Here is a 72089-nt window from a genome sequence, read left to right as displayed (position 1 = left end):
AGAGGGGATACATTCAAACTGATTGGTTTGGGCCCTGAATGCCTACATGCCAAACTGCACAGGGTCCTAGGTTATTAAACAACTAAATGGTCAGTACTGGGCATTGTCTTAACTGCCTCAGGAATTTCAGGTTCTGTGTGCAGTTCAGAAACTTTACAATACCTAGTCCTTTACTTTTTAACTCAGGCTTTGCAGCTTAGAAACTTTACCCTTTCAGTATATAAAACATATCTTACAATAGACAGAATATATTACATATTCTTTCATCTATTGAAGGACTCTACATCATGTACAACCAGAGAAATAAAAAGTTGTGCTCTATTTGTGTAAAAAAATTAAATGAATTAATACAAAATTATATATCCTTTATAAAGCTTATTTACCCAGACAAAGCTAGGTTCTAAGAAAACTTGGAAGCTACACTAGGCACTGTAACCCCAGCAATTTGGAAGGCTGAGACAGTAGGATGGCAAATTTGAGGCCAGCCTGGGCAATTTTGTGAGACCCTGTCTTAAAATAAAATAAAAAGGGCTGGGGACATAGCTCAGTGAGAGAGTGTTTGCCTAGCATGTGAGGCCCTGGGTTCAATCCCCAGTACAAAAAAAAAAAAACAGCTTGGCAGCAAGTCTCAACAACCAGACACAAAAGGAAAGTGCAAAAGGGGCACAGCCAGCTTTTCTTTGGAGAGTGCCAAGATCCATCAATCTCCATCCCAGCCCAGGGAAAGCTGGAAAAAGTGCCTCAGGCACTCAGGAGGTGGGGGCAGGGGCAGTGGGTAATGAGTCAGAAAGGAATGTGTGCTAACCCAACCCACATACCTGCCAGCCAGTGTGAAGAGAGCCCAGTGAAAATTCCTTTACACATACCAGGGTCTCACATGCACTCTTAAGAGTAGTTTTTCCATGTAAGAATCTACCCTTGGGTTGGGGTTGTGGCTCAGTGGTAGAGCACTTGCCTAGCATATGGAAGGCACTGGGTTTGATCTCCAGCACCACACAGATAAATAAATAAAATAAAGGTATTGTGTCCATCTACAAAATATTAAGAAAAAAAAAGGAAAAGAAAAAAGAATCTGCCCTGTACTTTTCAGAACAGTAGGTCACTTATTTGCTCTTGGATGGAACACTGCTGAAGTGTGTTATTGTTGCCGAAAGCTCTGTCCTTGTCCCTGATGCCAATCCAATAATGAGGACATGGTTTTGAGAAAAAGGAAAAAGAAGGTTTATTGCTTTGCTAGAAAAGAAGAAACACAGGACTCCTGTCCCAAAGGCTGTGATTCTGCCCATCAGCAGGAACACGGGGCTTTTAAAGAGGTGACTCAAAGGCTACATTCCACTTGTTCCTTTTGGAGCTGTAATTCACTTGTTGATTTGGGAGACAGTCATTTCTGAGATCTTCTGGTGCTATCCCCAAAGTCTGGATTACTTCATTCCTATGGTGGGTGTTTACAGGGGACAGATAACTTTGCCTAGGATGGGGAAGAAAGGTAATCCTGTTTCCCCTGAGATTAGGTAGAGGGAGAGATTAGGGAGGAGCAGGGAGAGAGGAAGAGAAAGAAACAGGTTCATTTTAAAAATCAGTCGCAATGGCAGGGCAGCAAGGGCTAATTCAAAGCATAAAGTGGGCCACTATTACATTTCCCCACAGTCAATTTCTACATTCCATTTCGGTGGAAAAATGGGCAATGACATCTCCAAACTGCTTCCTGGTGAAAGGGGGCAAAGTCATGGGAAGTAACCCAAAGTCCTTGTTCTCTATCAGGTGGGGCATGGAAACTTGAGGGTATTCAGCATCAGAGCAGTGCAGAGGTCCACGGTGGCAGATGGCAGGTGACTGGACAAGGCATACATAGGGCAGGAGTCATGCTAAAACAACAATAAATGAGACAGCAAAGCATTACTTTTTTGTAAACAATTAGCACAAATGCAATCGGTGTTTCAGCCAGTCTCTGAAAACCATGAAGACACTAACTCATAATCATATCAGTGGAAAACAGATCAAGTTTGTCAATGTAGGAGGTTAGGCAGATTTGTAGGTCTATGAGATCAGGCTCAAATTAACTTGGGACAAAGTTGTGACTCTAGAGTCCTTTATGATCATTATTAGGCACTCTCACACAAGGACCTTCCTTTATAGCCTCCAGCTTTACTTACTTTTGATAGGGCTGACACATGTGTACATATTAAGTTACATTAAAAAATATATTGTTTACCTTTTAAATGAGCACATAGGGGTTGGGGTTTAGCTCAGTGGTGGAGCACTTGCCTAGCACAAGTGAGGCACTGGGTTCAATCCTCAGCACCACATAAAATAAATAACTGAAGTTATTGTGTCCATATATAGCTAAAAATATTTTTTTAGAAAATGTTCACATAGGACTGTGTTTTGGTTATACTCTCCTGCCAGGTGTTTAAGACCAAGTTGGTCCAAACTGACCTTGTTCTTATCTACTCTTAAGAGTCAGCTGAAATTCCTCATAGATCACTCTTGGGGACATATGTGAAGGAAGCCTCCTGGCTCTTTTAGCTTTCCTTCACCAATGGTGCCACCTTCCAGAATGGATCAGGATCTGGCTGACCATATGTTGCTTCTCTTGGAAGTAACAGGGACATTTCCATCTCCAGTGACTCTCCTCTTTGCAGAATGTGCACTGGTTGGCTTCCTGTTCTCTAGGGTCCTCTTGATAGCCCTGATCAGCATATGGAGTGACTCACCAGAGTTGCAGGGCCCAGAGAAGGGTCTCATCATTCTCCAGGTCCTGGCTGAACTTAGAGGGCAAGAGCCAAAATGTTGGCTGCTTTTTTCTTGGCACTTTCACTTCCTTAACTTTGGTCTCCAAGTTTTGGGTTTTAAACACCCAGCAAGCCAGTTTCACCAGTCTTCAAGAGGGAGTAACAAGTTATAACTTCAATAACTATAATTTCTCAAGAGCGCTTGCCTAGTATGTGTGAGGCACTGGGTTGATCCTCAGCACCACATTTAAATAAATGAATAAAATAAAGGTCCATCAACATCTAACATTTTTTTAAATTAATCTTTTGAATACAACTTTATTTTTTTTTTAATTTTTTAATATTTATTTTTTAGTTCTCGGTGGACACAACATCTTTGTTGGTATGTGGTGCTGAGGATTGAACCCGGGTCGCACGCATGCCAGGCGAGCGCGCTACCGCTTGAGCCACATCCCCAGCCCAGAATACAACTTTAAATAAGCATAAGTCTAGCCTATTTTGGAGCCATTTAAACATGGAGTAAAGTGGGAGACAGAGCCTTATCTCAAGTAAGGTGGGCCTCTTCACAAACAACATGATACAACATTACATCTGAAACATGAATCAAAGAAAGGCTGAGAGATTTTAACTTTCTTTTTGTGTAAAAAGTGGCAGAATGCTTCCATGTTTTACAGTGTCACCTTTGAGCAGATCAGGATCTCCTTATTATCTTCCAAAAATGCATTTAAATTCCAATTCCAGTGTGAAGAGCAACACAAAATTGTACATATAACTTATTAACAACAGGTAACTTATCCAGCTATAAAACAACAAATGGCATAAATATATGCCAACCAATTTTTTTTATTTTTATACAAATTCAAGACATTTGATACACATCATTTTAGTTTGGAGAACACCAACTTAGCAAAGTGTTCTCTTAAGCTTTACATTTGACTAAGTTTAACTTTTAAAATATAATTTAGAATCCAGAGTGTATGGTAACTATTGTTAGAGGTCTGCATTTGTTTACGAAAATCAAAAGATAGTCTTAAATCTCTTATACATTTAGGAAACAGTGTTAACTATCAAAAATTGACTTAGTTGAAGCAAACAGATATAAGACAGGTCTTCAGTGGCTGGGGATATAGCTCAGTTGGTAGAGTGCTTACTTAGTATGCACAAGGCCCTGGTTCAATCCCCAGCTGGCCCTTCTATGTCAGATAAAATGTATGAAAGAGAGCACCTATTTGTTATATTGCTGGTAGACCTATATAAACTTTCATTTTATATGCTTTTACATAACACTAAGACAAGGCTTAGACAGATATAGTTCTCAAATGTATACATATACCTAGTTCATATATTTAGGGTGTCAACTATATTGTTATAACCTAAGTAACAGTTATTTGTTTAACCAGTTACAAAGTAATTATTTAAGACTTTAATACAAGCTGGGTGTGGTGGTGCATGCCTGTGTTCCTGCAGCTCCTGAGGCTGAGACAGGAGGATTGCAAGTTCAAAGTCAGCCTCAGCAAAAAGCAAGGCACTAAGCAACTCAAAATAAAATACAAAATAGGGCTGGGAATGTGGCTCAGTGGTCCAGTGCCCCTGAGTTCAATCCCCAGTACCCACCCCACCCCACCCCACCCCTAATGCCCACCCCCGCAAAAAAGACTTTAATACACATACAAACCCTAATTCCTTTAAGACTTAGGTTCCCCATGTTATGAAACTCAACAAATTCAAGAAAATTATCTTGATAGATAAGAGCAGATCAATGTTTCAGACATTGCTTCAAATGAGTACATTACAGTTCAAACAACTTTGTGCTAATTAGAGCCAATTTAATCACAAACATAAACTTTTTGAGATTTACCTTCCGCAAATCTTCTGCAACTTACGTAAACATTCACAACTTCTTTACATCTTTCATTTTGTCCTCCTTCCTCTTGGACTTTAGCACAAGAATATTGCTTTACCAGAAAAAAAATATTTTCTCATCCACAAACATTACTTTTACCTTCTAATTTTCCATACTAAAATATTTCCAACCAATAATTTGTTTCTTTTTTAGTTTGAGACCCTTTCTTAAATTCATCTCTTGAAACAATCCTTATGACTGTCATCACTTAATTTATACAACAAATTTCATCCCAGGAGAGGGTTGGACAATCTAGTATATACAAAACCTCTGACTTCATCTTTTCTCTCCCTAATGGCACTCAAGGGGTTGGAGTACAGGATACTTTTGAGCCTGACCTCATCATCAAAATGCCATCCACTTTAAGTGAGTTCTCCACTGTCAATTGTACCCAGAGGCTCCTTTTGGGCCTTTTTCTTATACTAGGCATAGTTATATGCAACAGAGGAGGCCCTTTCCATTCTTTTCTTTAGGCTTCCTTGAAAATCTCTTTGCAGAGGCTGCCTATGAAACACAGGTTGGCCTTAGTTTCTGTTTCTTTTCTGGGTGTGGTTATTTATTGTGCCAGTCTCCCCAGGCATTCAGTTTGATGGGATACTGTTATAGCAAGAACTGCTCTGCCCCAGTGATGAATATCCCCTGGCCAAATAGGGTGTCCTGTCAGATCTTAAAAGGGGAGACTATTCCTGTCCCCAGGTCATAAACTAACAACGCTAAAACCTGCTGCCACATCCTTTGTGGCCAGCAGACTCCACCCTCCTTGGGCAAAAGGGGCTGGGAGGTAGAATTCTGCCAAGTTCTCTTTGACCATTTTTCTACACCCAGGCAGCTTTATTTAGGATTTTTTTTTTCCTTTAGGGTTAGTCCTTTGCCATAGTGAGATGATCTGTGGCTGCCTGGGGCCAGATGAGTAACAGTGCTGGGAGTGCCAGCACTCAACTTAACAGACTTAAATCTTTTTAACCCTTTCTTCTGGTGCCCTGATATCCCCAGAACCCAGTGGTAGTGCATTTGGCACCTTCAACTTAGTGCCTGACTATTCAGACTCCTCATAATGCAACTGCATAAATGCCTGTACATACAGAATATCTTTCATATATTTTATCCCTGACAGACCAACTTCAATGTCAAGATTGTATGATAATCCAGAAAAACCATTCAAAGTCTAGATTGTGTTACAGTAAACCCTCTTTCTCTTAGACAGGCATATACCTATAGGTGCCCAACTCAGCCAAGATCTCTCTGCTCAAGAGACTACCAGAAAGGTCAACACATCATGGCCCATGTCTTAAATGGCCAGTAACAGATACAAAAAAAAATGCAGATGAAAGAGGATCACAAAACCCAAGGCTGACAGACAGGAAACTTTAAAACAGACCTGTGTATACAAATTTCTTCCACTTACTTTACTTTTGACAAACCAATTCCAACTGCAAGATTGTATAATAATCAAGAAAGCTATTCAAAAGTCAGATCATTAAAGTATAACATTATTTTAGACTTACACCATAGGTGGCCCTTTCTTCAACTCACTTTACCTCTCATGGACCAACTCCAATTGCAAGATTGTACAAAAAGAAACAGAGAGAGACAACTAGAGAGGAGCCCCAAAACCATGGCCAACAGATGGAAACCTTTAAATTGACCAGCCAAGATTTTTCCCAAGAGACTACCTATAGAATCAATGCAATACTGGCCATGTCTTAAAAGGGGCAGCAACAGATACAAACAGACCACCAGAGGGAATTCCCAAACCAAGGCTAACAAACCTAGAAAACCTAGAATAGATCAGAAGGAACCTTAATGACTCCTACACCAGTGGCACCACAGATGATCCCAGAAACAGGGACCAGACGTGTGGAATTGAGGGCCTCTGTGTGCACACTGGGGTACTTACCCAATGGCCAAAGTTGTCAGAACTTTTCTGAGTTCAGTTTCCTTTTACTCAAAGTGGACCATGATGGAGCAACCTATACTGTTCAGGGAGAGAAGGTATGAGTTCTCTGAAGCAAAAGGGTTTGCAGAAGCTGCTGGAACAGTCCCTCAGTCCCTCCCTTTAATCACAAGAATAGCCTCTCTGGTTCAACCCGAGGCAAACTCACCCATCTCCTAACTCTCCTGCAGTTGGCTCTTAACAAGTTTGCTAGTACTGTGAATCCTCAGCATGGAAGAGGGGTTCCTTGGAGAACCAGACCTGCCCAAAAAAACTGGAGCAGGGACTGCTCTCAGGTCCCATTGGGGTGCCAAATTTGTTTCTGAGAGCTCAGTCCTTGTCCCTAATGCCAATCCAATAATGAGGACACAGTTTTGAGGAAAAAGGAGGTTTATTGCTTTACTAGTAAAGGAGAAACACAGGGGACTCCTGTCCCAAAGGCTGTGATTCTGCCCACCAGCAACAACAGGGGGCATTTATTTATTTATTTATTTATTATTATTATTTTGTGTGGTGCTGGGTGTTGAACCCTGGGCTTACATGTGAGGCAAGCACTCTAGCAAATGAACTATATCCGCAGGGGGTGGGGGGTAGGGGCTTTTAAAGAGAAGATTCACAGGCTACATTCCACATGTTCTCTGCTGGAGTTGTAATTCACTTGTTAATTTGGAATAGTTATTTCTGAGATCTTCTAGTGCCATCCCCAAAGTGTGAATTAATTTCTTCCTATGGTGGGTGTGTACTCAGACAACTGTGTTACAGTAAACCCTCATTCTCACAGATAACTCTGCCTTGGATGGGGAAGAAAGGTAATTCTGTTTCCTCTGAGATTAGGGTAAGGGAGAGATTGGGGAGGAGCAGGGAGAGAGGAAGAGAAGAAGGAAACATGTCCATTTTACAAATAAGTTGCATTGGCAGAGCAGCAAGGGCTAATCCAAAGCATAAAGTGGGCCACTGTTACACTGTCACTGTGATATCTTTTGCTCTCAGGCTTTCTCAGCATCACCAGGCTTGGCTTTGTTCATGGGATAATAGACTAAAATTCCTGCAGTGGCCCCACAATCACTGCTCCAGAGAAAACTGGGGGAAGGGGGTAGAGGTATGAATAAAGGCCTGAGCTAGTGGGGCCAGCATTTTTGTTTGTCTGTCTTTGAATAAAGGCACCTACTTACAACAGGATTTTTTTAAAGAGTAGATTTTTTTATGGAACAATTATAAAAATAAGAAATCAAGTCCAGAGATGCAAATCAATCCTTCAACATGATTTTTGTTTTGAATCTCAACCTCTTCACTATGTGTAGGGGGGAGACCTCCATCTAAACAGACAAATTTCCATCTAGTATTATTATTAGTAGTAGTACCATGTATTGAACCCAGGGGCACATATCCACTGAGCCACATCCCCAGCCCTTTTTATTTTTTTTTTAATTTTGAGACAAGATTCCACTGAGTTGCTTAGGGCCTCACTAAATTGCTGAGGCTGGCTTTGAACTCACAATCCTCCTGTGTCAGCCTCCCAAGCTGCTGGGATTACAGGTGTGCACCACCACACTTGACTCCATCTCTTATATATATATATATATATATATATATATATATATATATATATATATATATATATATATATATATTAGTTGTCAATGGACCTTGTTTTTTATTCATTTATATGTGGTGCTGAGAATCGAATCCAGTGCCTCACACATGCCAAGCAAGTGCTCTGCCACTGAGCCACAACCGCAGCCTATCAGTACTTCAGAAAAGCTCCACAGACCCATTTGAAGCAACAGGAAAGAAAAACAGGCTCTCTAAGCAGAAAAGCTCACGACATCCCTGTTCTTTGTTTTATATGGTGCAGCAGCTCACTTAGGGGACTCTCAGCAAAATGAGCCCATGGTGGCTACCCAATTAGAGCACATGCTAGCCAAAACAGAGAAGCAGAGCAAGTGGCTTCTCAATTTCTGGTTCCCATTCTTCTAGTATTTTCTCTTTAGAGCAAGAGGTCTGCCAAATGTTGAGAGAGAGCACACAAGGTGAGCAAGGCAATGAAGCCTCTCTATAATCCTCTCACCCACCCATGATTATACACTTTATTTATTTATTTGTACTGGGGATTGAACCCAAGAGCACTCTATCACTGAAACCAGAGTTTTGAAATGAAACTAGATTCTCTGCTTCACCGATTTCTTCCTGGGTTCTTGTCTCACAAATTTGAAGAATAAAATCCACCAACAATAAATAACGGAAGGAAAGAGTAAACGGAGTAGGATTTATTTAAGTGAAAAGAGAAGAGCTATAACTCCCACAGTGCAGGAAGGGACCTGATAGCAGGAAAAGGCATTTTGTTGTGCTGGCCCAGGGGCTTATGTGTTTGGGGGGGGGGGATGAGCATTGACCAAAATCTGTTTTAAACAGGCATTGAGAAACTACCAAAGCCATTGTTCAAAAATCTATGTTAAACAGGTTTTGGAAAAGCATTAAGGCTATTGGGTTGGTCCTTTGCCTTAGAGTTTTAATCCTTCCTGTAACTCCCATCTGGGTTCATCCCCAATTTCCATTTCCCCCCACAGCTCTGAGACAAAAAGAGTTAGCTAGAATGTCTCCACAGGTAAACCTCAGGGTCTTTACATATGAAAAAAGGCCTTAATGGGAGTCCATTATCCTAATTGCTAACCATTGACTATTCTTATTCACCACTGGGCTACATCACCTGCCTTTTTATACTTTCTGTTTTTTAAATTTAGAGTCAGTTTCTTACTAAATTACCCAGGCTGCCCTCAAACTTGTGATTCTCTCACCTCAGCTTCCCCAGTCACTGGAATTACAGCCAGGCCCTACCTTGCTTAGTGACTCAATGCATTTTTATATGACAAGGGAAATAAAGTGAGGTTAGAACACTATGGAGGTTTGGGAGTGAAATTTAACCAAAGATTCTCAACTCCACCTCATTCTGTTAAATGATATGAGTGGTTATTTTTGCAGGGGTGGGAGATGAAGGGGATGAACAGGACACTACTTTCCAGGACATATTTCAAAAGCAAAATTTCTTGCTCCTAAGAGAAAATTTGTACATCAGTGGAAAACTCTTTATTGCTCCGTATGGAACATGTTTCCTAGTGTTATCTGATTCTGATTTTACTGGAGCTATTTTACCACTCTAAGTTATAGGTAACTGGTAGATATGCAAATTGTGCCTTGTCTGGCTCAAATGACTTCCTTCTTACTGTGAGAAAAAAAAAAGTTTGCCTCCATTTGCAATTCATCTCAGCATTCCCACATTCCTTATAATGTGGGCTAATTATTCTTTAAACCAATTACAACATCTACATGGTTCCCTCAATTATAAGAGTCAAATAAAAATTTTAACACTTGTTCATTTTATATCTCTGAGGGCCATGATATTCCCTTTTCTGGAAATTAATGCCCTTGTAAGATTTCTTTCTTACAAGGTAGCAGGAATTTTTCGGTCTAGAGAAATCAGTACTGGGTCATGTGATCCACAGGGGCAGATGTCTCCCATAGAACTGTGCTCCACGAAGGGAATAAAGTGGCCCTTGGAAGGGGACATGCCTCTTCTCCCACCTGCCTCCCTTCCAGCCTCCCAGGTTAACACTACCATCTAAAGCAAGAATTTGGTTACCCCTCAGGAGAAGGCATCTTTCTCATTTTAGAAGGTGTTGTTTCTGGGTCCTGCTCAACTTGCTAGTTTCCCACGCTCTGGATTTGCAGGTTGCTGCGTGGGAGAGCTGAGTTTCACCCAGTGGGCAGGGCTGGGTTTCTGTTAGCCTGACTGCACCCCCCTGCACCCTGCCAGCACACAATGATCAGTGGCATTCCTGGAATTCCTGACATAGCAGAGAAGCCAGGCTTGGCCCTGCAAATGCCCTTGAACCGTGGTTCTGACCCCAGTGGGGCATTTTATCTTTTATTCACAGCCAGAGGTTAGGACCTATTTATGTAAATCCTCTGCCAAGGGTCAATTCATCTTGACCCTCTGGTTTTCATTTCTTTAATTGTCTCAGGTATTTTTTTAGACCCCTTGGAAACTCTCTCCATTCAGTTAAAAACTTTGGGGTCAGTAAGAATTCAGTAACAAAGGAAAGGGGGTAGGGGGCTGGAAGAGTCGAGGAGGCTTCCTTTGAAGTGTTGTAAGAAGCTTTCAGAGGCCACCCAGTTTACAAAGTGAACCAAGCCATGACCTCATGCACCCCATTTTATTCACGGAAAATAGGCTTTCTTGAAATGGTATCTTCACCTAAGAAGTTTCTTAGAGCACACATTGTCCAGTTCCTAGAGCACATATTGTCCAACCTCGGTGGTAAAGGTTTGAGGAAGGAGCTGTCAGAATTGCAGACCTAGGGGCAGGTGCTGGCTCCTCAGACAATTAATTGTTCCCACTAAAGGGGCCCAGGCACCCTCCCAGATTTGCATGTTAAAAGGGGGCACCCTGCCCCGCTGGGAAGAGTGAGAAAAAGCTTGATTCCTAAGAACCCGCCCAGGTTACAGAAATTTCAGACCGCATGGGAAGCCAGCAGGGGGGGTATTTGGAGGTCAGCAGGGCCTTTGGAAACCCTCAAATCATTCTGGTGCTCTACACTCCAACTCACAGTCATAAAGCCTTTTATTTTAGGAAAGGAAACACTTGGGAACCAGCCCAACTGTGTAATAGTCCGGGCAGCTTTTTTTTTTTCTGTTTTATTTTGTTTTGTTTTTCACCAATCTGAATCTTCATCCTAAGTCTGTTGCATTTTTTTAATGCTCTATTTTCAACAGGCAAAATCTCCCTAAAACACATTTTTTTTCTGCTTGCTGTCAACTTTTTATGGTGGGAAATGTGAAGCATACAGAAATATTGAAAGAATAGTACAATGAATACCCCATATATCTACCATTTAAATTCAACATATGAGAACATTTGGTTATATTTGCTTTATTCTTGAACACAACTATGTACAAATTGAGCATCTATAATCCAAAATTCAAAATGCTTCAAAATCCAAAAATCTTTGAAAGCCTACATGATGTCACAACTGGAAAATTCCACACTGGCCCTCAGGTCATGGATCACAATCAAACACAGGTCCACTAGACATATTGTATAAAGTTGCTTTAAGCTATATGTATAAGAGTATATGAAACATGAATGAATTTTATCTTTAGACTTTGGTACCATACTCAAGGTACCTCAACAGTAGGTATATGCAAATATTTCAAAATCCAAAAAAAATCTGAAATCATTAATACTTCTAGCCCGAAGCACTTCTTTCTTTCTTTCTTTCTTTTGGCAGAACTGGGGATTGAACCCTCTACCAACTGAGCTATATCCCCAACCCTCTCCCCCCAAGCATTTCTGATAGGGATAGTCAACTTATAAGCAAGTTGCTTCTTATGTGTGTGGGAGGGGGTGTGTATTTTGCTGATCTATTTAAAAATAAATTAGAGGGCTGGGGTGGTAGCTCAGTGGTAGAGCACTTCCTTAGCATGTGGGGCACTGGGTTTGATTCTCAGCACTGCATATGTATAAATAAATAAAGGTCTGTTGACAACTAAAAAAAAATTTTCAAAAAAGTAAATTGAGGACATTATGACACTTTACCCCAAGTAATTCAGCCTATATCTCCTAATATAGGCTTAGCAATAATAAAATCACCAATAAATACCTAATATTATTAAACAGAATATCCAGTTCATATTCGACTCTCCGAAAGTTCCACTATGTCTTATAGCAATTTTCTATTTAAACCAGGATCCAATCATAATTCATACATTTGGTTTCTTCAGTGTTTTGAATCATCTATTTCTTTAACTATATTTCCTTTTTGAAGAAACTTTGTAGATAGTTCCACATTCTGTATTTGTCTGAATAATTATTTGTGGTAGTGTTCCTCTATCCCCTAGATTTCATGTTATAAACGGAATTGTATCAATCCACCGAAACTCACATATTGAAATTCAAACATCCAATACCCCAGAATGTGGCCTTATTGGGGAAAAGGGCCATTTCATAATTAATTAAGATGACTCACAAGGTGAATCCCTACTACAATATGTATAGTGTCCTTGTAAAAAGTGGAAATTTGGAGAAAGACATTAACACACACGGAAAATGTCCTGTGATTATGAAGGCAGAGTTCAGAGTAATGCCTCTGTGAGAAATAGAAAGCTTTTTTCTATGGTGATCCATTTTCAGAATATTGCCTTAATTGAATCCAATTGTAGCTCTTTTAATTATAGCCTTTCCTTTTGCTCACCCCAATTTAAAAATTAGCCAATCATGTAGATGTACTCTAATCAGGTGAAGGATAGTGCTACAGTAGGGATAGGGATATAGGTAGGCAGACTGCTCTGCCCAGGTGCGCTTGCTAGCCAAGTTCCAGTATACCCTTCTGGAAGTAGTAAAAGTTTGGCTTGCCTACCTACGTTTGAGCATGTATTTGATTTCTTGTGACACCTCTGTATTTCTTTTCTTTTTCTTTTCTTTTTTTTTTTTTTTTTTTTTGGTATCAGGGATTGAATCCACTGAGCAACATCCCCAGACCTTTTAATTTTTTTATTTTGAGACAGGGTCTCTCTAAGTTGCTTAGGGCCTTGCTAAATTGCTGAGGCTGGCCTTGAATTTGTGATCCCTCTATCTCAGCCTCCCAAATCGCTGGGATTACAGGCATGCACCACCACACCAGGTGTAATTCAATATTTCTAACACTTCTACATGTCAGGGAACATAAAAGATTGTTGATGAGCCATCAGAAAGAAACTAGAAGCAGAAATAAATTTTTTAAAAAGCAAAAAAAAAAAATTAAAAAAGAGAAAGAAGCTAGAAGCAAGTGAAGGAGACCAGAATATGCCACTTCAAAATATGCCACTTTGACCAGGTGAGGTGGCATACTCCTGTAATCCCAGCTATTCAGGAGGCTGAGGCAGAAGGATTAGGGTTAGGGTTAGCCTAACCTCAGCAATTTAGTGAGACCTTGTTTCAAAATATTTTTTTAAAAGGGCTGGAGATGTAACTCAGAGATAAAGCACCCCTGGGTTCAATTTCCAGTATGACAAAAGAAGATAAAATGAGCTCTCTGTTGGCCCTGTTTCTGTCTAAAAGCAGGGTATACATTTGCCTTTATAAGGTGTCTCTCTCCTGTTCCAGGAAGACACTTAGCACCTGAGATGTCTCTTATGTGTATGCAAGACCACACTTATTTACCATATATTTCCTTCCCTCCTCTTCCCATAATATTTTCCCCACAACATACCCCAAATACTTTTCCCTTGTCTAGCCTGAGATGCTAGACCACCTTCTTGGGTCACATTTCTTTGTGAACTCTCATGTGTAAGTATATGTGTAATTTGTTTTTTTCCCACTTGGCCATCTGTTTGGGTTAGTTTAATTCACAGAACCCCCAGCCACTGGGGGACTCCCCTGCTAGAGATCTGAAAGGAATCCTTCCCTTTCACCCTTTAGAGGGAATCACCCTGCCATCACCTTACTCCAGACTTCCAGCCTCCAGAACAGTGAGACAATCAATTTCTGTTGTTTATTCCACTTGCTTTGTAGTACCTAGTTTCAATAGCCCTATAAAACCAAGACAGTCATAAACAGGATTACAGGAGTAATTAGATTCATTTTTGGCAAGAACACAACATGGGTTATATCAGGTTCTTTATTTTGCATCACTCAGGAGGCATATAACCCTTGGCTGTCGCACTATAAGTGATACTAAGTATTATTATCACTGGGTTAAGGTCATGACAAACCAAGCTAAGTTTTCCCTTTGCAATTAAAAAGTACCTTGAGAAGTGATACTTTGGCACCACATAAGAATGTTGCCTCCTTCAGTTGTCACCCCACTTTTTAATTTTTATTTATTTATTTATTTATTTTTGTTGGGCTGGGTCTTGAACTCAAAGCCTCATGCATGGTCAGCAAAAGAGTTTTATCACTTAGCTACATTCCCAGCCACCCAATTTTTTTAGTAGTCATTAATGAGCCTTGACTTAATTGATTATTTTCTTAGAAGATGGCATAATGATGATTTTGTTAGCTGGCATTGTTAGCTGGCATTCCTATATAAAAAATGGGGATGATTTCATGTTTTTTCCTCAAAAGTCAGGATAAATGTTAAATCTTTCTTTTAGTTACCAATTTCAGAATCAAATCTTGGTATAATAATCATCACAAATTGCTAATCACTTTTTCTCTTTTCTGAGTCTAATGATGGACTCATGGTTTTAATTTTGGTGGGGGTAGAGGGGTTAAACCCAGGAGCACTTAATCACTGAGCCACATCTCCAGCCCTTTTTTGTGTATTTAGAGTTATATTCTTACTGAGTTGCTTAGGGCCTCACTAAGTTGCTGAAGCTGGCTTTGAACTCATGATCCTCCTGCCTCAGCCTCCAGAGAGCTGCTGAGACTATAGTCATGCGCCACCACACCCAGCTCAGTTTTAATTTTACACAACGATTATAAGCAGTTACTGACATTTTTGTTGATGTTCGATTATCCCAAATTTGGCTAATGAGAATCCTTTTGAGTTGTCACCTGTGTCCTTTTGACACACCTTTTGGTGCTTTCATATTTTCCCGAATAGGAAGCCCCAGACTCATTTTGTAATTTGCCTATACCAAGCCAGGAATTATCAATTTCTCCAAGACGCACTATTTATTTTTACTAGGGAATGATATTTAGAAACCAAGATCTGACTGGGTACAGTGGTACACACCTATAATCCCAGCAGCTCAGGAGGCTGAGGCAGAAGGATCATGAGTTCAAAGCCAGCCTCAGCAAGGGGAGGACACTAAGCAACTCATTGAGACCCTGCCTCTAAATAAAATACAAAATAAGGCTGGGCATGTGGCTCAGTGGTTGAGTGACCCTGGGTTCAATCCCCAGTACCAGAAAAAAAAAAAAAAACAAGATTTGGTTTCAAGGTATACTTATTGCTAGTAGGATTAGTAGGATGCCATTTCTTCCAAGCCAGAGCACTGTACCACACTAGGAACTATGAAGGGCCAACTTCACAGGCATGTTACCCTTAGAGTCACACAGGTGCTTCCACTCAGAAGGGCTTGGGGTTTGAGGTTTAATACTCTGTAATCACTGTCTTGAAACTGTCTGCAATTTTATCTTTATAGTTGTGTTTTGCAAGTGGGATCGAATAGGGTAAGGGAACATGTACCAGGCACTTGGAAACTTGGCTCATACATAGCTTTCTGATCTCTTCAGGTGGGCGCTTGCTCGCTATTTCCCCACATCTTAGCACCTTTGAACCTACCCAGCCTTCCTGTCTCCAGACCTTCCAGACAACCACCATTGCCCCAACACCACTGGGAGCCTGAGTGTGAGTGTGGGGAAAGTAAGATTGAGTGTTTGCCCTGTAGACTCTTGGGACAAGGCATAGTGGTAACATCACCATGCTGAGTGCCGTATCAAATTCAGCAAGTGACTAGGCAGGGATAGCCTAATACCCACTATCATTGAGGAACCTAATCTAGTGTACAGAGGTTACAGTCTGCTTAGAAGTCTTCCATTCAGAGTTAGGGTGGGACAGTGGGCTGTGAAAAGGGGAAATGCCTAGCTAACTTCCCTGCTCTCAGCAGGGGCACAGCCCATCAATCTAGTAGCCAGGCAGAAGGGAAACCTGGCAACTATCAGGCTCAAATGGGAGTATGTATGCCATGTGTCACAGGACAGGGCCCCAAGGTGCCTGTGAGCATCTATACTTGTCTCAAAAGTATCTCATACGAAGGGAATGTCCTGTGTCTAGGAAGAAAACTTTTTCCTCCTTCTAACCTTCCTGAATCTTCTTTTTGTTAGTCTCTTCTGGCCAACTCCATCCAGTCTCCAGGACAACTCACAAAATACAAATTGTGAAATTTCCATTATTCCACATAGGAATTAAATGCTCCCACATTTGCCTTTAAAACTAAAGTTATACAATATAAGGATGCAAGATAAAATTCATACTAATAAAAAGTTTATATATGTGTGTATGTATCAGGGGTATTGGGAATGGAACCTGGGGCACTTAACCACTGAGCTATATCCCCAGTTCTTTTCATTTTTTTTTTTTTTTTTTTATTTTGAGACAGGGTCATGACAAGTTGCTGAGTATCTAGCTAAATTGCTGAGGCTGGTCTTGAATTTGCAATTCTCCTGCCTCAGCCTCCCAAGTGGCTGGGTATAGGCATGTGCATACACACACACAAACATATTTGATACTAGGGATTGAACCCAGGGGTGATTTACCACTGAGCTAAATCTCCAGCCCTTTTAATTTTGGGACAGGGTCTCACTAACTTGCTTAGAGCTGGAACTGGCCATCCTCCTGCCTTAGCCTCACTAGTTGCTGTGATTACAGGCATGTACTATCATGCTGAGCATATTTCTTTTTTTTTTTTTTTTACACTGAAAGTTTTGGTTCCTTGTATCATTATTATAGTTGCTTATTTGCTTTATCTCTAACATATACACACATATATATAAGTTTCAATTTTCTATGTGTTTGTTGCTGGGGTGGAACCCAGGGCCTCACACATATCAGGTGGGTGAGCACTTTACCACTGAGCCATATCCCCAGTCCAAGTTTTAAAATTTTAATACTGATGTTACCACTAACAATAGAACTACCAAATGGTGTTTAAGATTTATATTTACTTCTTTTTTTACTTTAGTGCAGTCTGACTACTGTATTAATAAGTTATTTGAAATAATTCTTATCTCTATGTGACTCTGTTACCTTTGATATATAGTTATTTTCATTTGTTTTGGAATTAGGGTTTGGTTTGTCTTTTTCAAATTTAGTTTTTTAGATGCTAAACATATTTCATAAGTCAAAACTATATAAAAACACTAGGCACAGTGGCACATGCCTGAAATCTCAGTAGCTTGGGAGGCTAAGGCAGGAGGATCACAAGTTCAAAGCCAGCCTCAGCAATCTAGTGAGGCCCTAAGTAGCTTAGCAAGACCCTGTCTCTAAATAAAAAATAAAAAAGGACTGGGAATGTAGCTCAGTAATTAAATGCCCATAGGTTCAATCCTCAGTACCAAACAAACAAACAAATAAACAAACAAAACTATTATCAAAAGGCATATACAAAAAACTGTTTTATCCTCTCTTCCTTAGCCACCCTGACTCCAAGCCCTCTTTAAATGCCCATTTCTATTAGTTTCTGGTTATTATCTCAGTATTTGTTGGGGAGGGGAAATTAGCAAATACACACACACATATATATTCTTTTTTTTTTTTTTTGGTACTGAGGATTGAACCCAGGGATGCTCTACCACTTAGCCAAATCCCAGCCCTTTTTAGTTTTTTATTTTGACAAGGGTCTCATTTATTCAGGGCCACACACTGAGGCTAGCCTTGAACTCATGATTCTCCTCCTTCATTGTTCCAAGTCACTGGGATTATAGGTATGTGCTACTATGCCCAGCCAACACACATATATTATTTTCCTCTTTTCATATACAAAAGATAAAACTATATACATGTTCTGTACCTTTTTCTAAAGGAAAAAAAAAGTAAAATAGCCTCTACGTCAGTACATAGACATCTTCTCATTCTTGTTATACATCTGCAAGTACTTCATTATGAGGTCATATAGATTATTCAATTTCAGATACTTCCAGTCTTCATTATTTCAAGAATGTCACAATAAATAATCTCATGCACTCATTATTTCACAAACATGAAAGCATACTTCTGGAGTCACAGGATTGACTCCATAGGGTTAAATATAGTTTTGGTAGATGTTGCCCACTTACCGTCCCTGAGAATTGTACCATGTTACCCTCCCACTAACAATGTATGAAAAGTACTTGTTTCTCCTCAGAACAGTCAATACAGTCATTTGTCAAATTTTAGGGTTTTGGCCAGTCTGATTTGTATAAAATGGTTAAATGCAGTTTATTAAAATATCTTTTAGTTGTTGATGGACCTTTATTTTATTTATTTGTATGTGGTGCTGAGAATTGAACCCAGTGCTTCACGCATGCTAGGCAAGCACGCTACTACTGAGCCACAACTCCAGCCCCAACATGCAGTTTTAATTGATGTTTATATTATTTAAGCATCTTTCAAACATTCATTTGCATTTCTCTGTGCGTTGGGACCATTTTTTCTATCATGGCCTTGGTCTTTTTCTCCCCTGCCCCCAGCCAGTGGGAATCAAACTCAGGAGCACTCTATCAATCACTGAGCTACATCCCCAGACCTTTTTGTTTTAGAGATTTTTTATTTGTTCTTTTTAGTTATACATGACAGTAGAATGTATTTTGATATATTATACTTACATGGGGTATGACTTCCCAATCTTGTTGTTGTACATGATGTGGAGTTTCACTGGTCGTGTATTCATATATGAACATTGGAAAGTTATGTCTGAGTCATTCTACTGTCTTTCCCATTCACATTCCCTGTTTCCCTTCATTCCCCTTTATTTAATCCAGTGAACTTCTGTTCTTCCCTACCCCTGCCCTTGTTCTGTGATATGTGTTAGCATCCACATATCATAGAACATTCCTCCTTTGGTTTTTTGGAATTGGCTTATTTCACTTAGCATGATAGTCTCCAGTTCCATCCATTTACCAGCAAATCCCAGCCCTTTATATTTTTCTTATTTTGAGACAGGATCTTGCCGAGTTGCTTAGGGCCTTGCTAAGTTACTGAGTCTGGCTTTGAACTTGTGATCCTCCTGCCTCAGCCTCCCCAGCCACTAGGATTACAGGTGTGCATCACTGTACCCAGCCAGTCTTTTTCCTGTTTCTTAAGATCTCCTTATTGACTAGGGAGATTAACCTTTTATCTGTCAAACATTTTTTGCAGGCTTTTCATTTCACATTTGATTATTTTCATGTGGTTTTTTTTTTTTTTTTGGTATTTGTTTTGTTTTTGTTTTTTGGTATCAGGAATTGAACCCAGGGGTGCTTTACCACTGAGCCATATCCCCAGCTCCCTTTTTTAAACTTTGAGACAGTTTCTCACTAAGTTGTTTAGGGCCTCACTAAATTGCTGAAGCTGACTTTGAACTTAGAATGCTCCTGCCTCAGCCTCCCAAGTACCTGGAATTATGGGTATGTACCACCATGCTTGGCATGATTATGTTTTTAATGTAAATAAGCTTATTAATATTTTATTTATTAATTCTGAATTTTGAGACAGAGTTTGAAAAGTTTTCCCTATACTCATGTTAAAACAAAACATGGGGAATTGGGAGTTCAGGCCAAAATGGGGTACTCATTTTTTCCCAGGGTTTTCCCTAATGAAATCCTGAACATAGCAGAGCAAATAATTATAAGAAGGCTCTGAAACATTGAAAGAAGAGGGCAGATTTCACAGGGTCCTTGGATTTGAGGGAAAACACACCAGTGAATTCCTTTGGTTTCCTTACTGCCTCCCTGATATCCCAGACTGGTCACTAACTGAAGCCTCTAACTCAGAATGGCCAACAAGCACAGATTTAAAAAATGAACAATCGCCAAGAAAAGTCTGACAGCTGTAGTCAAAGGATCAGGAAAACGACAGCAGCATAACAGGAAACTTTTTGGCAATACCCACCCTACTCCAAACAAGCACCAGTAGAAAATCTGTACCCCTTCCCTCAACCCCATGGGATTTTCCAATGCTCACCCAGAGCAGATGGTTCTCTGATTTTCTTGCCAAAGTGCCAGTAAGGCTAAGCAGAGAGCTGATTTTCTATTCCTTCCCAAATGGGAGCAGGCAGTTCTCTGATTCCCCCACAGAGTAGTGTCAGTGAGGTCCAATAGTGAGCTACATCCCCACCAGGCAGTAATGAGACTTAAATAGAGAGAAATGGGACTAGTCCACACTATTGCCTCCTCCCATTCCAAGGGTGAGCAGGCTTAGCAGTGGGGAGATAAGTATCCACCTCCACCTGGCATCAATAAGACTGAGCAAGGCCATGCCCATTAAATCTAGTTAGCATTTTACTACCAACTCTTCCCCAGCCCCTGTAGTTAGGAGAGCACTGTAGGGAGCTGAACCTCCATGCTGACCCAACAACAAGACTGAATAAGTTGATGTGAAATAAGAGACTCTTGTTCCCACTTTCCCCTGGTATTATCAGGTCCCAGTAGAGAGCTAAGCCACCAACTCCTGCCAACATTAAGGAGGCTGAATAAGTTGATGTGAGGTAGGTTGATCCTTGCTTCTTCCCCTAGTATCAGTGGGGCCTAGTTGAGAGATGAACCTCCATCTCTACTAGGCATCAGCAGGGCAGAAAGAGCTGGCAAGAGATGGGGTTTTCCTTTCCTTGCTGTCTGCAAGACCCAGCACAAAGCTGAGCTATTGCCTCCCCTCTGTCCCAAAAAAGCAGAATGCATCAACCCTTGGCTTCCTCCTCATTGGTCTCAGTGAAGACCAAGGGGGAGCTGAACTCACATTTCCACTAGAGGTAGCATGATGGCACTGCCTCATTTAAAAAAAAAATTTAAAATATACATTTTTTAAATTTTACTGCCTCATTTTTGTTGGCAAGATATTGATGGGGACAACATCTTGCATTCTGCACATATAAAATATGGGGGTGGTTGGGAAAGGAGACTGACTGGTATCCATACAATAGGTCATCCTACATACTTGATTTTGGAAGTGGATATTGCCTTCCTCTACCACTGAGCTATATTCCCAGCCCTTTTTATTTTATTTTATTTTTATTTTGAGACAAGGTCTGGCTAAATTGCTCAGGCTGTCCTTGAACTTGCAATCATCCTGCCTCAGTCTCCCGAGTCACTGGAATTATAAGTGTGCATCACGGTTACCCCACTTTTGTTATTATTTTAGTAAAATATAGATAATGTTAATTTTAGAATCATGACCATTTTAAGGATACAGTTCAGTGGTGTTAAATATATTCACAATGCTGTGTAAGTATCACCACCTCCTATTTCTAAAACTTTTCTATAACTCAAAACAAAAATCCTACAATTAAGTAAAACTCCCCCAACCCCTAGTATCTCTATGAATTTGCCTATTTGTACAATAGTTTTGCAAGATGTTATCATTGGGTAAAACTACATGAAGTTTGGTACACAGGATCTCCCTATATTATTTATTTTCTTTTTTCTTTTTGGTACTGGGAATTGAACATGGGGCACTCTACCAGTGAGCCACATTCCCAGCCCTTTATATTTTTATTTTGAGATTACCTCATTAAGTTGCTGAGGCTGGCTTTGAACTTGCACCACCTGCCTGAGTCTCCTAAATCGCTGAGATTACAGGCATGTGCCACTGTGCCCAGGTTCTGTGTTATTTCTTAAAGCTGCATGAGAACCTCCAATTATTTCAAAACTTAAAATAGAAAATTCATTCAGATTTTCCTTTATTTTTGTTTATTATTATTATTTTTATTATGATTCAAATCTCTAATGCATCTACTAATCAACCTCTTTATCTCTCTCTATATATAACTAAGGTTTGAACCCAGGGGTGCTTAACCAGTGAGCAATATCCCCAGCCCTTTTTATTTTTTATTTTGAGACAGGGTCTCACTAAATTGCTTAGGGCCTCACTAAGTTGCTGAGGCTGGTTTTGAGCTTGAGATCCTCCTGCTTCAGCTTCCCGAGCCACTAGAATTACAGGCATGTGTCACCATGCCCAGCTTGGCTCAAATAATTTTGGTTTTTCAGCTTCTCTCATTAATGCTTTCTACCATTTTACTTGATGCTACCAGAAGATCATATACTTTAAAGGAAAAACAAAAATTATAACAGCTACAAAATAAATAAACATTACATTAATACATATCAACAAAAACGACAACAGGAACTGCTACAATGATTTATTGCCTGCTAAGAGTTCTATGTGATTATGTCATTTATTCTTTACACCAGTATTGCAGGAAAGATGTTAGTCCAAATGTATAAATTAGGAAATTTAATCTTAGGTTAAATAAGTTAAAAACACACCTTTATTCAAATGATGGAGCAGCTCTAAGAATGCAGGTGCATTTGGCTTACAAGTTTATATGCTTTCCTTCATGAAGATCTGAATTGAATCTAGGAACTCTCAGAAAGTGGCAGGATTATTCAATTAGTCCAGATCTTTTCTTGCTGTAGTTTCCAGAAATAGATCAGTAGATTTGACCTGTATTAGTCAGTTTGGGCTGCTATAACAAAATACCACAGACTGAATTAAAAGATGGAAATGATTGTCTTAATGACAGAAATTGTCTCACAGTTGTGGAAGCTGAAAGTTACAAGTCAAAGAGTCAGCAGGGTTGGTTTCTCCTGAGGCCCCCTCTCCTTGGCTTGCAGATGGCCACCTGATTACATAGTCCTTTCTCTATTACATACATCCCCACTGTATATTTTTGTGTCTAAATGTCCTCTAATATCAGATTGGATTAAGGCCCAACCTAATATCTTTCTTTGAATTCATCTCCTCTTTCAAGGTCCTGTCTCCAAATACAATCACATACCCAGGTACTAGGAGTAGAGCTTCAACATATGAATTTTTAAAATATTTTTTAGTTGTAGCTGGACACAATACATTTATTTAATTAATTTATTTATTTTATGTGGTGCTGAGGATCAAACCCAGTGCCTCCCACGTGCTAGGCAAGTGTTCTACCACTGAGCTACAGCCCCAGACCTCAACATATGAGTTTTAAGAAGACAATTCAAGGGCTGGGGATGTGGCTCAAGGGGTAGCGTGCTCGCCTGGCATGTGTGCGGCCTGGGTTCTATCCTCAGCACCACGTACAAACAAAGATGTTGTGTCCACCAAAAACTAAAAATACATAAATAAATAAATAAATAAGAAGACAATTCAACTCCTAACAGGCCTTGAGACTGAAAAAGAAAGGAAAAAAAAAAGTTTATAACCAAGATAAACACCTCCAGAAAAATCAGGTACATGTGATTCAAGCATATGTGATCATTCTCATGCTTTTTACAGCCCAATGTCTTTCAAAACTTTTTTTTTACGATGTGGATAAATTAAAGTTTAATTTTCCAAGCATTCATATTCTACCTATTTACATGTGTTATCAAATAATTACAAAAATACTTTGTCTAATAGTCTCACTTCTTTATTATTTTTAAAAACCTTGTTATTGCATATATGGGAAAGAGAACAAATTAAGAGGGATGTAAATCTGACTACAGAGCTCAGATAAAATAAATTTAGGTTTTTTTAATTCTTTTTTTTAGAGAGAGAAAGAGAGAAAGAGAATTTCTTTAATATTTATTTTTTAGTTTTCAGCGGACACAACATCTTTGTTTGTATGTGGTGCTGAGGATCGAACCTGGGCCGCAAGCATGCCAGGCGAGCACACTACCGCTTGAGCCACATCCCCAGCCCCATAAATTTAGTTTTTGTTTCCCCCACCCCTTCCCTGTAAGTCCCCCCACCCCACTTCCTTGGGGTTGCTGACTTGAGAGCACAGGTTGAGGAGAGAGAATGGGCTCGTGTTGCAAAACCTGTTTTTTGGGGTTTTTTTTAAATCATGATAAAAACTTTAGAACACATACATTTTGACTTGTGGCTCAATATATACATACATGTATTTTTTAAATATAGCCAAATAAATTTTACCAATTCATTCTGATCTGACAATTTTCTCTTCCATTCTATTCTATTTTATTCTATTGTCTTTTAACCAAAAGCTTGCTGTTAGTTGCTCCTCACCAAATTGGTGTTAGGAACTACTCTTCTTTACCATCTGCAGTTTGGAAAAGCAACATTGTAATTTTCACTGTCAGCTGTGATTGTCAACCTCTTTATGTGTTCTATCCCTTCATCATTTTCAGGGATATGTCCAAGCCTCTGTAGATGCCTGAAATCGCAGGCATGATACTGAACCTTATATATGCTATGCTGTTTCCTATACTTGCATACATCTCTATGATAAAGTTATGAATAATTATAATAAGAGATTAACAACAATAACTTGCTATAGATTTTAGCAATCTCAGCATAGGTTTTATCTCCTTTCCTTCTTAAGTTGAGAACTTTCACCTTTTCACTTAATAGAAGTACTTTATGGCTTCTCTTGGGTATGTCTGAATTGTCAACATCACTACTCTTGAACTTAAGGGCCATTATTATGTAAAATAAGGGTTATTTGAACATAAGTATTATGATCCTAGGACAGTGGATATAGTCCATCTGATAACTGAGACTGGTACTGAGTGACTAGCAGTATGGATGTGAATATGCTGGACAAAGGGCAGGGAACCCAACAGCTCAAGATTTTGTCACACTACTCAAAATGGCAGGCACTTTAAAAACTTATCAATTGTTTATTTCTGGAATTTTCCATGTAATATTGTCATATCAGAGTTGGCTTCAAATAACTGAAACCACAGAAATTGAATCCACTACCGTGGACTACAATATTCTCAAAGCCCTGATTACCCTCTCCCACCACCCCACACAAGTATTGAATCTGCATTTTGTTATTTTCAAATCCTCGATCCACTCATTAGTTTTATGCATTTGTATTATCAACTGCCCAGGAAACCCTGGTGCCATTTCCTCTATAACAAATAGGAAATTGCCATCTCATGGTAGAAGGGAGACAATACAGGCCTACAGTTAGCATCTTGCCTTCCAACCAATTCTTTCTCTCCACAGTTCTCCTTTCCTTCTTTCTTTTCGTTTTGTTTATTTTGGTACTAGGGATTGAACCCATGGTGTTTAACCAGTGAGCCACATCTCCAGCCCTTTTTAAAAAATATTTTATTTAGAAACAAAGTCTTGCTTAGGTCCTCACTACATTGCTGAAGCTGGCCTCAAATTTGCAATCTTCCTGCCTCAGCTTCCCTAGTTTCTGGGATTATAGGCATGCACCACCACACCTGGCACCAAGCCTCTCTTGTGATGCAATTTTATTTTTTTTATTTTTTTAACTTTTTTATTTATATATGACAGCGGAATGCATTACAATTCATATTACACGTATGGAGCACATTTTTTTCATATCTCTACTGTATACAAATTATATTCACACCAATTTGTGTCCTCATACATATACTTTGGATAATAATGTCCATCTCATTCCACCATCATTGCTAACCCCATGCCCCCTCTCTTCCCCTCCCACCCCTCTGCCCTATCTAGAGTACCTCTATTCCTCCCATGTTACCCTCCCTATCCCACTACAAATCAGCCTCCTTATATTAGATAAAACATTTGGCATTTGGTTTTTGGGGGATTGGCTAACTTCACGTAGCATTAGCTTCTCCAATGCCATCCATTTACCTGCAAATGCCATGATTTTATTCTCTTTTATTGCTGAGTAAAATTCCATTGTGTATATATATATATATATACCACATTTTTTATCCATTCATCTATTGAAGGGCATCTAGGTTGGTTTCATAATTTAGCTATTGTGAATTGTGCCACTATAAACATTGATGTGGCTGTGTCCCTGTAGTATGCTGTTTTTAAGTGATTTGGGTATAGACAGAGGAGAGGGATAGCTGGGTCAAATGGGGGTTCCATTCCCAGTTTTCCAAGGAATCTCCATACTGCTTTCCATATTGGCTGCACCAACTGGCAGTCCCACCAGAAATGTATGAGTGTACCTTTTCCCCACATCCTTGCCAACACTTATTGTTGTTTGTCTTCACAATAGCCACCATTCTGACAGGAGTGAGATGAAATCTTAGAGTAGTTTTGATTTGCATTTCTCTAATTGCTAGCAATGATGAACATTTTTCATATATTTATTTATTGATCGTTATTACATTGTGTAAATTTGGCTACTCCTTTCCTTTCAAAGAAGTTTGAAGATTTGGGTGTTAGATGCATGTTTTAGTTACCTTTTGTGATGCTGTGACCAAAATACCTGGCAGGAACAACTTAGAGGAGGAAAGTTTATTTGGGGCTCATAGTTTCAGAGACCTCAGTCTGTACAGGCCCAACTCCATTGCTCTGAGCCCAAGATAAAGCAGCATATCATGCGGGGAGTACCCACAGGAGGAAAGCTACTCAACTCATGGTGGGGACAGGAAGCAGAGAGGAAGAGCGGAAGGGGCCAAAGGGAACATACACCCTTCCAAGGCATGCCCCAAATGATCTATTGACTCCAGCCATGCCCCACCTGCTTATAGTCACTACACAGTCAGTCCATTTAAACAAAGACAGAAGGCCAGGCATGATAGCACACACCTGTAATCCCAGCAATTTGGAAAGACGAAGCAGGAGGATTGAACGTTTGAGGTCAGGGCTGGGTTTGTGGCTCAGTGGTAGAGTGCTCACCTAGCATGTGTGAGGCACTGGGTTTGATCCTCAGCACCACATAAAAATAAGTAAAATAAAAAAATAACTCAGAAATATTTTAAAAAAGAAAGAAAAGAATGAAAATTTGAGGCCAACCTCAGCAATTTAGGAGGCCCTAAGCAACTTAGTGAGACTCTGACTCAAAATTAAAAAAAAAAAAAAAAAAGGACTGGAGATATAATTCAGAAGTAAAGCATCCCTGTTCTCAATCCCCAGTGCCAAAAAACAAAAAACCCCTGCAAACTAGCATGGACTGATTACACTATGGGTCTCATTTTACATCCAATATTCCTGCATTAACAGGAGTTTTGGGAGGATACCTCATATCCAAGCCATAACAATGCAGTTCTGTCCCATACTGGCTGTGTGACCTTGTACATCCTACTTGCCTTTCTGAGTCACCGTTGTTTCAACTACAGTGAACATAATATGATATGTCCTGACAGCTTCTTTAGATTGCCTTGAGGTTCGACAAAGAAAACACAGCTTAGTTCTGTACCTTTCTCCTTCTGTCTGTTTTCAACTCATCAGCTGTTAAAATTAAATCAGACCAGCCAGGCACAGAGGCATATGCCTGTAATCCCAGGAGTTTGGAGGCTGAGACAAGAGGATCGTAAGCTCAAAGCCAGCCTCAGCAATGGTGAGGCCCTAAGCAACTCAGTGAGACCCTATTTCTAAATAAAATACAAAATAGGGCTGGGGATGTGGCTTAGTGGTTGAGTGCCCCTAAGTTCAATCAGCAGTACCCCTCAAAAAAATTAAGTCAGATCATGCCATTTCCTGCTCCAAATACTCCACTGGTTTCTTCAGAGTAACTGTTTGATTGCCTTGTTGGCCCCATCAGTAGTATCTCCTGCCTTGGCTCACTGTTGCAGATATCTGTTCTTGTTTATGTCTCAGTACCTTTGCACTAGCTATTGCTTCTGTTTGATATGTATACTGAGGATTGAACCCAGGGGCACTTATCCACTGAGCCACATCCCCAGCCCTTTTAAAATATTTTATTTAATGACAGAGTCTTGCTAAGTTACTTAGGGCCTCACTAAGTTGCTGAGGCTGGCCTCAAACTCGAAATCCTCCTGCCTCAGCCTCCAAGCTGCTGGGATTACAGGTGTATGCTACCACACCTGGCTTATGTTTGGTATACTCTTGCCTCCAGATATCCAAATGGCTCACTCTTTCTTTTTCAGGTCCTTATTCAAATATCATGTATCTCGGAGGCCTTTTTTGACCACTATATTTCTAAGTACACCCTCAGGACTCCTTAGAGCATTTCTTGCTTTATTTATCTTCATAATACTTTTTAGTATCTCACATATGATCAGGACACATAATTGTGATCTGGTTTATTTGCTGCTGTATCCTTTAGCCTAGAATAGTGCCTGTCATGTATTTGCATACTTGGCAAATATTTGTTGAATAAATGAATGATTGGGTGAATGAGTGCATTTGGTTCAATAAGCATGATTTGAGTAGCAGCTAGGTACCAACGCTCTGATCAGAACGCAAGAGATAGAGGTTACTAATAAAGATAGTTTTTGACAGACAAACCTTATGTTTTAATGAAGGGCAGCAAGACAAAAAGATACCATTGTCATATAATAGAAATAACTGGGGTCTGTGAGGCCCAATATGGTGTTAGTGCATTGGAGGTATGAGGGGATTCAGGAATCCCTCTAAGAAGATGAAAAATGAGTCTTGAAAAAATGTGAAAAAGTTAGCCAGAGTGAGAAGGGAAATGTGCTGCAGGCAAATTAACATTAATGCTATGGTGATAATGTTTAAGAATGAAAGGTTCCATAAAAATTGGGTGCTTGCAATTTAGAAACAATTGTAAGTAGTACCTCTGGAGAGTTGAAATAGGCTTTTAAGTTTTCATATCTAGAGAATTTTAAGAGCTAAATGTTAGTTGAATTATATAAAAAAAGACTCTATAACCATCTTTCCCACATATGAGCAAGAAATCACTATATGTGATATTATAACTTACTCCTATATTCTTACAAAGCGTATGTCTCTATTTCAGTTAAATAGCCATTTGTAAGACACTTATGTGGAAAGTATTAATGTCACAAGACTGTCAACATACAGTTAGGCGAGTTGTGTGCTGTATAGTCACAGAGGGCACATTCATTGACTAGGACATACAACCTATACCACCATTAGATAGAGACCCTGTTATGGGACAAAATGAGGAATACGAATCCTGAACACAGGGGACTAGGGTTGTGGCTCAACGGTAAAGTGTTTGCCTGGCATATGTGAGGCCCCACACTGCAAAAAAAAAAAAAAAAAAAAAAAAAAAAGAAGAAGAAGAAGAAGAAGAAAAAGAAAAAGAAAGAAAAAAAAAGAAAATTCCCTGTGCAATCCATTTTTACTTAACCACTCCTTTACCCCAACCTCTGACAACTGCTAATTACTAATCAATTTTCCATTCTGTAGTTTTAGATTTTATAAAGTGTCATATAAATGGAATCTTTTAATTAGTAGACTTCTGGATCTGGCTTCTTTTTTTAGTTGTAGGTGGATACAACATCTGTATTTTATTTATTTATATGTGGTGCTAAGGATCAAACCCAGGGCCTCACACATGCTAGGCAAGCCCTCTACCACTGAGCCACAACCCCAGCCCCTGGATCTGGCTTCTTTTATTTACCAAAATGCATTTATGATTCATTCATGTTGTTGCATGAGTCAAGTATGTTCCTTTTTTATTGCTGAATAGTATTCTATTGTACAGATATACCATCCTCCCATCACCTGTTGACAGACACCTTAATTATTTCCAGTATTGGGTGATTATGAACAAAACTGCTCTAACATATAGGTTTTTTAAATTTTTTTAAGTTGTAGATGAACACAATACCTTTCTTTAAATTTATTTTTATGTGATGCTAAGGATTGAATCCAGTGCCTCACACATGATAGGAAAGTGTTCTACCACTGAGCCACAATCCCAGCTCTAACATATAGATTTTTTATATGAACATAATCTTTCATTTCACTTGAGTAAATGCCTAGCAGCAGGATTGTTGAACCACATTATACAACTGTTTCACTTTATAAGAAACTGCCAAATAATCTTCCAAAGTGGTTGTAGCATTTTGCTTTTGCACCAGCAATAAATAAGATTCCTATTACTTTGTATCCTTGACAGTGTTTGCTATTATTATTGGGAGAGGACTCCCAAGACTATCTCTAGGTTCAATAATTCATTATAAGGATTCATAGAAACTGAGAAAATCTGTTTAACTCATGGTTATAGTTTACTATAGCGAAGGGATACCCATTTAAAGTCAACTAAGGGTTCAGCAGAGTTCCAAGTTGAGAACATTCCAGTTGTTCACTCTCAGTGGAGGCACGGAACAGTGCTAATTGTTCTCACCAATGGTGTGCAACAATGCACACAGAATATTACTAGCCAGGGAAGTTCATCTGAGTCTTGTGTTCAGAGTTTTTATTGGACTTGCTCATATAGACATAGTTGATGACTTGTGTGGTTGACCTGTCTCCAGCCAGCCCTCCAGAGGGGAGCTGATTTTACATGACCCAAAGTGTCCACCATAAATTACCTTGTTAGCATATCTGTAATGGGCAGCAGTACCCTAGTAGGAGAGTCAGAACAGTCACTGCTCTGCCAGCTGATGATGAAATTAATCAGGAAGCTAATTCTCTGTCCCTCCCCACGTAGAATCAGGAAGTGCTCCCACTCCCCTGCTAGAAGATGAGTCTCTGCCCCCACTCAGGAGATACAAAATATAATGATGCTATGTCCCCACTATGCATGATATTCATCCTTTGTGTGAGCAGATTTGAGTCAAGAGCTGAGCCTCCAACCACAACCAGTATCAACAATGCAGAATAAAGTGATGGGGGATGGGGCCAGTTGGCACTCCACTCTCCCCAAGCTGAGCAGGTGAGGGATCTCTGAACAGTTGATCTACCTCACGCAGAGGCAATGAGGTAGCATCAGTCAGTGCCACACATTTGCAGGGCAGGTGTCAGTGAGCCTAAGAGGAGAAATGAACTTTCACACTACACATCTGCCATGAAGTCATATGAGTCAGAAACACACATTTTTTTGGAATGGGAGATCAGCTTTCCAATAAATCCCACCTTCAAGGCACATCCCAACAGTGGAACTGCCTGCTGAAAAGAAAAACTAAATAGAATCTAGAGTATCACGATATAATATTACACATTGTTCAGGATATCATAGAAAACCACTCCTCATATCAAGAACCAAGAAATTGGGGTGGGGTTGTGGCTCAGTGGTAGAGGGCTTACCTGGTACTTGTGAGGCCCTGGGTTTGATCCTCAGCACCACATTAAAAATAAATAAAATAAATGTATTGTGTCCAACTACAACTGAAAAAAAAGAACCAAGAAATTCTCCACATAAACAAGAAAAGATAATCAATAGCTGCCAACATCAATATGATACAGATGATGGAATTGTCTGACAAGGATTGTAAGGCAGTCATAATATTTCAATGAGAAATTTTAAAGTCTCTTGAAACAAATGAGAAAAATATACAAAATTTCAGCAAAAGTTGTGGAAAATAACAAAATGGAAATGATAAAACTAGAAATATCAACATCTGAAGTGAAAATCTTGTTGGATGGGTCTGATAGTTGACTGGAGATGAGAGGATAGAATCTGCAGAGTACAAATCAATGGGATTCATGCACTCTGAACAAAAGAGTGAAAATCAGTGAAGAGTTTCAGGGACATCAGGACAAGAACAAAAATACCTCCTATTCACATCATCAGATATTGGAAAAAGAGGAGAAAGAGAGGGACTTAAAAAGTATTCAAAAAAGTCAGGTGTGGTGGCACACAATTAGGAGGCTTCATCAGAAGGATCACAAATTCAAGGCCAATCTCAGCAGTTTAGAAAAACCCTATCTCAAACCAAAAATACAAAAGTTGCGGATGTAGCTCATCGGTAGAGTGCCCCTGGGCTCAATCCTCAGTGCCACAGAAAAAAGTATTCAAAGAAATAAGGGCTGAATACTTCTCAAATAATCTTGAAAACATCTAGAGAGATGATGCATTATTGGCAGAAGCAAACCAATTCAATGATAACAGATTTTTCATTTGAATTCATTGAGGCCAGAAGATAGTGGCACAATAATTTTCAAATGCTAAAAAACAAAACTGCCAACCAAAACTTCCACATTGATTAAAAAGTATCCTTAAGGAAATGAAGAAGAAATAAAAGCAGTCTTAGACAAAGAGCAAGTAAGAGAATTTGCATGAACAAACCTAACTTCAAAGAATGGCTACAGGAAATTCTGTAAACATATCGAAAATGATCACAGAAGATAGTTCAGCAATTCAGAACAGATAGAATGTCAGGATGGGTAAAATAGGGGTAAATATAATAAACCACCTCCTTGATAATTTTAAAACATAATTGATGGTTGAAGCTAAATTTATAATATCATCTGACATAGTGCTCAGTTTATGTGGAAGAAACACTAAATGCAACTGTTTTTAAAAGTGGAGAGGTGAAGCTGCATACAGTGGTGATTCCTACAATCCCAGCTACTCGGGAGGCTGAGGAAAGAGGATTCCTTAAGCCCAGCAGTTCCGGGGATTGAAAAATAATAATAAATTCCCCAAAGTCAATACCATATTGGCCTAGTACTTCACAACATGCAGTGAAATTAGACATTTAACAACAAAAGCGGGCTAGGGATGTGTGAGAGATAGAAAATCTGTGGTCCATTCTTAGAATATAGTATTTAGCCTTCATTGGAATATAGCCATTTGGAGCTCCTCAACCTGCATCCAATTGTAGCCATTTTAAATATAGCCCTTCCCTTTGCCCGCCCCAATTTTAAAATTAGCCAATCATGTACATGGTAACCCTGAGCTCCTCCTATCAGAGTAACAGACAGTGCGGTGCTCTGGATAAAAATAGGCAGGCTGCCCACCCAAGTGTACTACTTGCTTGTCAGACTTTGTTCTGTAGCACATCATTCTGCAGAAGTTTGTTTGCCTTGCCTCGGCTACTTCCAAGCACGTTTTATTCCTTGTGGCACCTTGGTATTTCTAACAGGGTGTACCTCAGTTGTGGAGCATTCACTTAGCATGCATGAAGACATGGGTTCCATCCTTAGTACCATAAGAAAGAAAAGAAAGAATAACAACAAAAAAAGAAAAGAAAGAGTAACAAAAGAACAGCCAAAAAAGAGCTATGCACTTAGAAACTATAAATAATTTAAAACAAATATAGGTGGCTGGGGTTGTGGCTCAGCAGTAGAGTGCTCCCCTAGCATGCGCGAGGCCCTGGGTTCCATCCTCAACAGCACATAAAAATAAATAAATAAACAAAATAAAGTTATGGTGTCTAACCAAAAAATAAATATTTAAAAAAAACAAAAACAAATATAGGGCTGGGGTTGTGGCTCAGTGGCAGAGCGATTGCCTCGCATGTGTGAGGCACTGGGTTCCATCCTCAGCACCACATATAAATTAAAAAAAATAAAGATATTGTGTCCACATACAACTTAAAAATATTTTTAAAAAACCCAAATGTACATTTGGCATTTGTTTTAGGGGGATTGGCTTATTTCACTTAGCATGATAGTCTCCAGTTTCATCCATTTACCAGCAAATTCCATAATTTCACTCTTGTTTTTGGCTGAGTAATATTCCACTCTGTACATATACCATATTTTCTTTATTCATTCATCTGTTGAAGAGCATCTAGGTTGATTCAATGTTGACACACAATGGGAGGAGGGAGGGGAGAATAGAAATTCATTGGATTAGACAAAGGGGAAAGAAGGGAAGGGAGGGGAGATGAGAATAAGAAAGTAGAATGAATAAGACATATTTTCCTATGTGCATATATGAATACACAACCAGTGTAACCCCACATCATGTACAATCACATGAATGAGATCCTAATTAGAATAAGTTATATTCCATGTATGTATGATATGTCAAAATACACTGCACTGTCATGTAGATCTAAAAGGAACAAATAAAAAAATTAAAAAGAAAAACCAAAATGTATAAAGTAATTTCATATTAAAGACAAAATAAAAACTGACACCATAAAATATTTATAAATAGCTGGGTATGGTGACACATGACTGTAATTCCAGTGGTTTGGGAGGTTGAATGAGGAGGATCACAAGTTTGAGGCCAGCCTCAGCAACTTAATGAGACCCTGTCTCAAAAGAAAAAACAAAAAAGGGCTGGAGATGTCGTTCATTGGTAAAGTGCCCTTGGAATCAATCCTGTACAAAAAAAAAAAAAAAAAAAAAAAAAAAAAGAGTGATTTCAATCCTGAGCACCACCAAAAAAAAAAAAAAAAAAAAAGAATAAATAAATAATTAAAAAGAGTAATACAGTTGTCTCCCAAGAAACTCCAAGGCAGTCCTACTAAGACAGCTGAATAACTGCTTTATAGAAGATAAATATATGAAAATCAATAGTCAATCATAATCAAACAAGAGGCTGGGGATGCAATTCAGTTGGTAGAGTGCTTGCCTTGCATGTACAAGGCCCTGGATTTGATCCCCAGCACCACAAAAAAAAAACTATAATCAAACAGAAACTATAAAGACTAAATATGCCATTTATAATGGAAGCAAGCTTATTTTGAAACCTAAGAATAATTTGACCAGATAGAATAGTGCCTGGCCAGTAGTAAATACTCAATAAATATTTGTTGGATGAGTGACTAAATAAAGGGCACACATATTACTTTCATGTAATTAGCTATATTAACAAAGTGTTGAGTAGGAAAAGTCTTTAGGGGATCTGCTTTGAGGAAAAGTTAAGGTACATTTGTAGTTTGCACAGTTCTAATGAGAGGCAATTGAAAATATTTGATCTTTTTATTTCTTTACTATTTAACATACCATTCTTAAGTATTATAAAACTATTACTGGTAGTGTCCAACTGGATATAATGGTGCTGTACATGGATGAAATCCATAATTATTTGCTTTTGGATGTTTTCCAATCGAATGAATTCATAGCTCAATTCATGTTGCCAAATCTATGCCATAATTTCCTTAACTTAGTGGAAAATTATTGGTTCACAGTTCCTTAATTTCTCAAATCCCATAATTTCTTCTAATCCTGCTTAACCTGATTGTCAACTCCCTATTCAAACAGCCTATAAGCTTTCTTCATTATGATGCTCAAAGCAAGGGGCAAGTAAAACATCATGTTCTTCTTTGATATTAATAAAACCCTCATCTCCCCAGTAGGAATGGATGTGAGAGCTTGTTTACTGGACAATAACCATTTCTATGTTCTGTACGCTTCCCTAAAGGGCTCAGTACCTCTTCTAGGAAATGTTAGTCAAAAGATGCTTTCATCTTATGAAAGGATCATTTCCAGTTGATCCTGTGATGAAATGAGAGACTTTTGAATCCCTTGCCTGATAGTTTAAGTAAATAATCATTTAAGTCTGAGTGGAAAAAAGAAGGGAAGATAAAGGAATATACTAGAAAAAGTATATACAGCAGAGTCTGTCTTATAGGATGAAAAGCAGCCAATAAGAAAAAAAAAAAAAAACATGGGTGCTTGCCTTGCATTCACAAAGCCCTGGGTTCAATCCCCAGCACAGAAAGAAAGAAAGAAAGAAAGAAAGAAAGAAAGAAAGAAAGAAAGAAAGAAAGAAAGAACGAACGAACATGGGGCATCACTTGTTTTGCACCACTTTCTGAGCCAAATGCCGAGGCCTAACACACCAGCCTTTCCCCATGAGCCATCAATCTTCTTGGCAGGCTTTAAAAACGAGAGAGTATTCATTTCTGTTTGATGCACTCAAAAATATGAGTCCTTTATCTCCTACTAGTCTTCCACTCAACCTCCCTTTGAAATACAATCTCTACCTTCTCTCCTTACCTAAATTGTACCTGTCCTTCTAGTTACAGATCAAGTCTCATCTCCTTGAACCCTTCTCTGACATTACCCATGGCATCCCCCTGTCTTCTCTGAATTCCCAAATCACTCCTCAGAGTCAATGTACAGCAAAGAAGTCACTGTGAAGAATACAAATAAATATACCATGCCTGCTCCTCACTGCCTGAGGGTTTTCCTACCTATTAGGCAAATAAAGCGAAAATATACCACAGTGAAAGAAATGTCTCTGGCAATTAATTGCATGAAAGTTTAGAGAAGGGAGAAATCGCTGAATCCTAAAGTGCTTTAGAAAGGATTTGCCACAGAGACATTTGACCTAAGGGAATGAGTAGGGTTTAGGTAGAAAGAGAGGAAGCCATTACAGGTGAACAGAACAGAAACAAATGAATAAGATATTAAAAAAAAAAAAAAAGAATAAGATATTTTTAAAAAGAAGAAGAGCAGAGCATGTTCCAGGAATAGGAAACAGGAAAAACTCAACCGTATATTTTTTGTTGTTGTTACTGAGGATTGAACCCAGGGGTACTAACCACTGAGCAACATCCCCAGCTCTTTTTATTTTTTATTTTGAGACAGGATCTCTAGGTTGCTTTGAACTTGGAATCCTCCTGCCCCAGCCTCCCAACTCACTGGGATTATAGGTATGTGCTACGACACCCAGCTTCAACTGTATTTTTAAATGTTCCTGGTCCTGTGCTTCACCATAGTAGGTGTTCAGAATCTATCATTGATTGTATGCATTGAGAAAGACAATGATTTTTTTTCTGGTAATAATCTATCATTCAGTTAATAGATGATCAGAAGTTACCTTCATTTTTTAATTTTTTTTAATTATAGGTGGACACAATGTCTTTATTTTACTTTATATGGTGCTGAGCATTGAACCTAGTGCCTCATGCATGCTAGGGGAGTGCTCTACTGCTGAGTCACAACCAAGCCCAAGGTACCTTCATTTTAAGGAAGCATAAGAGCATTAACATCCCATATAATATCAAAAAGGAGCTTGTTATCATATTTTATTTATAGACAGCATCAATAAGATAAACTGAAGTACCTCATCTTTTTAAACGATTTGAAATTAATAATAGAGAAATAAATATGATATCAATCAATATTATTGATAATGGTTGTTTTCTATTTATGTTTATATTCAGTGGTCCAAAAGGTCAGCATTTAAGCCAATTATCTACATAAATATATGCAGTGGGTTTTAGCATAGTTCCCTTTTATTAAAAATGTTGACAGGCAGGGGTTATGGCTCAGCGGTAGAGCTCTTGCCTAGCATATACTAGGCCCTGGGTTCGATTCTCAGCACCACATAAAAATAAATAAATAAACTAAGGTATCGTGTCCAACTACAACTAAAAAAAATAAATATTTAAAGAAAAAAGTGTTGACTCTTTTTCTTTTTTTGAAAATGCCTCTTTTGAGATAATGCTTTCCAATGCCTTCTATAAATAAAGACTTTTGCACCCAGTGAACCACTGTATATGCTGTTTCTATGAGAGCAAGCAGTGATTACAAGAAGAACATTTCTCCTTTTGGTTCTCAGAACCACTGTTCCACAATTGCTTGAGGCAGTATCACAGCATCCTTGAGTCAGGCTCTTCTGCCGAAATCTGCAACATGTACCAGCAGAAGTCAGGATAGCTGCTGTGGACTTGTGTGACCTGTTCCCTCATGCCTGCCTTGGATCACCAAACTGATCACAAATCAGCCTTTGTCTTCCTAAGGATCACACAACCTGTATCAACTTTGAGAAACCTAACTGTGCCGTTGCTTAATTTCATTAATCAAGTGAACTGGTTCATGTTATGTGGATGTGTTTGTACATGTGGCATGTATACATAAGCGGAGAGGGATGTTTACAGACTGTAAAAACACAAACTTGAAAAGATAACTAGGTCTCAGGGAATAGAAACCAACATGCCCAAACCATGAGTGACTGTGGGGAAGTTGTCACATTTTCCTCCATATAAGGCAGCTCTGACAAGATCAGTTTCTTTACTCCTGTGAATAACTCTTGGTGGGTCATTTAATTAGGCCTTTACAAAATAACAAAGAAATTAATAAGAAAGTTGGGTATTAAATTAAAGAGATGGAAAAAGAATTATCTCTCATTAAGAAAGAGCAAAGCTATTTTCATACTGTTAAACAAGTGAACTGAAATGTTTTGTTGAGTTAAATACAGGTTTAGTTAATTCACACAAAAGTACCTTGGAAAAATAAGGATTATTTTTTTAGTAGAAGCGTTATTCTCGAAGAATACTCACGAAGAAGAAAAAATGTAAATGAAATCAAATTGGAAGGGAAAATTAATACATACAATTGCTACAATAGGCCAGCTAATATTCATCTCAAAACTCAGTTATGAGAACTATATGAAAGCCAAACATACTTTTATTAATACAAGAGAGAGTGAACAGAGTCACTTTCTCTTCATACTTGGGCCAAGATCCCCTAGTGAAGAACATGCTCAAAATAGTACAGAAAAAAAGAGATGGGCAGAGAAAAAAGGTTTGCCAATTTTCTACCCATTCTCAAACATACCAGCTTCTGAACCTGAAGTAGGAATGGAACATGAAAATCCTTCCAGATCATGTCTAGACACATTTCTTTTTCCTTTTTTCCCTCTTTTTTTTTTTTTTTTTTTTTTTTTTGGCATTGGGAATTGAGCCCAGAAGTGCTCTACCACATCCCTAGCCCTCTTCATTTTTTTTTGTTTTGTTTTTATACAGGGTCTTGCTAAGTTACCCAGGTTAGCCTTGAACTTGCCATCCTCCTGCCTTAACCTTTTGAGGTGCTAGGATTACAGATGTGTGGCACTACACCTGGCCAGCCTCCTTGCCTTCTTCTTCTTTTTTTTTCTTTTGTCTCGGACCAGAGTTAGCTAGTTTTCAAAATGACATGGCTTTCAGGTACACAGATCTTTCTCTGCCCTCCCACACTCCTCATAGCACATTGTCAAGAGTATAATTACCTGCCCATGGCAGATAGCCCCAGCTTGCTTGCTTATGAATTCCCAAACCCCATGGAAACCAGGCCAAAAGGACCTAAAAAACTAGAAGGGAGTGCATTTCAAAAACAACCTAACCAAACAAGATTATCTTTGTATATATTTTGCCAGCACTATGCCTGTGCTCAGGAGATGATGAAAAGCCTTATTATCTGGGCTAGCTCTTACTTAAAGGAATTTCTTCCCCCATAAAACACACAATTGAAACTAAAAATCCTTCAACTAGGTGACCATATTTTTGTAGAATGTGAAAAAAAAATGTCATGTTATATCACCTGGTAGGTATACCCTCAAACTTCCAAGGTACAAAGTGACTATGGGAGAGGATGATTCATATTGTTCATATATGCTTAGAGAAGGTTTATAAACCCACCATAGACTTTGATACAGAATCAGTGATTAGATACCTCATCCTGACCCCAGCCTCAGATTCATCTTCTGAATCCTGAGTTTCAGTAAGAGTGATCTCTAAGCCATACTTGGAGATATGGAACAGAACTCTACTGAGAAGTGAAAAATCAAATTTGTCAAGGAAAAAAAAAAACCTTTTAGCTGGGTTTGGTGGAAAATACCTGTAATCCCAGTGACTTGGGAGGCTGAGATGGGATAATCTCAAATTTGAGGCTAGCTTCAGCAACTTAGCAAAACCCTGTCTCAAATTTTAAAAAATAAAACAGAAACTAACTAAGGCTGGGGGTGTCCCTGAGTTCAATTCCTGATACCACAAAGAAAAAAATCAAAACAAAAGAAGAAAGATCTCTTTCCTGTATTAAACAATTTCCCTCCAAAGAGACAAAAGAGCTAACACAGTATCCTTGAAGGAGAAAAATGAGGACCCAAAAGGTAACGTCTTTAAAAAGAACTTCAGTTTTCACACCAAGATTCCGCATCACTACATTGATGACGTGCAGAAAACAATTTCCTGTGGGTTGACTGAGCAAAGGTACACAGTGCCTCACACGTGGAGAAAGAGCCTGCGTCAGCAACTGCCCTGCTCATGGAGCAATGGCTGAGCACACCAACAGAAATAAAACCATCACTAGTGTTGACTACACACCAGGCCAGCTACTTGACCTGCACTTTATCATTTAGCTCTCATAGCAACCATCTGAAATAGGCATTTTTATTTTCCAGCTTAAAGACGAGGGGACAGAAGCATCCAGAGGCTAAGTAACTTGTCAAGCTGATCATATGGAGGCTAACACAACTAGCAATAGGCAGAGTCAGGAGCCTAGAGCTTTCTGCCTCTTCCCCTTAAGCAACATTGCCTCCCTGTGTTCAGAGATGACTGACAGTTCCCTCACAGGTCTTCACAGCCATTTCTTACACAGACACCCAAAGAAGAAAGCCATGGTTAATTCAAACCACATGGAAAAACACCATTATAAGAATCTATCACACTGAAGGCAGAATATCAGTGTGAAAAATAAAGTCCATAGTAAATCGTGTATCAATTCTTCATGTCTTAAGGATTGAGTGCTGGGTTTTTGTTGTTGTTGTTTTCTTTGCTTTTTAGTCCAGGGATTGAACTCAGGGGCACTCAACCACTGAGCCACATCCCCAGCCCATTTTGTATTTTATTTAGAGACAGGGTCCCACTGAGTGGCTTAGAGCCTTGCTAAGTTGCTGAGGCTGACCTCGAACTTGCAATCTTCCTGCCTCAGCCTCCCAAGCCACTGGGAATACAAGTATGCACCACCGCACCCAGCAAGTACTGGTTTTTTGTTTGCCAATATATTTGTTATTCAGCTTTCTCAAAAACCTGAGATAATCAACATATAAAAAGAAAATGTTCAGGCTGGGGGTGTAGCTCAGGAGTAGAGTGTTTGCTTTAGCACGCGTGAGGCACAGGGTTCAATCCTCAGCACCACATAAAAATAAATAAATAAAATGAAGGTATTGTGTTCATCTATAACTTAGAAAGTATTTTTTAAAAGTAGAAAAGATATAGGCTTTAAAACTGTTAAGGATATCATGACAGGACTCAAATTTGTTTTTTGACAAAACCAGAGCTGAGAATAGCTTGTTTGAATCATTAAAAAATAATTAGCCTTGTAAACTTATCCAGTTGAAGCTCACATCTTGGCACCATGAAGTTCTGAAGGACACTTTGACAGAAGGAAGGAGGGAGATATCTGTTATAATCCACACCTCAACTTTCTCCTCCCATCCTCTGATATCTTCAATAGCAGTAACTTTTCTCTTAGGCTTAAAACTTCTGAAACAGCTCTGTGCTCTGTCAATTGCTAACTACTTTAATTCTATCTCTGCAATTTTTTCTCTCTTCTTTTTGTTGCAACTGCCTACATCCCAATTCAGCTCCTTCTTAACTCTTGCCTCTGAAGTGGCTTCTTTCCCTGCCCCCAGTTCTTCCTGCTCTATCATATTAAGCCAGAGTTTATCTTCTAAAGCACATCAGTCTGTTAACATAAAGCACAGATCATCTTCAAAACCTCCAGTAGTTTCCTATCACCACGCCAGAAACAAGAAAAACAATACAAACCAAAATGAAAAGCAAAACACACTTGTCAGTTTGGCCTTAAAGGTCTTTCCCAATCTGACTTCTGTTTACTTTTCCAGACAACATGGTTTCCCAATATCCCAGCTCCCACCCCCAAATTCTCTTCTGCAGCCACAGAAGACAATGTAGCATCTCCCTCAATGCCTTATGTTCTTATTCCAGACAATTCTCTGCTTCCAGGCCCTTATTGTGATCTGACATGTAAGTCCCACGAAGATAGAAACTTTGATGCACCAAAAGTATCCCCAGTATCTCAGCATGCCATAAACATTTGTTAAATGAATGAGTGAATAAATGATGTTCTTCCCGCAGAATGTCCTTTTCTCCTATTCATACCTGTCTAGGGACTATCATTTCCTCTGTGCATGGTTTAAATCATTCCTTCTCCACAGTGCTTCCCCACTGATCCTTACCTGTCAGTCTCTTGCCTGTCTGCTCCTGTGTTCCAGCATGTTTATTGGCTGTCTCACATCATATGCCCTCTTGCCTCTGGTCCTCCTGATAGAAAAGCCTCTGGATGGGAGAGTGTGTGTCCAAAGCATGGACTCTGGCACTTAGTAGGATCTTATACAAAGCATCATGTATCTAATTGAGCTTTATTAACAATAGCCAGGCCATCCAATACATTCCTGTATACCAGGATTTTATCTATATGAGATTTTATCTGAAGGGAAAAAATGGGGAGAATATATATAATATATGTAATAAAATCAGGGATCAGTAAACATTTTTTCCAAAAAGGGCTAGATATTAAATTCTTTAGGCTTTGGGGGGCATAATGTTTCTGGAAGGCCTAAAAAATAAGTAAACCAATTGGCATGGTTATATTCCAATAAAACTTTATTTATAAATGCAGGCAGTGGGCCGGATTTGGCTCATGGGCCCTAGTTTGTAGATGTTGTGTTAAATCTTAACATCAAATTAACAAGAACAATGGCTGCTGTGTTCTTTAGCTTCTCCTTTCACTAAGGTAGGCAAAATGCTGTTTCCAATTATGATCAGAACGCAGTTGTTCATGAACTTCAATAAAGGGCTTCTCAATGTTCACATCTATATTCCTGTTGGGGGGATACAAAAATAAATATGTGAAAAGTCACTTGTGAGGGTCTAGTACATAAATATTTGGTATTTTCTAGTATCATTTCCTTCCTATTTCCCAACTGATATCTTGCTGAGTTTTAAACTTCTCATTAAAAATAGATCATTTCCAGAGCAATTATATATAAATGTATCACTTTCCCCTTCTATAGAATTCCTTTCTAATTGAGAGGGGAAAGCACACAAAAATTAGAATGCTGAATTGAATATTCATTATAGTCTTAAATATATGACAAATGTTTATAACTTGCTAAGTGAATATTCTTTTAGTATTCTAGAGAAAAAGTTTGTTTCAATAGAAAACTCTGGATCATTTTCTGGATTATCAGATTCCAGTCCTATTCATTATCTTTGAAGTATAATGCATCTCTGTAAATTTCAGGAAACTATAGATATGAAAACTCTGATATATGATGGAGATTTAATTGACTCCCACTTCCTCTGAAAAAAACCAGTTAGGGTTCCTAACTGTAAAATTGGACTGATTCTGTGAACTTACTCAGAGTATCAATTTGTACCAAATTTTCAGTCATTCTAGTTTTCTTCAATATCCCTGTACAATTCTCCAAACTAACATTCCCAATTTTTCTCCCTCATGTTTTACTCAGCACATCACCAAGAACTAAAACCTGACGGTCCTTATCCCTATTGTAACATTGGTCCTCTTTATTTATACTTTTGAATGTAGCCCTTTCTACTCTACGGTTGTGACTTCTTTCTTTAAATGGACATGTTTCTTTTTCTTCCTCTCTCCTTGCTCCTCCCTATTCTCCCCTCCCTAATCTTAGGAAACAGTATTACCTTTCTTCTCCATCCCAGGCAGAATTATCTGTCCTTGAGCACACACCCACCACAGTAACAAAGTAATTTAGACTTTGGGGATGGCGCCAGAAGATCTAAGAAATCTTGACTATCTCCCAAATTAACAAGTGAATTACAACCCTAGACAGGGAACACCTGGAATGTAGCCTTTGAATCACCTCTATAAAAACCCTGTTCCCCTTGATGGGGAGAATCACAGACGCTGCCACAGGAGTCCCCTATGTTTCTCCTTTGCTGGCAAAGAAATAAAACTTCTTTTTCCTTTTCCACAAAATCTTGTCTTCATTATTGGATTGGCATCAGGGAAGAGGACTGAGCATTTGGTAACACTATGGAGACTCTAGGATCCCTTATAGCTGGCCTTTTCCCCAGAGCCCGAAAAAAAACCTTGAAAGTTAAATACTGAATGTGAGAAACATGTTCACCTGTCCAAACCCAAAGAATGGACTAAGAGACACAAAGTATAGCAAAAAAGCAAGGCTTTACATTAATGATTGTCTTGCAAGACTGGATGTCTGGGGGAAGTGGGCACACACAGATTGGGTACAGTCAGCACTTTATCCTCTAGAGTACAAGATCCCTCCTCATTGTCTGAGTACTATGGGGTGTACAGTCTTTCTAAAAAATACCTTGGCTTAACTGTCTCTATTGGGTTATTTAAAGAAATATAACTTTAGTCATTCCTACCTCCCTTTGTTCTTTAGTGGTGGGAAAGCTTTCTTGGGGTGAGTGCATTCTGACACAGACACAGCTCTTACTTCTTTTTGGCAGGTGGATACCAGAAATTGAACTCAGGGGCACTCAACCAGGGGCAGTCAACCACTGAGCCACATCCCCAGCCCTATTTTGCATTTTATTTAGAGACAGGGTCTCACTGAGTTGCTTAGGGTCTTGCTTTTGCTGATACTGGCTTTGAACTCATGATCCTACTGCCTCAGCCTCCAGAGCCACTGGGATTACAGGCATGCACCACTGTACCCAGCTACATAGCTCTTACTTTTTTACCTAAGTTACTATTTCTCTTTCTTAAAATATTTTTAGTTGTAGATGGACACAATACCTTTATTTTATTTATTTATTTTTAAATGTGGTGCTGAGGATCCAAATCAGTGCCTCACATGTGCCTGGCAAGTGCTGTAACACTGAGATACAACCCCAGCCCTCCTAAATTACTGTTTCTTAACAGAGATATTTCTGTCTTTGTTGGTTAGACCAACTCCTTCTCCCACCTCTTATTTATCAGGGAGCTATTCAGGTGCATGGACTTTGGATCTTCCACATCCATAGGCTATGGTGTTATTGTGTGAGTTAACTGCTTGCAATTTTTCATTATGCTCTATTTCCTCTCTAGCTGTCTTCCTTACATCCCAATTTTAGGTTTAAGGCTAAATATTGTATTCTGAAAATGGACCACTGGAATTTATATTTCTCACACTGAAGACTTGGTTAAAAAAAAAATTCAAAAGATTCAGTATCATGGCAAACCATGAATGAATGCATGGGCCAGAATCCTGACTTAACAAGCCATTGTCTGGAACACTAATTAGTCTGAAGAAATACATGTCCAATAACCTGTAAGGGTCCAGCGAACGTCGGAGGAAGAGACCACCAAGAGACCGGGTCTTGCAACAGCAAAAGGGGATTTATTGAGGATCCATTCCAGCGCGCTGGGGCTCCAGGCTCACTCAGGAAGGGAGAGCGGCCAAGAGCCCTGAGCAGGGGTTGAGCAGTGCTTAAGTACACTTTTTGGGGAGGGCAGGGGCTTTGCATACATCAGAACAAATCATCATGAGGCGCGGGAAAATTGAACAACAACTCTCAAACATGATTAGTCCATTCATTGGCGGGAACAGGTTGGGTGGGGGTGATAGGTCAGTCCTAAGGAGGGGGGTACATTCAAACTGATTGGTTTGGGCCCTGAGATGCCTACGTGCCAAGCTGCACAGGGTCCTAGTGAAAAACCAGCCTCTATCTCAGAGCAAAGCCTGTCCAAGAAAGGGACATGACCTTTGTCTTTGGAAAAACCCACAGAGCACTCCTAAGCACATTCCCACCCTGCTAAGTTGTTTATCTACAAATAACAGGAGAGATCTGCCTCCCCAGGTGTCCCTGACTCAGTCAGGCTAGGTGGAGATCCATAGCAACCCCCTAGCAGCCACTAATCAGCATGAGACAGGGAAATACCTGGTATGCCAGATGACCCTCCCAGTAGTTTATGGTGGTTGATAACATATTGGGAAACCATGTAGTTGAGCGCGTACACCCCTCTTGGCTTAAACCAACCAGTTCAAACCAATACCCCTTTTGGACTGACCTATCACCCCCGCCTGACTTGTTCCCGCCAGTGAATGTGCTAATCATGTTTTAGAGTTGTTATTTGATTTTCCTGCGGTGTGTGATGATTTGCTATGATGTATGTAAAGTCCCTGCCGTCTCCAAAAAATGTATAAAAATGCTGCAAACCCTGGGCTCGGGGCCTCTCAGCGTCACCAGTTGCTGTGTGTGTGCTCGGAGGACCGAGCTAGCTCGCAATAAACACCTCTTTGCTGCTTACATCGATCTCAGGTCTCTGGTGGTCTTTGGGGGTCCCGAATTTGAGCATAACACTAGGTTATTAAACAACTAAATGGTCAGGGGGAATATCTACTGGGCAGTCCCAGGAATTGTCCTAACAGCTACAGGAATTTCAGGTTTTGAGTGTAGCATAGGAACTTAACAATACCTGGTCCTTTACATTTTAACTCAGGCTTTGCAGCTTAGAAACGTTACCCTTTCAAACCAAGACTGTAGACATCACTAAACATGGAAAACCTAGCTGGAGAGCTTCAAGAAAGTCAATGAGCTGTGCTGCCTAACCAACCAGTGCTCACATAATTTTGGCCTCCAGAGGGGGTGCCTGCAACAGTATTCAAAAGTAACTGCTATATATTTTATTTCTCCAAACTTCTCTGACATCTTAATTTCTTTCAAGATTCCAATGAAGAAACTTCCTGAATATCTACCATTCTCTTGATCCCTGAGCTAAATATTTTTCTCCATCCACTTCTTGGAATTCAGGGTGTAAGAGTAAAAGAAATTGAAGTTAAAGTGTAAAAGACCGGGCATTGTAAAGTTTCTAAGCTGCAAGGCCTGAGTTAAAAAGTGAAGGACCAGGTATTGTTAAGTTCCTCTGCTACACCCAAAACCTGGAATTCCTGTAGCTGTAAGGACAATACCCGGAACTGCCCAGTAAATATTCCCCCTGACCCTCTGGTTGTTTAATAACCTAGGACCCTGTGTAGCCTGGCACGTAGGCATTCAGGGCCCAAACCAATCAGTTTAAATGTGTACCCTGCTTAGGAGTGACCAATCACCCCCCTCCCCGACCTGTTCCCGCCAATGAATGTACTAATCAAGTTTAAGAATTGTTGTTCAATTTTCCCGCGCCTCATGCTGATTTGTTCTGATGTATACAAAGCCCCTGCCCTCCCCAAAAAGTGTACTTAAGCACTGCTCAACCCCTGCCTGGGGCTCTGGGCTGCTCTCCCTTCTTGAGTGAGCACGGAGCCCCAGCGCGCTGGAATGGATCCTCAATAAATCCCCTTCTGCAATTGCATGAGTCAGTCTCTTGGTGGTCTCTTCCTCCCACGTTTCGCCAGACCCTTACAAGGGAACTAGTTACCGTTGGGGTTCACATCTTAGCTTTTTAGGTTAGTATAACGTTTACTTTTATATCAATGCTTTTCTCTATTCACTTTAGGCAACACTCTTAAAAATATCTGATCTCTAGAACCCTAAAACAACTTACCTTTACCACCACCTCTCAACAGATGGATCCACAGGTTTTACAGGGACAGTGCTGTAGAGGAAAACATAATTTTCTCTTTACCTTTCATTGTTCTTAACTGGGACTCCCTGTAACAAAAGACGGATTAATGAAAGCAAAACAGGAGTTTATTATCATGTAAGTCTTTTGTGTAGAGGAGAGAAAACCCAGAGAAATGAGTAACTCTTTAGAGTGGAGCTCAGAATTTCGACTTCAGGCTTCAGTGCCATCATTTTCTGAAACAAAGAAAGGGTGTTAAGGAAAGGCCCTGCTAAGACGAAATAGCCAGCAAGTCTTGGCCTTAAACAAAGGTAAGGTTTGTTGTGCAGATTAAGTCATGCCTTCTCCATTGTTTAGGAGTCTGTAGTGATTTAATCATCACACAGTAAGAGAGAGACCCTTACAAATGGAGATCTCCTTTATAGATGTAAATTTCTCTCACAAAAGGGTCATTTTCCAGAGCTTCTCCTATGGCTGCACTTGCTCTAAATAACCAGCTCCAAACAATCAATATGCCAAAGAGGCATATTTTGAGGTGGAATATTCTGGTGTGCCACACTCATACAAGGGAGGAGTGTGTCCTGAGGTTCAATAATTCCAACAAGAGTCCTGGAAAGATTATTTCTTAGATCCAGCCTCCCCTACTCCATTGGTTTATGAGAACTGATTTGTGAAGCAATTTATGATGCTCATTCTGAACAAAAAGATGAGGCTGACTGCATTGAATTTTGTCTGAGCTTCATGCTTCTAGAATGTAGCAACATTTAATCAATTCTCCACCTTTTTATATTTTAGGAAATAGTAAATGTGAAGGACCACTCTGATATTGGTCTTGGGAGATTATATCCACCTCTACCTTTTCCCTGAGGTCCTCTTGACTTTCATAAGACTCTCTGCCCACCTTTCCCATGATTCCTTTGCTTACTTGCCTCTGTAAAACCTCAGGTGTTCTCCTTCTCCTTTGATGAAGAATTAATTAATGAACATTCTCCCTGTTGCAATAGCCTGAATAAAATCATCTCCTTGATCGTTCAGTGCACTTTGTCTTTGACAGTATTTTTAAAATTTCTACAGTGAGCATTTATTATTCTTATAGCAATAAAGAATTTAAATAGCACAAGAGATCTTTTTTGTGTGAGTTCCTTTTAGAGGGTGTTTGGGGCTTTCTTTGATCAAATGATATTTTTCCAGTGGAAGAAAAAGAGCAAATAATTGTGGAGCTTTGTATCAGTTACAACTATGGTTTGTTTCCCAAAGGTTCATGGTCTTCAATGTACTCAATGTAACAGCATTGAGAGGTGGTAGGACCTTTAAGAGGTGGGGCCTAGTGGGAGGTGATTAGGTCATGGGGGCTCTGCACTAATGTCCTTTTCTACAGACTGCGGTAGTTCTGTCAAGACTGAATTAGGGTTTAGAGGAGTGAGTTAGATCTCACTGAACTGGATTAGTTACTATAAATATGGGTTGTTATAAAGCAGGTCAGCTTCTCTTCTATCTCTGTCTCATACACATGCCTCTCTTCCATAGGCACTTGCTTGTTCTTTTGCTTTTCCACCATTCATGGAACAACATGAGGCCCTCGCCAGGAGCTGACCAGTTGCTGGTGCCATGCTCTTAGACTCTAAGACTGTGAACTACAACAAACCTCTTTTCTTTGTAAACTATCCAACCTATGGTCTTTTATTACAGCAATACAAAACAGATGAACACGTTAACTTTGCATACTTTGTTTTGGTGACAGCTGTGGTTGTAGATATTATGATCTCTATTTTTCTGATGAGGACACAAGTTCAGGAACATAATGCTTTGCTGTGCTGGACATAAGCTGAATTGATACTAGCATTATTTGTATCTCCTTCTATGTTCTCCTGCTTTTCAGGTATTAGACGTCTAGGAACCACATTTTCCAGACTTCCTCATCAGCAGGATTCTAGATTCTGGATTCATTTTGGATTCCCTAATGAAAAGCATTTCACAAGATTTGGAAGATATCATCAGACAGACCTATATGCTTCCAGGCATTTCTCTGCTAATTATTCTCCCTGATATTGCTGCCAGTGGTGACCATTATCACCTGCAATTTTTCCTTTAGAAACAACTTTCTGAGTCTCTCAAAACTAGCAGTGAGTATAACAGCTAGCAACCTTCCCTGACCTCCACTCCTCTAGCCTTCCCAACAAGCACATAAGTACCTAAATCTGTTATCACTTTTTTTGTACTGAGGCTTGAACCAGGAAATCTCAGAAGCTGGGCAAGCACTCTACCACTGAGCTACATTACCAGGCCTTTAAAAAAATTATTTTGAGAAAAGTTTTCACGAAATTACCGAGGCTGGTCTGGAACTTGCAATACTCCTGCCTCAGCCTCCTTAGTAGCTGGGGTTTAGGCATGTACCACCACTCTCAGCTGTCACCCCTTCTGATTGAAATACTGAGAGTAATTTCTGTTTTGTTATCCTAACTCTGACTGGTATAAGGTACATGATATTATACACTTTGTGAATACAGAGGTAAACTTGGTCCAACTCTGTTTAAGTCCATAGCCCAAGTTCTTTGTCTATGAAGGATACAAGAATATGCCACCCCAAAATATGCCTCTTTGGCACATGGATTATTTTGAGCTAAAGGGTACTGAGAATCAGCAGATGCAGGAATAGATGTCTACCTCCCCCAACCTACCTAAAATAGAGTATAGATTTCCCCCTTTTAAAGGAAGTTTGCATTTTAAAGAAAAATTCCAATAAAAAATATCTTACACCAGGAAAAGAATCACTCAAGGAAGTAACTGTATCATCAGGATTTCATCTGCATAACAAAGAACCTTTATTTATCATGCATTTCCTCCTCACCCCTTTCCATAATTTGCTTCACCCTCTCCTCCTCCAGAAGCATAAAACCCCATTTCCTTTGTTTAATCTAAAATAAGCCTCAACTAAGCAACTCTTTGGGTCTCATTGCTCTGTGAGACTCACTCTTTTTTTTTTCAGTACTCCCATATGTATGTAATTAATTTTTTTTCCTTCTGGTTAATCTAACTTTTACCAGTTTGATTTACAAGCCTCAGCCCATTAAACCTAGCAGGGTAGAAAGAAAAGGCTATTTCTTCCCCTTCGTCTACTACCTCTCTGGCTCACCTCCATTTACCTGCACTGCAGATTTTCCATCCTGGAATGACTTCATGAAGGCTCCTCAGTTCTAAGGGTCAACTCAGTGAAGTCTTGAGAGCAGGAAGGGAGATGCGAGAAAGCAGGAGGAGAACTCAAAATGTAACCCAACAGAGTGAAAAAACACATTCTGTAGCTATTGGAAACATGAGAAGTGTCAGAACAGAATCGGTAAATGGTTATTTTATGTGATATAAAACAAACATAAAAAGTTTCATCAAGTGATGCCACAATAGAGCCAGTATCTAGTTTATGTAACCTGAATCTTACCCCAAACCTTCTTCCACCATCATGCAGGGCCTGCTGTGTCTGCAGGGAAGGAGAGGGCTCCAGGCCAATTTGGAAGTGGTCAAAGTCGGCCCTTTGGCTCCAGTCCACCAGTTCTGACATCAGCTCCCCCTTTTCCCTCCTCAGTTCCCACCCCACCCATTCTTGATGTCAATCTCATTAATCCCTGTTAACTGATCAGTATTTAAAATGTGACAGGCTCCCAGGATATTTGAATTTCAATACCCAAGCAAAGCCTTCTCCAGCTCACTCCCCCCACCCTGCTCTTCCATTTTATATATATATATCTCAAAACCCTGATTTAGCCCACACCCACAAAACTTAACATAGACACTATTCCTGTTAAGATAGGAGTCTACTCTTTCCTTGGAAATCTTCAGAGAGAGTCCCTCTGCTATCAGGTTCTAGTTTGAAATATTTTAGACATAAAACATGGGGGTTACTACTAAGCTCTTATCACATCAAGGTAGAAAAGGATTTCCTAAATGCACAGCTATAAGCTCGTTGGTCTCTCTGTTCCTGTAAATGCATAAGGACTGGTGTCAGGGAATTTAAGAAAGCAGGAATGCTTTAAATTTCCTCCCCTGTTTGCAACTTCTCCAAGATCAAGTAGGTTTCAGACTGGTATCAGACTGCAAAAGGGAGTATATTGCATACATGTGAACACACACATACACACACACACACACACACCCTCTTTTCCACCTCCAGTCTTTATCAATTGTGTTATCTAAAATTACATAAATATTGAATCTTCCCATACACATATCACTATGCTCAAATATATTTAGGTTAAATTTCTAGCTGCTATCAGCATTAGGGGTGCAGTTAAAGATGGCCCCTAAGGTGAACCTCACCAAACACTCTCCCCTGATGGATGAAATCTTTGGTAGTTTGAATCATTTCCACTTCAAAAGGGTTTTAAGAGATGCTTGCTGGTCTCCTCTGACAAAAGCCTTTTGAGCCTTTAACAGAGTGTTTTATTTCTTCAAAGATCAAAGTCACACAACCCCATGAATAAGTGAATTCAAGATTAAGGCATTCAAGTTCACTCTAAAAATCTAACCTCTGGCCCAAATTGGGCTCTCGATTTAACAATTTTTTTTAAACTTACACTGAATTTTTTTAAAAAAACATGCCTGCCTGCAACTCTCCCTGCCTCTTCTTTCTCCTTTGTTGTGTCTTTTACCACATCCCACAACTACATTTATGATTTCCTTTGTTTGCACCCCAGAAGTATAATCTTTGTTAGCAATCGTAAGACTAAATTCTCCCAATTCTAGCCCATATATGAGATCATTTAACACCCTGTGAATTTTTTACATATGATGTTTAATATTCAAGTAGAAAATTGAAGCTCAGTAACATCAAAGGTTTCATTCAAAAAGTAGCAATATCACCAGGTGTGGTGGCATGTGGCTGTAATCCTAGCTACTCAGGAGGCTGAGGAAGGAGGATTGCAAGTTCAAGGCCAGCATCAGCATCTTAGTGAGACCCTGTCTCAAAATGAATGATAAAAAGGGCTATGGATGTAGTTCAGTGTTAGAGCACACCTGGGTTCAATTCCCAGTATCCAGTACTGAAAAAGAAAAAATTTTCAAAGGAGGATAAGAATCAGTACATCTGATTCCAATATCAGCACTTATTTAAGGAGTTTTTCAACAAATATTAATAAATGACTCCAAGTCAGGTATTATACTAGACACTGGAAATACTATAAGGAGATTGGCAGTTAACTCATGGGCTCACTACCAACATTTACTCTAGTTGTCCCTCACTCATTTCACATCCTATATTTTAAGGCAAAGTAAATGTTCAATACATACTTGCTGAGTCAAATTGAAAATGCACTATTGCACACATGAAAGATGAATCAGATGGCCAGTGGTTAGATTCTTGACTGAGTAGATATGGATTTTTGTAGGGTATATCTGTTGAGGGATGAGTTTAAAGCTTAGGGTTTATTTATCAAGCAGAGAGTGACAGAGTCTTTCCTTGACCAAAGCTTAGTCAGGCTCCTCTGAATCTTCTTCCAAACTAAGCCTCAACCTTTGGGCTTCAATGTGCTTCTCTGTGTCACCCAACCTTAGCAAGGATACTGTTAAGTCAGCTTATCCAGAACTCTCATTCCTCATGTGAATCCCTCAATATCTGATGGGGTTCCTCATCTCTCAGTATTCCCCAATTGGTATCTGATGATTCTGGCCTGTTTTCACTAAGAATGTTGGTTTAGACAGAGTCCTCCTGATGGTTCCTCTTAGTAATTTGCCATCCACTGGCCCTATCCTACTGCTTAACCATAAATTCTCACTATTCCTTGTTATATTTGGAATTGAGTCCAGTTCTATACTGAGGTTTCTTTTCTTCTATTGCAATAGTGGTTGCCACTTTAACTATGACCAGTTCTGGTTTGTCTTTAACAATAACAGAAATAAATCTTACATTCATTCCCAGAAGTTCATCCTAGACTAAAGATTATGGTCTCTGCTTTCTTTACTACTAGAAGTCTGGTCTCCAAACAGAAACCAAAGGAACCTTGTAATCATACAAACTGTGATAGTCCATTTTCCATTGCTATAACAAAGTACCAGAAGCTAAATACCCTTCTTCATTTCATTTTGCTTTCTTCCCTAAGCTAAATATTTCATAAAGAAAAGATTGGTTGTCTTTTGTGGGTGTCAGAAGGCACAGAGAGAGTACCATGCAGGCTTTAGGATTCTTCATGAGCACAAATTAGTGGAACACTGCCTGCCACCTCCAAATGCTCACCACCTCCCTACCAAATGCAAATTTTGTACCCAATTACACTGTTGCCAATTTCTGCTTCTAGTATTTTGTATCTCAGCTAAAGAAGATGAGGAAGTCTACTGTCTACTGTGGGCAGGTGTTGGAGAAGTCCCCACTATAGGAGAGAAACTTTGGCATCTGGCTGGGCTACAACTCCCACAGCAGCACCCACAATATGTCCTGGGAGTACTGTGAACTGACCACCACAGAAGCCATCATCCAGTGCTACTGAGATATGGGTGCATAGCACTTGTCCCCGGGCCACTCCATCCAGATCACAAAGGTAGAGGAGATTGTGGCCAGCAAGTGCCATCAGCCAGCAATCAAGTAATTCCACAACTCCAAGATCAAGTTCCCACTGTCCCATCAGGTCCTCTATCACCAGCACAAGCCACACTTCAGCACCAAGAGGACCAATCCCTTCTTCTAGGTGCAGAGCCTCTCCCCAGTTCTGCCCAAATAAACTCCATGGGAATGCCCTGGTTAAAAAAGAGATTTATTTAATAGCTTTATTTAGATTAGGTGGCACCACTGATTTGGTTCTGGTGAGGGCCTCCTTGGCTACATTACATCATGGTAGATGCCATCATTGTTGGCAAGCAGGCGGGCATGCCAGAGGGAATAATCACAGAGCAAGACAGGAAGCCAGGGAGTGGGGAAGGGTCAGGCTCACTCTTTTTATAACAAGCCCTCTTGTAGGAACTAGCAGGTGTCTCACAAGAACTAATTAATCAGACTCAAGAGCATCACCCCCAATGACCTAATTACCTTGATGTATGCTTCACCTCCTAAAGGTTTTGTCACATTGACACACTGGAGATAAAGATTTTAACATATGAACCCTTGACCCACACTTAAATCATATCCAAGCTAAAGCACAAACTGAAGGCAAAAAATAATGCTTTCCTTCTAGTCTTCTGGGTTCTTTGACTAGTCTACAAGTTAAATTGAATAAAACAGATGAACAGGAGAAAAACTATTTTTGTTATATAAGTTTACATGGGATTCCCACCAAAATATAAGACTTGAGTAAGTGGTCAGATTATTAAGGCTTATATATCATCCCAAACTATAGAAAGAAATAGAGATTTAGGGGTTCTAGGGTGTTGCAGTATGGATATGGTTGGAATGTGTCCTCCAAAGGCTCATATGTCAGAAGCTTTGTCTCCAGGGTGATGACTTTGAAAGGTGGTACACCCTTTAATAGGTGAGGCCTAGTGGAAGGTAATGAAGTCATAGGGCAACACCCTTAGAAGGGATTCACACAGGTCTCATGGAACTGGATTGTTTCCAGAGAAAATGGGTTTTTATAAAGCCAGAGAGCTGTCTCAATTCACTCTCTGTTTTCCTGTCTCACCATGTGATTTTTTTTCATGCTTTCTCCCACCACTGTGATACCATTTGCCATGACTCTACCAGCATCAAGTAAATGCCAGCATCATGTTATTGAATTTCCCAAACTATGAGCTAAATAGAACTCTTTTCTTTATACATTACCCAGCATCAGGCATTTTGTTATAGCTACAGAAAAATGGACTAACCCATGGGGGATGTTACAAATGGATTTCGGAAAGGGGGGTAGAGGAAATATATGGTGAATAAAAATCACCTTGTTATACAGATAAAAGTCCCACAGGTGATAAAAATTGTCTCAGCAGTAGGTCTCTTCTAGAACAGATACATTTACTAATGAAGATTTCTCTTGTTTTTAATATTTATTCTTAAGTTTTAGGTGGACATAATATCTTTATTTTACATTTATGTGGTGCTAGGAATCGAACCCAGTGCCTCATGCATGCTAGGTGAGCACTCTACCACTGAGCCACAACCCCAGCCCCATAAAGATTTCTTTTATAAATGTAAATTTCCTTTATAAAAGAGAAAATTGTACTTTATTTTAGGCAGTTGAGAAAAGAGATATAGAACTTTTCCTGCATTAGCTGGTTATCTTTTTTTAACCTCAAAATAATCAATATGACAAAAATGGCATATTTTGGGATGACATGTTCCAAACCCTTTAAAATCAAGTATTAAACCTGCTTAAACTCCTGCTTGAAATATCTTCAATAGTTTCCCATTATTATTGAAATAAAATCAAAACACCTTCCTTTGACCTAGCAATAATTGTTTTAAAAAGTAGTCCTTGAACCACCAGCAGTAGCAACATCCCTAGCAAACTTGTTAGAAATGCAAATTCTCAGACTCACCCAAGGTTACCAGAATAAGAATCTCTAGGGATGAGGCCCCAAAACATGTGCTTTAAAAAACCCTCCAGGTGATTCAGTTGCTTTCTCAAATTTGGGAACCATTGGCCTACAGGCTACACAGTCTAGTTCTTACCAACATTTCTGACCTCATCTAGTTCAACTCCATCCTTGGCCCACTCCATTCAAGCCATTCTGGCCTTCTTTCAAGCCTTTTGAATACTCCAGGGACAGGAGTTCCTGAGATGTTGGTATGACCTATGTCTTTTCACTTACTATGAAGTAAGCTGTCATCTCCTCAGAGGAGCCTTCTCTAACTACCTTATCTAAAGCCACTGCTATAATTTGGATCTGGAATGTCTCCTCAAGATTAAAAGAAGAGGGGCTGGGGTTGTGGCTCAGAGGTAGATCACTCACCTAGCATGCTGAGGCACTGGGTTTGATCCTCAGCACCACATAAAAATAAAGATATTTTGTCCACCTATAACTAAAAAATAAAAGATAAAAAAAAAGATTGAAAGGAGAGTTGGTCCCCAGGGCAGCAATGTTCAGAGATGGGGCTTTTGAGAAGTGATTGAATCATGAGGTCTTTGAGTTCATCAATGGGTCAATCCACTGATGGGTTCACAGCTGAATGGAATATTGGGAGGGGGTGGAAAATATAGGAGGTTGGACCAATTAAAAGGAGTGGGTCCTTGGGGTTGTGTCCTTTGGCTGTGTCCTTTTATCTTGAACCTATTCCTCCTACTTCCCAGCTGCCATGAGGTAAGCACTATCCTCATACCACACCCTCTCCACCATGATGTTCTGCCTCACCACAGACCCATAGCCATGGAGCAAGACAGCCATGAACTGACACCTCTGGAACCATGAGCCAAAATAAATCTTTCCTCCTTTATTTTGCTCAAGTGTTTTGTCATGGCAGAGAAAACCTGACTGATACAGAAACCTTCTTCAATCCACTATCTCATTACTTCCTTTTATTTTTGTCATAAGTTATCATCACCACAAAGGAGGGAAAAAAAATTCCTCTACCTTCATATGTTCAGTAGCTGGAGCCTGTGAATTAAACTGACAAAAGACAATACCAGGAGAAAAGGCATACACGCTTAATTGATGATTGAATTTTTTTATGCATGGGTGGGGCTACACAGGAAACATGTGAAAGCCCAAAGAGGTTGTTAGATCCAGGGCCTTATGTACCAGTTTGACATAAGTGTGATAAATTAGGGGAAGTGATTACACAAAGGAAAGGGGATTTGGGGCAGTAAATTGTGGAAAGGTAAATGTATGAGGAAACTAATGGTAAAGAAGGGATGTTTAATAGGTTTGTCATGTAGACTCAAGTTAGTGTTGTCTCCAGTGTGAAGAGTTGTTCTCTTCTTGGTACAAGAGAAGGGGGAAAAAGAACTTTACAAATGGAAATTTATTCGCTGCTTTTAGCAGAAGTAGGAGAGCAAATAGTTCCTCTTGTGTCTGCTGTTTCTTAATTGCTTTAAGCTCAAAATAATCCTTATGCCTATGTGGCATATTTGGGGATGGCATTTTCTGATCACCTTCACCACCCTAAATTCTTATTTAATTAAGCTTTACTTCTTTTTTTGTTGTGGGGAGGGTGGCCCTGGGGGTTGAACTTAGGGGCACTTGGCCACTAAGCCACATCCTCAGCCATATTTTGTGTTTTACTTAGAGACAGGGTCTCACTGAGTTGCTTAGGGCCTCGCTTTTGCTGAGGCTGGCTTTGAACTCTCAATCCTCCTGCCTCAGCCTCTGGAGCCACTGGGATTACAGGAGTGCACCACCATGCCTGGTTTAAGATTTACTTCTTAAATCTCTATCTACCACTCCCCCCCACACACACACACTAGAATATAAACTCCTTCAAGACAGGGAACTTATCTGTACAGCTGACTCAGTAATTTGTCAAATGAACTGACCTGGATCACCTCTGTTCCTGCCTAAGTATTCCTCTAGGTGTGTTTCACCTCAAGTAATGCACAAAGGAATATTGCCTGAAATCGTTTGGAGGGGATTTTCCTTAAACTTAAAAAGGCAAAATATGTGCAAAAACTTTGCAAAATCGATGACGTTGACAAAGTTGCTTTTCAAGAGAAATTGATAAAAATATTTTTTGTAAGGAATACTTTGAATTAGTAATACTTATTTCCCCCTTTGAATTTATCAAGCTGGAGAAAACCTTTATTCTCAACCCACACTAGAAATTGCTCAAAATGAAAAACACAAACTTCTAAATCAAGATCCATATTACATATCCAGCAAGGTCTTTGTCATTCCAACCCTCTTCCAAAATCATCATCATGCCCCTCCTTGTCACTGTTACCCGGTGCTCTTCTCCTGGATTTCTCCTCTTATTCACATATTGAGTTTTGGATATTTGACCAGGTCTATTTTTTTCTCAATGGGAAGTTATTGATCTGCACTGTTTGTGAGAAATGGGGATAATAACTCCTTTCAATTCATCCATGCATGTGCTGTTTCAAAGAGCGACAGTGCTATATAAATGAAAGGTATTATCATCATATTATTTCAAGGACATCTGCGTGGGAGAAGGAGCAGATGCTTCTATTCCTTTAAAGATTTGCTACAAGTCATTCCCCCATCATCTATATCCCCCAAATGCATTGATTTTACATACAATCAAGTAAGATTGATTTCTTCTGTAGAGATTCAACCTTAACTAAAAATTAGAAGCTAGGTGGCACAAAATCCAAGTCAGAAGTCTTCTTTATGAGGGATCTGAAGGAAATAGACATCCAAGAATGAACTCCAAGTGCAACTATGAGCCACCCATCATCAGAGCAGGCTTTGTAGCCATTACATCAATACCTAAAAAGTAAAGAAAGACACATTAGAAATTCTCTCTCTCTCTCTCTCTCTCTCTCTCTCATTACCTATCTATCTATTTCAGCACTAGATATTGAACCCAGGGACTATCTATCACTGAAATACATCCCCAACCCGTTTTGTTTTTTATTTTAAGACAGTCAGTTAACAAGGCTGGCCTTGAACTTGGAATCTGCTTCCTCAGCCTCCCAAGTAGCTGGGATTATAGCATGTGCCACCCACTTGGCTTTACAAATTCTTTTAAAAAATATTTTCACACAAAGGCCACACTACTTCCATTTCACAGATAAGAAACCTCTAAAAAACATGGCAATTCTTTTCGTCACTAGGATTCTGTTGTGCAAGCTGCTGCTTAGGTGTAGCAAGAAGTCTGAATCTTATCCAAGGCCCCACATCATCCACAGCATGTATCAAACCTGCAAAGAGAGAACAGCTATGTTTCAAGGGAGTATCTTGGATTCTGAAAGAACACAGTGCAGTGTCTCATGTAGTTTCCTTCTCCATGGTAAGGATTTGCACTGGTGACTGCAAGACCCACAGTACCTTGCCTCTACCTCAGAGCAAAGCCTGTCCAAGGAAGGGGGTGTGACCCTTGTCCTTGGAAAGACCCACAGAGCACTCCTAGGCACATACCCACCCTGCTGAGTTGTTTATCTACAAATAACAGGAGATATCTGCTGTGCCAGGTGCCCCTGACTCAGTCAGGCTAGGTGAGGACCCATAGCAACCCCCTAGCAACCACCAATCAGCATGAGACAGGGAAAATACCTGGGATGTCAGATGATACCCCAGTAGTTTATGGTGGTTGATAACATGTTGGGAAACCATGTAGTTCAGCACGTACACCCCTCATGGCTTAAACCAATCAGTTCAAACGAATCCCCCTCTTGTACTGACCAATCACCCCTACCCAACTTGTTCCCTCCAGTGACTGTGCTAATCATGTTTTAGAGTTGTTATTTGATTTTCCCACGGTGTGTGATGATTTGCTAAGAGATGCTATGTTGTATGTGAAGTCCCTGCCTTCCCCAAAGAGTGTATAAAACTGCTGCAAACCCTGGGCTCAGGGCCTCTCAGCATCACCAGTTGCTGTGTGTGTGCTCGGAGGACCGAGCTAGCTCTCACTAAACACCTCTTTGCTGCTTACATCGATCTTGGTCTCTGGTGGTCTTTTGGGTGTCCCGAATTCGAGCATAACACATGCTCCTTATACATCATATAGCACCACCACAGAAGAATTGGCCCAGAAAGCCATCAATGTGATAGTAACTAACAGGACAGAGGTAAAGTCATAATCATAGGTAATATTGTGGCTCCTGCCATCAAAGGTGCCTCTGGTGCTTCACAGGCATCTCTTTGTGCTCACCTCCTGCTCTGCTAACCAGCACAGAGATCGCTTCACCTCACCTCAGCAGAGAAAGCAAAAGAAATCTTGGCCTTACTGTTCCTGAGCTGGCTCTTCAGAACAGAGGCCCCTGCATTCATTTTTTATTGTTGGACAAGAGATTGTCACAAATGCAGCAGCTTAAAACAACAGTAATTTATTGGCTCACAGTGTCTGGAGGTCAGAAGTCGACCACAGCACAGCTGATTCTCTGCTTAGGGTATAACATGGTTGAAATCAAGGAGTTGACCTGCTTGTGTTCCTTACTAGAGACTTGGGAAAAATCCACCTCTGGTTTTATTCTGATTGTCAGCAGAATTCAGTTTCCTGCAGCTGTAGGACCAAGCCCCCATTTCCTTGCTGGTTCTCAACTGGGAGCTATGCTTTACTCTTAGAAATACACCCACACTCTTTTTCACACTGCCCCCTTCATTGTCATGCCAGCTAGGGTGTATGGAATCCTTTTTGTACTGTAAATCTTTGACTTCCTCTTCTGCAACTCACCAGAGGACATTCTTTGCCTAATTAGGCAAGCCCACCCAGGGTAATCTCCCTTTTGCTATCTAACATAAATAACATCAGCCAAAGAATACTATCACATTGACAGGTTCCAACCACACTCACAGGAGAAAGGATTATACAACATCCAGGCTCACTGGGAGTCACCTTAGAATTCTGCCTACCACAGCCTAAAGAGATAAAGGTGATAGAAACAGTGAATGAGGCCTACATGAGTATATAACAAGCTTCTAAGGTCATTTCAAAGGAGCCCATCATTCCTCCAAGCCTGCTTACCACTCCTTGTAGACCTTGATATTGAAATTGGAGCACAGTACCAGGGAGCAATACTATCTCCAAAATGTATGATTCCTGGGGTACTTTCCCAACCCCTCCTAATTCAAGAGACCCTCTGATGTTTACTTTGTCATATAGTTTATCACAAGGGACACTGACAGGCCTTTGTGTTTTCTCCACCAGAGCCCATCTTAAGGGTAAGATTTTGTCTTTGTTGCTGTATCCCCACAGTGCCTGTATACAGTTAGTTTGAAGTACATATGTGTTAAAACAATAGCATATGATAATGATAGAAATGTCTTCAGCTTCTCCAGGTATGAAGGTACACACCTATGATTATAGCAACTTGGGAGGCTGGGGCAGGAAGATTGCAAGTTCAAAGCCAGCTTGGGAAACATAATGTGAACCTGTCTCAAAATAAAAAATATAAAATGCTGGGGATGTAGCTCAGTGGTAGAGTGTCCCAAAATAAAAAATAAAAAGTTCTGGGGATGTAGCTCAGTGGTAGAGTGTCCCTGACTTCAATTTCTAGTACCGAAAAAAAAAGTAAAGAAAGAAATGTCTTATGATTTCTCCATGACATATTCTGTTTTAATCATATTTGCTGGTTTATTAACCATTGTTTTGAAAAATGTACATGGTATTTTTTGGAGGGGGTACTAGGAATTGAACTCAAGGACACTCAACCACTGAGCCACATCCTCAGCCCTATTTTGTATTTTATTTAGACACAGGGCCTCACTGAGTTGCTTAGCATCTTGCCATTGCTGAAGCTGGTTTGAACTCACGATCCTCCTGCCTCAGCCTCCAGCCAGGAGGGATTACAGGTATGTGCCACCATACCCCACTGTACATGGTATTCACAAAGCCTCATGTAAGTCAACCAGCATTTATTAAATCCCTATTATGTGCAAAATTTCATGGAGGATACAAAGAATGATAAAGATGAAATCCCTCTCAAGGATTTCCTGCCTATTCTCTGGTAGGAAAAAAAATGGTGTATAAATGACTAGAACAATGACATAACTCTGGCTCTGCCACACTCCTGATTAAAACTTTCATATAGTCCCCAGTTACACATGGGTTAAAATCCAAAATCCTTATTCTGGTCTCCCTCCTGCCGCAGTTCTCTAGGATCCAGCCTTTTTGTGTACTCAAGACCTTCGACTTGGCAAATGCTGGTAAATGTTTAACAACTGACTCTTCAAAAGAAAAATACATAAAAATTCGTGGAATATGTCAGTTTCTATGGTGCAAATACTCCTTCCGTGATCAATTTCAAATTATGAAAATAAAGTCAACCCAGAAAACCAAACTGTTGAAAATGTAGCAATTGGGTCTGCTGTTGTTTTTGTTTGTTCGTTTCATTTTTCTTTTTGAGGGGAGTGAAACATGGTCTCATTATATGACCCACGCTGGCCTCAAACTTCTGGAGTCAAGCAATCCTTCTACCTCAGCCTCCCAAGTAGCTGGGGTTACAGGTGGATGCCATTTTTCTGGGCTTAACAATTGACTTTTTTTTTTCTAGTCCTGAGGAGCAGTTGGCTCAGAACTGGTATGAGTCAGCTGCAGCACACCTCTGCTTCAAACTTAAGTATTTCTTTTGTTTATCTTCTTTGGTGAGTTGAGTGGTATCCCTCCTCCAAACTGATTCCATTCAGAGCTTTAGAATGTGACCTCATTTGGAAATAGCCTTTGCAGATGTAATTAGTTAAGGATCTTGAGAGGAAATCATCCTACACTTAGGGTGGGCCCTAAATCCAATCACTGTGGTCTCCTTATAAGAAGAGAGGACACAGAGATTCACACAGAGTCAGAGTCTGAAATTACACAGTCACAAGGCAAGGAACACCTGAGGCTGCTAGAAACTAGAAGGGGCAAGAAAAGGACTCTTCTCTAGAGCCTTCAGAGAGAGCATGGTTGTGCTGTACCTTAATGTCTCACTTCTAGCTGCCAGAGCTGGGAGAGAATTAATATCTTGTGTAAAGCCACTCAGCTTGTGGAATTTTGTTACAGCAGCTCTAGGAAACTAATACACACCTCAAGTTTGATCTTGGAAGATCCTTTTTTTCCTTTAAGCTACAATTTAAATATTACTTCCTCTGAGAAGCCTTTCCCAACTGAATCAGATCCCCTATAACGTTTTTCATTGTTTCCTTCAAATATTGTACTTCATAATAAGATGTGTGTGTATGTGCATGTGGGTACACATATATGATTCTTTTACACATCTGTCTACTTCACTTGACATAAGCTCTCTGAGGGCTGGGAGCTAGTTGATCTTTTTCACTGCTGTATTGGTATTCCCAATACCAAGCAGATTTCTTCGTAGGTATCTTTCTTTGTTCTCATTCTTTCCTGGGTCTCTTCCTACTTCATCATCTGCTCTTCCTCAATCTCCTCCCTATTTCCTCTTCATTTCCCTAACCATTAAGTGTTAAAAGGCCCCACAACTTAGTCCTCAGATGACTTCTCTTTCCACACTCACCTTTTTTTTTTTTTTTTTTTTTTTTTTTGGTACTGGGAATTAAATCCAGGAGTGCTCTACCACTGAGCCACATACCCAGCCCTTTTTATTTTTTATTCTGAGACAGGGTCTTGCTAAATTGTTGAGAGCCTCACTAAGTTGCTGAGCTGGCCTCAAACTTGCTATACTCCTGCCTCAGCCTCCTGAGTTGCTGGGATTACAGGCATATGCCACCAAGTCCAGCTTCCACACTCAATTTTGAGGTAATTTCATCTCATTTCATGGCTTTAACTGTTACCTATATGCTGACAAAACTCAGCTTTCTATCTTTCCTAACTATAAACTTGTATGTCCAAAGACCTACTTGAAATCTCTACCTCATTTTTTGTTAGAGTGTCCTGATCTGTTTTCTATTGGTATAACTGGACACCACAAATTGGGAAATTTATAAAGAATAAAGTTTTATTCAGATAACAGTTCTAGAGTCTGGGAGGTCCATGATCAAGAGGCTGTATCTGCTGAAGACCTTCTTTCTGGTGGGGACTCTGCAGAGTCCCAAGGCAGCACAGGACATCGCATGGTTAGAAAGCACACACAAGAGACAAACTCCAACTGAATTTTATAATAAACTTACTTTAGATATAATCAATTAATCCACTAGTTCATTAATCCCTGAATGGATTAAGGAGGGCTCTGCCCTCATGACCTAATCTCCTCTTAAAGATCCTACCTGGTCATACTTTTAAATTTTTTTTTCTTTTTAGTTGTAGATGGACACAATAACTTTTATCTTATTTGTTTATTTTTATGTGGTGCTGAGGATAGAACCCAGTGCTTCATCTATGCTAGGCAAGATGCCCCTGAGCCCTGGCTCCACTTTTTAATACTTCATAATGGATATTGAATTTCAACATGGATTTTGGTGAGCACATTCAAATCAGAACAGTGTTTTATTTCTGTCTAGATAGGTAATAGGCAAAGCCACTTTGTGAACTTTTAATGAGCACTTGTCTGTTAGAATGCTATAGTTTAATTAAGAATGGTTTTTAGAACAAAGCATTTTGTGTGTGTGTGTGTGTGTGTGTGTGTGTGTGTGGTGCTGGGGATTGAACCCAGGGCCTTGTGCATGCAAGGCAAGCTCTCTACCAACTGAGCTATATCCCCAGCAAGAATTGTTTTTAAAGTAAAAACAAATTAATAAGTCCAAAAAACAAAACTCTTCACCTGCTCCTGGCACCATCTTCTCCACCTTGGTACCCAGCAACTCCATTCTTCCAGCTTCACAGGGTAGAAACATTGGAGTCATACTTGACTTCTGATACATAAACCCATGTCCAATTCTGCTTTACCTTCAAATTATATCCAGAATATAACCACTTCTTCCCACTTCCCAGTGTAAACCACCATTATCTCCTCCCTTCACCCACTCACAGACTATTCTGCACCCCTGTCACTCCTCTGTTCAATATCTTTCAGTGACTTCACATTCCACTCAAAATAAAAATCCAAGTCCTTTCCATCGCCCAATCTTATCCCCTCTGCTTTCTCCCTCACTTGTTCCACATCACTGTCCTCCTTGCTCAAGCATGCCAAGTATCGGGACTGGGGTTTTAGCTCAATGGTTGAGCGCTTACCTTGCATGTGTGAGACACTGGGTTTGATCCTCAGCATCACATAAAAAAATAAAAAAATAAAGATACTGTGTCCATCTATAACTAAAAAAAAAATATTTATAAAAAAGCATGCCAAGTATCATCCTGCTCTGGGCCTTTGTACTTGTTATTGTCTCTACTTGGAATGTTTTTCCCCCAAATACTTGCCAAGCTCAGTCCCTCTGTTCCTTAAGATTTCTTCTCAAATGTCACTTTTCCGGGGAGGCATTTTTCAACCACACAATAAAAAAAAAAAAATAGCAACTTAGCCAGGTGCAGTGGTGCATGCCTGTAATCTCAGAAGCTCTGGAGGCTGAGGCACGAGGATCACAACTTCAAAACCAGCTTCAGCAACTTAGTGAGACACTGTCTCAAATAAGAAATAAAAAGGGCTGGGGATGTGGCTTAGTGATTAAACATCCCTGGATTCAATCCTTAGTACCAAAAAATGAAATTAAAAAAAACAGTAATTTACCTTTCCCTGGTACTCTCTAACTCCTTTACCTTGCTTTGCCCCCTCCCAATATTTATTTGTTGTCTGATATACATCCACTTCAGTCCATGAGACTGAAGACTTTGTCTATTTTTTTTGGGGGGGGGCGGGTATCAGGGATTGAATTCAGGTGCACTCAACCACTGAGCCATATCCCCAGCCCTATTTTGTCTTTTATTTAGAGACAGGGTCTCACTGAGTTGCTTAGTGCCTCACTGTTGCTGAGGCTGGCTTTGAACTCTGGATCTTCCTGCCTCAACCTCCCCAGCTGCTGGGGTTACAGGCGTGTGCCACCACCTGACTTTGTCTATTTTGTTTACTGTTCTATCCCAGGGCCTAGACAATGCCTGGCACATAGTAGATGAACAACAAAGAAATTAACATAGAAAGCACATTTAACCAGTTGCTAGGAAAGCTGTATAACAAAATAACTTTCAGAATACTGTAAAAGAAAGAATTTATTTTGGTATCTATGGAGAGATTAAAATCAATAATACAGTAAAAAAAGAACTAATAGGGCTAGGGCTGTAGTTCAGTGGCAAAGCGCTTGCCTAGCATGCGTGAGGCACTGGGTTTGATCCTCAGCACCATATAAAAATTAACAAATAAAGGCATTCTGTCCATCTACAACTACAAAAACAATTTTTAAAAAGGAACTAGTATTTGAAAACAGTCATAGAAAATTAGTAGGATTTCTATTCTATAAGAAAGGATAGAAGCTATTCCATAATTTCTATATAAGCAAAAGTATCACATTATGACTAGAAATTAAAATCTGAAAGTAAATGAAATGAATAAAAGGAATTGTCACATATTATAAAACAGGATCTTTCCCTATCAATTGTGAGACTAAGGTAGTTTAGGGGCATCAAGATGGCAAAGTCAGGGTACAAATAAAATGCTGACTGGAGAACAAGATGCATGAGTCATCACGTTCCTGTTTACAATAAGTCCTATTACCATGACAACTTCTGCCACTGAGTGCTTATCATCCATGGCAACTCCTGCCACAGGTTCTGTATTCTAATTAGACAGAAATAAAGTACCTAATGGGAATAAATGAAGCAAGATATTCAATCAGGTCCATGCAGAGAGGGGACAAGTGGCTCAGCTCAGCATGTAAGACCAGATTCACCCAGACAGCAGGGCCTGGAGCCACTCCTTTGCTCAGCCCACTCTGCTCTACTTTACAGAATGTTATTCTCACTTTCACTTTCAATAAATCTATGTTCTGCCGGCTTCTTCTTTGTGTCTTGCTCAATTCTTTGTTCAGGAAAATCTGGACCCCAGCTGGATACTCCACTAGTATTAAGACTAGTTGAAGATAAAGGGCAAAAATTATGCTGGATTAAACAGTCTTAAGAAATGAATTTTTTAATACTGGAGATTGAACCAAGGGGTGTGTTTTATCACAGAGATATAGCCATTATTCTTTTTATTTTTTATTTTGAGATAGGTTTTGGTGCTAGGGATTGAACCCAGGGCCTTGTGCATGCAAGGTAAGCACTCTACCAAGTAAGCTATACCCCAATCCCCAATTGAGATAGGTTTTGGTAAGTTGCTAAGGGTCTCCCTAAATTGATAGGCTGGCCTCAAACTTGATTCTCCTGCTTCAGTCTCCCATGTCACTGGGATTACAGGCATGTGTCATCAGGCTGGGAACTATCATTCTTGTTTCTCCTTTTCTTTTTCTTTTCTTTTCTTTTTTTTGTATCAGGAATTGAACCCAGAGGTGTTTAACCACTGAGCCACATCCCAGCCCTATTTTGTATTTTATTAGAGACAGGGTCTCACTGAGTTACTTAGCACTTCACTATTGCTTAGGCTGGCTTTGAATTTGTGATCCTCCTGTCTCAGCCTCCTCAGCCACTGGGATTATAGGCATTTTTCCATTATGCCCAACGGAAATGTGTCATTCTTAATGGAATCTGTTTAAAGGTAAATGATTCACTAACTTAACTGTTCTTCAGAACAGAAATGTGTTAAGATTACATCATCAATGCCTCTTGAACTTGAGTTCATAAGTAGCCTCAATCTGGTTTCAATTTATTCTAAGACCATGCTATAGGAAAGCAAGCTTTTTTGACTACTGGCTTGAATAGTAGTTTCTTATAATAAAACTAGATTAACTAAAAAAACCATGAACATTTATAAACATGTCTATTCTTCTAAGATTTCTAAACCTACCAATGTAAAAGCCACATAAAAGCAACTTCTTTAATTTCATATGTGCTTCATGTAAATAACAGGGCAGAAAATGGAATTGCAACATTTCTTTGTTATACCAGTATTGGGAAGAAAAGGAGAAAAACATTAAACCAAATGACTCTAACATAGAACTCATTTGATAAATATATCACCTCAAAATTTAACACTGTTTGTGTGGCCAAAGTGGGTAAAACTTGCTCAGAAGACAAAGACCCACATTCCAATAGTCTAGTCTTGGGTTTGCCACTTATTCGTTTGGACAAGTCTCTGGGCCTCATTTGACCGACACTATTTACAAAGTCAATTCCTGCTCTTGCGTTTTATCTGTAGGAGGTAATGCATTTGGAATTAAATCAAGCAGTCATTACGGAAGCTTAAATGTTTTGAAATGCTGGTTCAGAAAATCATACACTTTCCCAAGGTAATCTGAGATTCAAGAGGAAGTTATTTTAATTGGTACAGATTCTGATGTTGACGTGCCTATGGCCTTACACCATGGGTCATTGTTTTCACTTCTATATTCTTCCCACAATGAACCATGGAATGTTTCCATCCATCACTGAAGTCTTAAAATAATCAATTCATATACCTGGTAACTGGATTGTGAATCTGAGAACCCCTATATGATCAAGATAAATTAAAAGATGCCAGGCTACATTCAGTCAAGTTAAAGTAAAATCACATGCTTTCTGTTTCTCCTCTAATTCATTTTCATGTGACAGCAGGTGTGGGGGGGCACCTCCTCTTTATGTTATGTCCCTACAAATCTGCTTCCTAACTGGTGTGGAAACAAGCATAAGGGCATTATTCAAGTTGACACTTACTGCTTCTCTTGCCTTCTGCTTAGAAGACAGTACATGCAACAGCCTGAAACCTGACCTCAGACATGGTCTCTATGTGACCCATGAGCCTACCCTGGGATGGTTTAGTTACACACATTTATGAATCATGCAGCTATCGGTTTCCCCTGTCACAGCTAGTTAACCTCAGGGAATTACCATGGGAATGCTCTTGCCCCATCAAACACTCCCAAGATCCAGTGTAGATACTGTGTACCTGCCCCAGTTGAGCTCCTGGGAAAATGCTGCTCTTCTCCAAGCCTGTGTCTCAATAAGAGGAGAGCTTTGGGGCTGGGGCTATGGCTCAGTGGTAGAGCTCTTGCCTCACATGTGTGAGGTACTGAGTTCGATCCTCTAAAAATAAATAAATAAATAAATTGTGTCCTTCTACAACTAAAAAGTATTTTTAGAAAAAGAAGGCAGGCTGGGATTGTGGCTCAGTGGTAGAACACTTGCCTGGCACATGCAAGGCCCTGGGTTTGATCCTCAGCACCATATAAAAATAAATCAAATAAAGGTATTGTGTCCAACTGCAACTAAAAAATAAATATTAAAAACAAGAAGAAAGCTTTGTGAGCCACCTATGCTCCCCAAGACTTGCACATCTGTAATGAATTCTGAATCCCCAAGACTTACTTCCAAGTTTTCCTACTGTTTAGATTTGAACTGGGATCTTTGAAACCTAGAAGTTTTCTCATTATTATATTAGCTTAGGAATTTCAAATATATTTTAAAAGATTTTTAAAATATATATATATTTTAGTTGTCAATGGACCTTTATTTTATTTATTTTTTATATGTCATGCTGAGTATCGAATCCAGTGCCTCACACATGCCAGGCAAGTGCTCTACCACTGAGCCTCATCTCCAGCCCAGGAATTTCAAATATTTTAATCCAGGTGCATCACAGGGGTAACTTCAATCCAGAGAGAGGGTCCTTCCTGGGTACTGAAGCCAGGATCATGCCAGTGGCTTCAGCATGCTGAGAACTCACTGTAGAATTTCCAATGGCGCATCTACAGGGGTACAGTGCAAAAGAAGATTCTGAAGACATATAGTCCCCTGATATTGCCTGGGTCTGGAAATAACTTGAAGTCTTTTGTTGCTTGAGTTAAGAATATGCTTAGAAAAGTGTATCATTCAGCTCTCACACAGAATGATGTAGGTGCTAAATAGCTCCCATGACAATCTGTCTCAGAAAAGAATGCATTTCACAGAAATATTCAGGGATTCCATTTTAAAGAGTTCTTGTAAGCCAGCAAGAACTGCACAATAAGATATTAGGAAAAAAAAAAACCATGGAGAAAACTCCTTTAAAATGCATTTCTGGGGCTGTGGTTGTGGCTCAGTGATAGAGCACTTGCCTAGCATGTGTGAGGCACTGGGTTCAATTCTCAGCACCACATATAAATAAATAAAGGTCTATTGATAACTAAAAAAAAAAAGTGGAGGGAACTTCTGAGAAATTCAATTTAGAGTCTTTAAAAAATTACCACCATTCACCACAACCAGAGATTTTTTAGAGAAGAAAAGGTCCAGTTTGGGGAGAATTTCAATTCACTTTAGGAATATAACACAAAAATCAATATTGGTGGCATAGGTATTTACTTAAGATCACAGCCATCAATTGATATAACCTTTACTGAGTATTAAGTGCCCACAACAAATACTTAATGGCAACTTTCTCAGAAAGTGGGACCAAATAGCTCCTCACGTCATCAGCTACCACTTGCATACTCAAGGCGGTTCTGGAAGGCTTTGCCAAAGAACACATTGTCAAGCCACTTCTAAACTCATAGACTTTCACTACTACCTGGTTCAACAAGGCTTTTTGGAGATCAGAGACACAAATCCAAGCCAGAAGGAGAGTTCTTTGTCTACAGATAAGCATCCAACAACTGTGAGTCACCAAGGATGAAGGATGATGGACTGTGAACTTTTATGTTTACAGAGAAGACAGCAAACAAAATAATTTTCTTCCCCCATGATACAGACTTTAAACACTCTGTTGCCATTCATTCTTAAAAATGTCAGAGAAGATGTGATGAAGATAGTTCATGGGTAAACATAGGTTTGAGGGCAGAAAGAAAATATATGGGTAGAGATAGAAAAAAATGACTAAATAAAAAAAAGCATTATTCATTCCAGAAACCATCTTCACTTATGTCAGGTTTCTTTATTCCAAAATCAGGCATGTGAGAATTCATTTAAAAGTAGAAAACCACCTATTCCCCACTAGATCATAAATTCCAGGAAATGCCAGGTGCTTTGATTATTATGGACCATATGCCACGGATTCATTAAAACACAGACCTGTTTAAGTTACAGGAAGTACAACTTTGTGGAATGAGCACCAGGCTGATTCCTGGCTTGACTGTTCTTTTTAAGTGATGCAAGGCAATTCACTTAAACTTTCTCTGTGTTCTGTCTCTCCAACTGTAAGAAGAATAGGGGGAGGGGGAGAAAAAGTGAGAGGGGAGGAAGGAAGGAGGGATAAGAGAGGAGAAAGAAGAGAGGGCAAGGAAAGAAATTCTCCATTTCTCCTCCTTGTCATTCAGGGATCCTGTGGGAATTGAATAGCATCCTTACCACACTGAGAAGCTTCTGGAAGCTATTCACCTTTATGCCACAACATTGGCTGTTGATGTAGGGTCTCTCAGAGCTGCATGCCTGGAGCTGGACCATATCCCCATTGGACCCCACAGTGCCTAAGATTTTGACAGAGATTCACACTACAAACTTCCTCCCTCAGCAAGTCTCACTTGTAAATGATGGTTCATTGGTATTCTATGATGTTCCTTGTGTAGGAGGTAGAAGCTGACTGCTTATTTTTAAAATAATTTCCTAAGAAGAGTTTGAAAAAATTATATCAAAGCATTTTAACTGGGGAAAGAAAGGGAAGAGAAATATCTCATTCAGTGATAAATGGATTAATCCATTTACTCATTCCACAAACATTTATGCTACAGCTCTAATGTACCAGAAACTCCTAGACTCTGGGGATGCAAAATCAAGTGAGGCAGGGCTCTGACCTCAGGGAGTTTATGATCTCAAAGGAGAAAATGAACAAGACTCTGATCCTGTGTTGAGGATTAAGACTGGCTGCTATGGGAGTCCATTGGAGCTTTATCTACATTGTACTGGGGTTTCCAGAACAGGTCATGTTTTTTTTTCATTTGTTCTGTTTAGATATATATGACTCTAGAGTCATGTATATGACATATTATACATACATGGAATATAACTTATTCTAATTAGGATCCCATTCTTGTGGTTGTACATGATGTAGAGATTTACTGTGGTATATTCAAAGGCCATGTCTTGAGCTGGATTGTAAAGACAAATAGGAATTATATTAGGGGAAATTAGATGGAAAAGAATAAAAGAGTATTTCAGGCAGAGGGACAAGCATATGAAAACAAATGAAGGAAACAGCTTTGCTACACAGCAAAACATTAAATGAGATCATGTATGAGGTACACCCAAGGAAGAGTAGGTATTTAAAATACATTGAGGGGCTGGGGCTGGGGCTCAGTGGTAGCGCACTTGCCTAGCATGTGTAAGGCACTGGGTTCGATTCTCAGCACCACATATAAATAAAAAATAAATAAATAAAGGTCTATCAACAACTAAAAAATTAAAATAAAGAAATAAAAATACATTGAGACAGAGTTGCGAGTGTAGTTCAGTGGTAGTGTGCTTCTTTGCAGGCTGAAGGCTTTGGGTTCCATTCCCAGTACAACACCAAAACAAAGCAAAACAAAACCCCACTGAAATAAATGGGGGATGTTAATTAAAGGACCAGGCAGCAGCTAGTGCTGGCACAAGTGTCTCATCTCATTTGTGAGGCCCCGAACTTGGACTACTGGGGAGTGCTATCCATAGGATGCCAACCTTGCCCCTGACACCTCATCTTTCACTCCCAACCATCCAACTGGAGTTCCTGCCCCAGCATCATGTAGGGGGGAAAAATGAC

Source organism: Urocitellus parryii, chromosome X, assembly GCF_045843805.1.
Source record: "Urocitellus parryii isolate mUroPar1 chromosome X, mUroPar1.hap1, whole genome shotgun sequence".
In the NCBI taxonomy this organism is placed as follows: Eukaryota; Metazoa; Chordata; class Mammalia; order Rodentia; family Sciuridae; genus Urocitellus; species Urocitellus parryii.
The sequence above is the reverse complement of the archived record's forward strand: the minus strand, read 5'-3'. Positions refer to the sequence as shown.